The following is a 72,089-nucleotide window of genomic DNA, read 5'->3' as shown; positions in this document are numbered from 1 at the left end:
AACTCCTTAATTGTGCCACTGTTCTCACGGCCCATATCGGAGGCAAGAGGATGACACTGCTGAAGCCCCTTATGGAGCTGTAATAGGGACTGTCGAAATAACGCATGCAAATTCTTGAAATGTGAAGTACGCAGGCTAAGTATGATTAATGGTGCTGTGATGTCATTGCAAACTGTTCAGTCTCACACAACAGCATTCCCATCAGGAGTCAACTCTGCAATGTGTCAAAGTCAGAAATGTGCCTCTGGGCAGGTACAGAGTCACTTTCCCACTTACCCCTCAATAGCCTAAACTGCACAAGGAAGACATCCCACAGCATGACTCAACCAGTGCTCCGCCAGGTGCATTGGCTCCAGGTGGAGTACCAAATTAGGTTCAGTGTTCTTTTTCTTACCTTTAAAGCCTGAAACAATCTGGGGCCATTATATCCCAATACACCACCCCCTCCAAGTGTGCTGCAGTCAGCAAAGAACAACTTACTGGTGATCCCTGGTCTGAAAGATGTCCGGCTGGCCTCAACCAGGGCCACGGTGTTTTCTGTCCTGGCCACAGCCTGGTAGGGTGCTGTATGGGATGAGACCTGGGCTCTGAGGGACCTGATGCAATTCCACAGGCCTGTAAGATGGAGCTGTTCCACCAGGCTTATGGTTGAGGGAGAAATGGTAAAAACTGATGACTTTTCATCACTCTTGGCCTCTTTCTCCTTTCCCCCTACTGCAGTGATGGTTAACCTTTTCATCTCAGTGTGTCAAAAATTTGGAAAATGTCTAACTTGACTCTGCTGGCATCACTCTCTCTCTCTCTCTCTCTCTCTCTCTCTCACACACACACACACACACACACACACACACACACATAACAAAACAGGAACAGTTCCTTACATATTCATTTTTTTAAAAAAAGAATACAGTCCAATCATGTGTAATGCTATGTACCCTATAAAGTCAAATAAATACAAAATGACTTAGAGAGAATAGTTGTTAAGTGCCCTTGAATGCTGGCATGCCATCCAAAACATCATTGCATATCACCTTTGACACCTGTGCCATAGGTACATCATTACTGCTGTACTGTCATATAATTGCACTGAATTTTAATTGCCGTCTGTTTTAGGATTAGGAACTATTGGTATCAGTTGTTTTATATGATGGAAACTGCCCTGATCCCATAAGGGGAAGAATGAATGCCTAACAACTGCAATACCAGGATTGTCACTTGGCCCAAACCCACAATAACACACCCTTTCTGGGTCCTTGTGAAGCCACTGAAACTTTTGCACCATGCTTCGGGTCAGCTGAGCAGAGCCAGAGGTGGGATCCAGCAGGTTCTCACCAGTTCCCGAGAGTAGGTTACTAATTATTTGTGTGTGCCGAGAGGGGGTTACTAATTGGGTCTGCTTTTCCGTTAGAAATTCCATTAGGTCCAAAAATCATGAAGTCCTGTGGTTTCCTATGTGGCTGCTTAGCGAAGGTAGAAAACGGGATAATTCTCCCTGTTGGGCTGTTTTAGAAATATGGTAACGTTCCTTGTTTAAGGAAAGTATCCTTCTTTTGATTTCTAGAAACAAAATTAAGTATTTGAATGTATTAAGTATTTGACAGGCAGTCAATTAGAGGAGAAGTAGTTGTTTCTGTAGACAATAGGACTTGCTATAATGAGTTTAAATTATGGACAGAAAGATACCAGCTGGAAATTAGGAACTTTTTTTTACAGAAAGAGTTTTATACAGTAACAGAGAAATTATTAATTCCCCGCCCCCGGAATGCCCGGCCATGCCCCCGTCATGCCCCGCCCAGCCCCATTGGCGCTACGCCACTGTTTGAATCCCACCACAATGGGAACCTGTTACGAAAATTTTTGGATCCCACCACTGAGCAGACCTCATCTGGGGGTTCAGAGTTGTGTGCTCCTGCTGGCTGGTCCGCCCACACACAGATTGCTTCCTTGTGAAACAAAAAAAAAAGTATCCTATTGTTGTTGCTGTTATCTTTATCTCACTGAGACTCAAGGTGGATCACACAATATGAAAAGCAATTCAGACAGCAAAGACCTCCTGTCAATAATGCAGCAGGACTGGGACTGTGGTGGAAGCGCCACCAAGTCCTTGCCAATTTATGGTAACTCCATAGGGTTTTCAAGACAAGAATTGAACACAGGTGATTTGCCACTGCAGAGGGACCGTGGACACCCTCAGTGGTCTCCCACCCAAATACTTACGTGTGATCCTGCTGAGCTTCTGAGATCTAACAAGATCAGGCCAGCCTGGCCAATCCAGGTCAGATCAAGACTAGGGTTCCAGAACTGGAAAACAACGCAGATGAACAATTGCCTCAGGCATGACTGAACATAATGAAGAAATGAGGTTATGAAAGTAGGGGCCACTGCAGTAAAAAAGGGAGGTGATGCATACAATAAATATTCCAGTGGTCTACAATGCTATCCCTTGTACAATGTGCCAGACAGCATAACTATGTGGGTAGAACCCATTACTTGGAACTGTCCCAGCTAATCTATCAGTAATTTTCCTCTTGGTGGGTTTTGGAACAGATACTAGGACAATCCATCCCAGCTGCACGAGTTCAGTGTTCAGGGTAGTGCCACATGGAAGTCAGAATCTTGTGGCTGGGCAAGGGTGTCACCAAGGCCTTTCTTACAACAAAGAAACTGGGAGAACCAATCTGAATTAGTGGCGCTGCCTAAAATTGAATTATCATCATCCTCGTTAATACTAATCTGAATCATAATGATTAAGGTCCAGGAGCCTCACGTTCAAATCCTGAAACTCATGGGGCTGAGAGAGCTCGGAGAAGCTGTGACTAGCCTAAGGTCACCCAGCTGGCGTGTGTGGGAGTGTACAGGCTAATCTGAATTCCCCAGATTCCCTCTGGGGACAGAGCTGGGAATCAAACCCAGTTCCTCCAGATTAGATACACGAGCTCTTAACCTCCTACGCCACTGCTTCTCACTGATAGAGCTTCCCAATTCGCTTATATTCATTTTCTTGAAATGCCTTCAAGTCGCCTTCGATTTGCTTGGAGCCTGTGGCCTCCACCTGAGCCAACAAGTGACTGCTCCAATCTACAACATGACAGCAAAAATGCCCTGTCGAAACTGCATTGGCCAAAACCCATCAAAAAGAGCCTTGCTTTCCATCACACCTCTCAGCCCTGAACTCTAAAATGGAGGGCAAATCCTCTGAATGAGGAACAATCAGGGACAAAACACCATGAAATGAGGGACACAATGAAAGACATCAAAGTTTCCTTAAACAATGAAAGGAAGCAATGCTTTGGGGAAAGCTGTAAGCTTCTACATGGGGTGGCAGCCTTCGGTTTGCAGGAGTGAAAGCAAGTGCTCTTCCGTGGGTGGACGGCACCAGTATTGTCCATCAAGTGAAAAAGGCCATCCATATTAGAGGCGACAACGTTTCAACTGATACAAGTGATCAGTTTATCAGTTTTTTAACTGGAAAATTGGCAGTGCTGGGGTTGAACGGCCCAATTGATTGCTGGGTCTTGTGTTGCTTTAATAGGTCATTAAACATGACTTCTCTTTTGAATGGTGGGTGAACAGAAGTAACTATTTACAAGGACTTGATCATTATGATTTTTGTAACATCTCGCCAACTGGTGTGCTGAATTTATCACTCACCCTGTTTCTCTGGATGTCTGAAGAGGTATACATGTATTGGGCATATTCTTGGAATCTATGGGAAGCCAGCTGGGTCAGAAACCACACAAACATAGCAATTTATCTGCTGTTTTATCATGGGAGAGGTTGCCCACTGCATTGCTGCTGGCAAGTTTCCTTGGTAGTTGAATAAGACTTTAGTAGCTGATACTTTAATACTTTAATTCTTTAGTAGCTGATTGTGGGCCCTTTTTTCACCTTCAACTAAAAGGTCTCTTTCCATGAGCAAGCCAGTTGGCTCAGAGGGGCCTCCATTTTGTCATCGTTGTGTACAAGGATTAAGTTTCAGGTGGGCAGCTGTGTTCGTCTGCTGTAGAACAGTTAGATTCGAGACCAGTAGCATCTTAAAAATCAATGATAACCAGGATATAAGCTATCAAGATTCAAAGATCCCTTCGACAGATATCTAAAAATGTAGGCTTTGACTCACAGAACCCTGGAAACCCTATCGGTCTTTAAGGTGCTACCAGATTCAAATGTAGTTCTGCTGGTTTAGTCTCCTGCCCTGAAACGGTATGAAACACTGGGACATTTGATGACCTCAGTATGTTCTAATGCTGGGTTTGTGGTTCCACAATGAACACACCCTTAGAAGAACCTGACTCCAACTATAGCGAGTTTGCATTTATATGTCCAACTACTTGTAGTTGTATTCATTTTCTGTAGCAGCCTTCACAGCTGCTGGTAATTCTGTTGCTGTTGAAGTCACCTTTTGCTGGTGGTCTCCATTGGATTTTCTCTTGTGCTGAAGACAAAAGCACATACTTCGGTAGGAGGAAGAGATACTCCATACAGTTCTACCAATCAAAGCTTAAATTTGTTTGCTTGTTTGTTTTGGTTTCCAAGTGTTAACATCTGCAAATCAAAGACAGAATCTGTGCAGAAAACACAAGAGCATTTAAATATACAAAAGTCCCAAACACTGATGTTCACTAAAACAAAACTCACCAGAGAGCAGTGGACTGGGGGTGAAAGCAAAGAACCCCTTCCCATAAAGTTTAACCCTTTCTGACACTTGGCTGGCCTTCCTTCTTCTGGTAACAAACAAGGGACTCCATCTGGCTTTGTTCATTGAACCAAAAATTCTCTCAGGTGGCCAAGAAACTGTCCCCTTCAAGATCTTAAACAGGCATCTGCAGTGCCGTGCCACAATACATTTATTTACGTATGATCAATCAATCAATTAACCACTCCATTAGGTTAAAAAATGGACAGTTAATTCAAGGGAGCGAAAAAAAAATCTTTACTCCATTGGAATTCCTAATGGCAGTTTGCTCAGGGAGTATAAAAGAAACATATTCTTAAAAAAAAAATACCACGGTTTCCTGAAGTTTGCAGGTCCTGAATAGGATAGCCACTTTTTGTAACAGAATGGTGAAACAATCATGCAAGCAATGGAAATCAGATGTGTAAGGGAAAGAAGATTTTTGCCCTGCAAGGTCAGGAGGTCTTCAGAGCTTTAAAACCTGTACAATTCACCTCCAGTCAGTAAAAGATTCAAAGGTGCATCTCTCTCTCTCTCTCGATGCAAATGATAACATTAAAAACGGCTACCTTTAGCCAAATAAGGTGCATAGGACTGGAGGCTCACACGAGGCTCCCCGCTGGTCCCTCTGCATGCGTCAATTTAAACATTAAAAAAATCCCCCTTTCCTCTCCGTCTCTTTTGTTAGGCAACGCTTTGTCTGAAGTTAACAGGATAACTGTGGTGTCAGTCCTCGGGGATTCTTATTGACTGAGCCATATGCAAGGCAGCGCGGCTCAAGGGCATTGCAACATGCAGGGGGGAAGACTGCACATTACATGCCAAGGACAAATCTGTGTGCGTGCAAGCATGCAAATGTGCTCCAGCGCCTGCTGAATGCTGTCTTCCCTCTTCCTGCAATTCTTCCTGCAGTTTGGTGCTGAGATCCTACAGTGGTGCTATGGGTCAGAGGCAGCCTTTTGAAAAGACAAACCACTGGAAGCGCCACTGGGCAAAAACATTAGTCAGCACATCATGACGGCCACCTTCAAATGACCCGGATTATGAAAGATATTGTCTTGGCTAATTAACGCAGCAGCCTCTTAACGTCTTGGAAGGACAGCGTAGGGTTTCTGTTCCTCGTATTAGGATATCCTTCCGTCTCCTTTCATACTCAGAGCCTTTGTACTAGTCATTATTAATGATGACCTTATTTTCCTTCCTGCTGTCCAACAAGGTAATAGGCAGGGCTGGGGACCAGTGGTGGGATCCAAAAATTTTAGTAACAGGTTTCCATGGTGGTGGGATTCAAACTGTGGCATGGTGCCAGTGGGGCTGGGCAGGGCATCACGGGGGTGGGGGCGGGCATTCCGGGGCAGGGCATTCCTGGGAAGGGCTGTGGCAAGGACACAGCCACTGTGCTGGTCCTTGGGCGGGAAACGAATGCACGCAGGCACAGGCTGCCACGCATGCCGGTGCACCTCCTGCTAGACTGCTTCAAGTTCTGCATGCTACTGCTGAGAGGAGGGGCGTAACTAAGGCAAAAATCGCGTGGCAAAAATCACCAATTAGTAACCCCCTCTCGGCACACACAAATAATTAGTAACCTACTCTCGGGAACCTGTGAGAACCTGCTGGATCCCACCTCTGCTGGGGATGGACTCTGAATCTGCAGTATCCTAGTGGCAGAGTATCTGTTTGGAATGTGGAAGGTCCCAGGTTCAGTCCCCAGCATGACCAGTTAAAGGAATCAGGTAGTTGATGTGAAAGACCTCTATCTTAAAACCCTGGAGAGCCACTTCCTGCCTGAGTGGATGGTACTGACTTTGATGGACCAAAGGACTGGTTCAGTATAAAGCAGCTGCATATGTCTTTCCTTACATCCATTTCTAATCCCCTAAATCTCTGAAGAGAGCCAGTGTGGTGTACTGGTTAAGAGTGGCGGGCTTTCATCTGAAGAACTGGGTTTGATTCCTCACTCTTCCACATGAGAAGCGGACTCTTATCTGGTATACTGGGTTCATTTTTCCATTCCTTCACATGCAGTCTGCTGGGTGACCTTGGGCTAGTTACAGTTCCCTCTGAACTCTCTCAGCCTCACCTACCTCACAAGGGCCCTTCCCGCACAGCGGAAAGGGTGTCTCTCCACTGGCAGAAATTATGCCGGTGGAGGGGAGGGGGCTGTGTGAGGCCAGCACAGAAGAGGCAGCTCTGCCCGGAGTCGCCTCTTCTGCGTCCCCCCCCACTCACCTCATCCTCCAGCGTCAGTCTGGAGGGCTGCAGGGACCCACCCATGCTGCCCTCCGACCTCCAGGGGTCAGAGGGCAGCGTGGGTGGGTCTCAGCAACCCTCCAGACTGACACTGGAAGACGAGGTGAGTCGGGGGGGGGGGTCGGGAAAGCGGCGTCTTCGGTCGGTGCTGTTCGCACCGTGCCGATGGGAAGGCGGCGCTTTCCAAAAACATCCCTCGGGAAGGGAGGAGGAAAGCAGCTCCTTCACGCCACTCAGGGCCGCACAGGATGGCCTGTGTGAACAGCTCCCCAGGGACCGGTGTTTTTCCGTCCCTGGGCCGCGGTTTTTGGCCCCGTGCAGAAAGGGCCAAGGTGTCAGCTGTGGGGAGAGGAAGAGAAAAAGAGTTTGTCAGCTGCCTTGAGTCTCTTTACAGTAGAGAAAGGCAGGTTGTAAAGCCAAAATCATCTTCTGAAGGTAGACTTGGATGTAGGAGGGATAGGTCACATTTCTTTCCATGTAGCCCAGGGGTCTGCAACCTGCGGCTCTCCAGATGTTCATGGACTACAAATCGTAGTGTTTCCATAAGTGTTGGTAGCCATTTTAATAAACAATGAGAAATTCAGATCAAGGATCTCCCAGAAAATGGGTTGTGTCCTACCACTCTGCTCAACTAAGCACAAAGTATTCCCTCTGTCACACAAAGCTTTTCTCCAATTCAAAGGGCCTCCTTCCAGAGGATGGATCCTTACACCGGAAGAAGGATCCACTCTCAGCTGAGCAGAGTAGTAAGGTACAGTATCATCTAACAGAGTTCTCAGTGAGAGCAAAAATCATACTGAAAATGGGTGATGTCACCCAAGCTCATATCTGCTTGGTTCAGAATATGAATGTGTCCAGCCAGAAGTTTGGGTGTCTTACAAGTCAAGCGGCATTTCCCTCAGCTGTTCCTCTCAGGAGTATAAATCAAAATCCATGATCAGCATTCAGCAGACCAGGCACCCAAGCCTAGCTGCCTCTTAAATGCACGCCTGAAACTCTTTAACATCAAACCCCCTACAGTGCTGAATCTCTAGTTGATTGTTATGACAACGCTCTGGCAGACATTTTACATGGCTCTCATATTTTCCTCAATCCAGATCGAAAACCTCATTGTGCTTTTATTTATTTATTTGTTTGTTTATTCTTTAGATTTTTATTCCGCCCTATCCCCTGGGGGCTCCGGGCAGTGTACAACGTATAGACATAATACAGTCATAAAATAGCTAAAACCTTTAAAAGCAGTGATAGAAACAATAAAAGACTAAATATAATAAGTATAATAAATATAAGTATAAGTGGTGTCCGATAAATATAAGTATAAGTGGTGTCCCATTTTCAAAATCCTCTCCCAAGGGGGAGGGACGGCAAGTCCCATTAGGTGACAGAAGGCCCAGGTGTAAGGGGCCAAGAAAAAAGAGGGGGGGGGGCACCATCAGCGGCTGGATCCTCCAAAGGCCCGGTGGAACAGTTCTGTCTTACAGGCCCTGTGGAACTCACCGAGATCCCGCAGGGCCCGGACAGCTGGAGGAAGAGTGTTCCACCAGGCCAGGGCCAGAGCTGTAAAGGCCCTGGCTCGCATGGAGGCCAGCCACATCATTGAGGGGCCAGGGACCACCAATAGATTGGCCTCAACTGAGCGAAGAGGTCTTACAGGGACATATGGAGTGATGCGGTCTCGAAGATACGATGGTCCCTGGCCGCGTAAGTCCTTAAAGGTCAACATGTGTGTGTCTGTACATCCTAGGAGGCGGGCACAAAACTCTCCACCATGAACGATGCTAACAATGGATAGCACCAGCAAAGTAGATATTATTATTATTATTATTATTATTATTATTATTATTATTATTATTATTATTATTATTATTATTATTATTATTAATATTTATAGGCCGCCCTCCCCCGAAGGGCTCAGGGTGGCGAACAACAGATAATAGAGCAAAATAAAATCAGTAGTATCAAAATTTAGAAATCATTAAATAATGGCTCTCTCTATATTAAACCCAACCCCGTTTAAAATGCAGCGTTCTAACAACAGGTATATTGATGGCGTCCCACTAGTAAATCCCCTAAAAAGAAGAAGAGGGAAAGGGAGGGCGGTAAGGTCCACAGATGTTGTAGAAAAAGGGGGGGGGAGGAGGAGGAGGAGGAGCCATCAGCGGCCAGCCCCCCCAAAGGCCGGGTGGAACAGCTCCGTCTTGCAGGCCCTGCGAAAATTATTTAGATCCCGCAGGGCCCAAGGGCTGGAGACCCTCGTAGAGCGTTCCACCAGGCAGGGGCCATGAGCTGTGAGAAGCTATGGCCCGGTGGAGAACCAACCGCTGACATTGAGGGGCCAGGGGTCACCAGTAGGTTGGGAGTTGGGACATATGGGGCAAGACGGTCCCGCAGGTACGGAGGTCCCAGGCCGCGCAAGGCCTTAAAGGTCAATACCAACACCTTGAAAATGATTCGGAATTCAACTGGAAGCAAGTGCAGGCGGCGCAACACCGGTAAGATATGATCTCTGGTGGCACCCCTGTGAGCAGAGACAGGCCGTACTTATTCTGACCAGGGTTGGTTTTAGTTTCCGAATCAGACGCAAGGGAAGGCCTGCGTAGAGCGAGTTGCAATAGTCTAGCCTGGAGGTGACCGTTGCATGGATCACAGTAGCTAGATCCGTTTGAGAGAGGAAGGGGGCCAGCCGCTGGGCTTGACGAAGGTGGAAAAACGTAACCTGGGTTACATGGGCCACCTGGGTCTCCATTGAAAGAGACGAATCCAGGTGGACCCCCAGGCTACGAACGGAGGAGGCCGGTGCCAATGTAGCCCCCTCCCACACTGGCGGCTGGAAATCCCCAGCCCCTCCCTCCCGACCCAGCCAAAGGATCTCCTTCTTCGATGGATTCAGCTTTAACCTGCTCTGCTTCAACCAACCAGCAACCGCCTCCAAACATATTCCTCACCCCCCACCCCCCCAAGAATGTTACTGTATTTACGCTCTCTTACATGCAGTACCATTATTTCTGCCGGAATGTTTCTTGGGGACAATTTTTACCTACTGGCTGCTTCTCTGTCCTTTTCTTGAACTAGCCACATGAGTAATCCCACTCAAAACCAGGGGGCACCTCATAAATGCTATGTCATTGGATATTAATATTTTTTGTCAAAAACTCCAGAATCAATAGGTTTAGCTACACAATAAAGTAAATGAGGGCAACTGAGAACCATGGAAAATGAGGGTAAGTGGTGGCATTCAATCTGAAAAGTGATCATCCGCAAGAAGCAGCCCAAAATTGCCATGAATGAGAGGCAACTGTTAAATCATTGAAAATATTGGCAAAAGAAGGGCCATCACTCACAACCGAGGTTCAGTACCACATGGTATCCAGATGAGCTTCAGCAGGAGGTAGAAGATAAGAAAGTTCAACTCCATGAGCTGCTTATGTCTCTTGGAATCCAGCCCCAAGTCCTGTAGCTATCTATATGCTCACATTTCTTTTGATATGACTTCTACCTTGTATAAAGAACAGGGGGGAAAATCTAATATTGCCTTCTTGAAATCTTGGCTCTTTTCCTTCATTAACAATAGCCAGTCACCTCCAGGTTGCTATATTCTTTTATTGGCTAGTCTTCTATTATATACTTAACAAAATAAATAAATAACACTACAGCAGGTACAGAATCCCGAGACAAGGTTTGCTAGCAATATAAAATGTCACGAATATGCCGCATAGCCCCTCTCCTCCGCCACTAAGCCAGCTCCTCATAAAGTTTGGAACCGATATTAATATTTAACTTTTAACTCACAAGATCTTTCATGGTCTCAGCCCGACTTAATTAGCTGACATTTAGTTCCCACTCTTCTGGCTCACACTCTTCGAAGTCCTTGGGTACTAGTTTATTAACATTCCCCACAGTCAGCTGGAGCAGGCAGTTTTCAGAATCTTTATCAATTGTTCCTGAAGGCAACAGAATTCATTGCTGAATGCTATTAGACCAGCCTATCCTGTAAATATGTTTAAAGGCACTCGGAAAGTCCCTGCTTCTCCATTTCATTCAAATGAGCTTTGTGCATTGGTCTCGCGGTCTCTCTTCCCCCGCACTCTTCCCGATGCAGAGCCTCATTATGATATTCTTCCCAAAATGCAACAGTTACCTTTCTGGTAATTCATCAAGGTGGTCCTGGCTTTACTCAAGGTCTGTGCAACCACAGGTGACGTACCTGAGAAAAGCTCTCTAAAGCAGGGAGGCTCAATGCTTCATTTTCTCTGCCTGGCCTTGGGGGACGTGATCTTGTTTTAAAGGGCCCTCAAAGCTTATAGAGTTTTGGAAGGGGCATTGTATGCTTGATATTTGTTTTTAATGGATATTTGAGAGATGCATTCCAGCGGCTGGAATGGTCTTCTCTCTATCCAGCTGCCTAAGAGTTCTAATTTCTATACTTGATTTTCTCCTCCAGCTTCCATTCTCAGCTCGGCTTCCCATTCCCAGTGTGGTAAATCAAACAGCATAATCTTTTTTTCTCTAGACTGAATCAAAAAGGTTGGGTTCCCTATTCTCAGTGTGGCATTTTAGCCCATACTTGAACACATGAGAGTCAGTCTCTAAGATAAGGTACTGTATCTCCCCATGCCAGATGCACACAGCATAGAATTTTTTCAGGTAGACAGCTATGTTGGGCTGTAGTAGCAGAACAAAATTTGGGTCCAATAGCACCTTACAGATAACAATATTTTTCATGGTATAAGCTTCCGTAAGAAAAAACTCATGTCATCAGATACAAAGATCAGGTATCTAATAATCTGGCTTATATCCTGGAAAATTTCGTTGGTTTTTAAGGAGCTATTGGACTTGAATTTTGTTCTGTCATTGAATGTGAACCTTCCTTACTTGCCCCACTACTCTCTTTCTGCAGTTATATATCAAATTGCAAGGAAATCTATCAGGATTTCCACAGAAAATGGTCATTTTCAAAGCGAGACCACAAACGCAAAGAATACCCTCTCCTGACATACTAAGTACATGTGCAATATATGTAATACATCTATCATATCCTTATATAATTGTGCAAGCATAGGAACCCTGCAGGATCTGGAACTTAAAATTCTATATCCTGCAAATATCAGTTTTAAAAAGGAAGTGTCTGGTCCTCATGGCTGTGAAGCAAAACTTTTTAAAATATAGATAATGTCTGGTTATTCCTAAAGCAACACCACCTGCATTGCTGGAGCCTGGAAATCCAGTTCCTTGGATAGCTTACCTCTCACTGTAATTAGCAGTTGCAGAAACATTTTTTACACTTCATTTGCATAAGTCATAAAATCCAGGTTTCCTTGATGAGGAATATGGGCTACTTGCTCACAGAGATGTCATTGATTTGAGAGTGTGTGTTTGTGTGCTCGCACAAAGTGAGGTATCTCTGAGTTTACCCTTAAGCTAGGAGGTTGACAATTCTGGCATAGTTGTTAGAGATCCACATATGATCAAGCCACCAAATAACTTTAGCTCTAATTATCTAGTTAAGCTACCATAACAAAACATGCTGTATATGGTTGTGTTCAGTATAATTACAGAGTATCTCACACAGAAGTGCGATTAATCGTATTTCATTACATTACGATGCGGCACCCCTAATTTGCGATGAACTAAATGCGTGCTGGATGTCTACAGTATGAGTTAATATTCTTCCCATCGTATTTTGACTTATGTCAATAAGATACAAAACACAGCAGGACTAATATACATTTTCTAAGCATTGTGTTAGAATCTCATCTGTGCGTGCATGTGTGTATGACAGTGCATGCTGGGAGTAAATATGAGTGGAAAAATATGACTTGTTATTGAACAATCTTGTTTTTAGGGCTTATCTTAGTAAATAAAGTATTGATCTTTTCCATCGGGGACCTTTGGTGCAATTCCGCCCTCCATCCTTCAGTGCTGTGAATATAGTGGCAGCAGCTTATTCCTAGCTAACGGTATCAATCCACATTAAATATAATATCAGTCACAGCAAACCAGAGCTCTTTGCCCGATCGACCTGATGTGGAAAATGAAATCGATCATTAAAAAGTAAGTGTGTGATTCTTACCCAGTCGCCATCTTTATTTTGAATGACAACAATGGACAGCGATTTGGCTGTTAGAGTGTCTTTGACCTTAGCAAGATAATGCCCTCATAGACCAGGCTCTGGGCTCCTTGAACAAGTTTTGCTGAACTAATCTCGCTTCCTTCAGTGTTTGTACAGCTGGCAGATTTTTGCTACAGATAAAATATGCTTTCTCATCAGGATAATTAATTTTACTATTTTTCCTCTCCTGGGTTTAGTGTGAACATTTTACGTGTTAGTAAAATAAGAACTGTCAGAGCTAGAAGCTAAACGTCGTATTTCCGCTAATCACAGTGGCTTACTCTTAATTGCTAATTAAGCAGAAATATTTCATCAAGCAATGGCATATCATGTTATTCAGTGCCATTAGTCTTTACACACCTGCCTTTGCAGAATTGCAGAATATTTACTTGAAAGTAAGTCCTGTTGACTTCAAGGCAGTTTACTTCCAACTAGGTACCCTTAGGATCATGACCTTGCAAAACTGACCACAAATTTTACTGATTTGAAAATATCCCAGTAGCAACCTTCAGTTGGAAGGTGATATTCCCTAGGAATGCTGATGTTTTACATGATCCTATTTTGCACAATAGTATATGTTGCATTTTAGTGACATACAACAACACTTTGATCAATGAATCGTGTGTGATATTTTAGACAGGGATTTCATGATTTTTTACATGTTCTTCTTTATAATGCCAGCTAAATAAATTCTGTAGGAAGAAGAAAAGTTCAGAGTGATCTTGCTAATGATCTACTCAAAAAAGCCACTAACTTAGGGCTACTTCTGATGTTGTTTCAAGATATGGGCATCCACATTTGAAGATTCAGGAAAATGTAGCATGGAAAAGTATGTTTATTTTTGCGTCCTTGGAGAGTCAGTCCTTGGAAAGAAGGGTGGTAGCCATCTTATGTTGTTGTTTTTTTTAAAAAAAATTGCTATGAACGCTTTTTCTGAGCAAAAAAATGGCATATTCCAAATAAACTTCCCTCCCCCCTGCTGTGATATTCAAAATACATATTTATTTTACCCCATTGATACAGCAGTTGGTGAGACCATTCATTATTTTCCCAGGTTTTACACCTGGAAGTTAGCCTAAGTGGGACTTGCTTTCAGGTAAACATGCATAGGACTGTAGCATGGAGGAAGCAAGTTTGCTTAAAGCATGTATGTGTATACTCGTATCTTAAATTATTAAAAGTAAATTGTCTTAGATTTGCACAAGAGAATTACTATTGATCCAGATATTGTTCTTGCCTTTTTTTGCCATCAGTTTATAGCTGACTTATAGCAAACTCACCTGGTTGTCAACTTTCAGAGCTGGTTTGCCATTGCTTGCCTTGGTGTAGAGATCCTGGCCTCCCATCCAAGTACTAACTGACCCTATTTAACTTCTGAAATCTAATGAGCAGTCCAGTCTGAGCCATCCTTGTCAGGATGATGAATGAGCATTGGTGAAAGCGGATCAGCTGCGCCATTTTGCAAGGTCCATCTTTTATATCTCACAAGATGGCTCTGAAAGTTGAGAGTGATTTTTTTCAAGGGGGATACAAATAAATGTTTCTTAAGACACAACTGTTACTGGAAAAGCATGAGGAGTCCTTGCCTTTTTTACCTTGTTGAAATTTATGTCGACTTCTGTCACTGTGGGCATGGTTTCAATGCAACTAAGTGGTGCTGGAAATCCAGTGATGAACAAAGCAGATCATAACCAGTATTTGCCCAATAAATAAAGCGTAAACCCAGTGTCGAAGTGCTAAAATTAGGTGTTTATGAAAACGCAAACAATCACACCCAGTTGGACACTCTTTTACTGTACCTGTAAATAGCAATATCAAAGATTACGGGAGAGATAGGTGGAAAGCAGCGCTTTGCAACGTTTACACCTTCAAATTGGTTCACTTCATACATCTGGTAAGATGTTCTCCACAGAATTTTATACATACACTGGATTTTCCAGTATGCTGAGTCAACTTCTGGATAGGTTGAAAAAAAAATAACAATGTCTTTTTTTTAAAAAAAAAAGGGAAGAAAAAAGATTTACTGTTCCCCAAACTAATTTGGATACTGAGACCACTCCTGAGCAATTAAAATAAACTGATGAGATTTCATATTGATTATGATCCTTTGTAATATATATATATAATATAGATTTTGGGTAAGTTCTTTCCTTATCTTGGTCCTAAAAATCAATAAGATTCCATGAAGTGTGAAGGAAGCAATTTGACCCTTTCCATTTAATTTTCCACCCACCATGAATAGGGACTGAGCTTCTAGCTTTATTTGTCTAAGTGAAGCCAACTGGAAACCTCCTGGTTTCTTCTGCATATTTGGGGTGTTTGCTAAGCACATGAGCGCCAAAAAGCCCTCAAATTGATTTGGGGTGTTCATTTTTGTTAACCAACAGAACACAAACCTAGCCAAGTAGCCCAAACGTGTGGTTGAAGTGAAAGAAGATAATGTCAGTTCCAGAGGTAGACAATAGAACACTATTACAAAAGTATGAACCTGAGAAACTGTTTGACAAATCTTTAAAAACAGTTCATTTTATTTAGATAGAGCCTCTTGGCAAAATCTTTTACAAATGCTGAATTGCCAGTGAGTGAAAGAATAACATTCAGTAACAATATTAAGGCATTGGTTCTAGGCTCGGTTACATTTATTGTTATACTATTTTTTTTACAGTTTTATGCTACTGACATCTAATGGCTTAAGTTTTATAATGAGGTTTTTAATCACAAGCTGTATCGAGCAGGACTTTGAAGAGGTGGCACAGAAATATTCTAAATAAATATTTTGAAGTAAATTCCACTGATTTTAATTGAGTTTGTTTCCAGGAAAGCGTTCTCAGGGTAGGAAGCCTATGGCTTTCATGTTGCCCAATCCAATTAAACTGAAACAGGTACAACTGAATGTAAGTCAATGAAGTCCCATTCACCAGAATGGAAGTAGCATACCAGCTGTAAGCATATTACTTGGAAATATGTGCACTGATATCAGTGGGCTTTGCTTCTAAGTAATATGTTCAGAGGCAGGTTACCAGTCACTGTAAATTTGCCATCTGTCCTTTGCAAGGCTTGTGGGTAAGACTGCAAACTATGAAACCAGAACTCAGTTAAGATATAAACTGGGTTATTAGCTCCAGTTAAAGCCAATTTAGTACAAGACAGTTCACAATGAATGGATGCACCAAGACCATGTACCTGGCTCATATGTAAAATACTTTTAGCTCTAATATTAAAGCAAATCAAATTTCAGAGGAATTCATTGTCCATCTAAATTCTGCAAATATTAAAATCTGTAAAGACATCAGAAGAAATTTGATTACTAGGAATAAAGCATATTTAAAAGCAAGCATGCAAGGGCGAATTTAGCAAGACACTTTACATGGCGAAGTTATTGATAGTTCAGCGTTGACACGTTTTATCATTATTTTGTGGTATTTCAAGGATGCTCCTTCCTTTTTTAACTCCTAAAATACTATTAAACTGTATAAAGGTTTTCATTGATTGCCTGGTTACCTCAAAACAGAAAAGCTATTTATTCTCCAGAATTATTTTTTCAATAGACTGATTTGCATCCTTCCCAACCCAGCTCCTAAAATGCTAATTAAACCTGTGGGTGACTTTAAGTTTCCTATTTTTCCAATAATCTATTTTTTTAAAATTTGTGAGTGATCAGCATGTGATCTAGTCTATAAGTATAAGTATAAGTCTATCTGCTTAGCAAGAAAACGTTACCAGGACGTGAGCAACAATTTATGTTAGCTATAGGGCAAGGGTTACTGGATGAATTAGCTTTCTTATTATGAAAAATTTCAAATTTTGAATAACAATATAAAAATGCCTTCCCACAAAAGCAATTCTTGAACATACTTTATGAGTGCCAGGAACTTGCATTTTTGCAACAGAGTTGGTGGACAGGTCAAAGAGTAGATCAACATTTACCCTGTGATTTCCAGGTCATCACACAAATATCAGCAATTGCCAAATATGAGCTCAGAAGGTTCCCCCATACATATTTTAAGGTTGAGGCTTCCATATTCATTCATCCTTGGAATCCAGTCCTTGGCTAAAATGACAGAACAATACATAAGCACAATTATTTGACTTCATCACCTCTCAGTACTGATAACCATTAGTCAACATGCTACCAGTCAGAAGTAACCATTCCTCTTACAAAGAGCCATTGGATTTTTTAGAAGTTCATATGAATGACACAACAGTCTTATTATCACGGAAAGCATTTTCTCCACTAACCAGTTTAAAAAGTCCCAGTTTATGGTCCCTATCAAATGGTGAAAATGGCAAATTTAATATATTAGCTTGTCAATACAAAAAAATCAGTTTTTTGGATAGACATTTTCTTCAAAAAGTGAAAATAAAGTATGGAAGGCAGAGATCGTAGAGCTATTTCAGTCATTGTTCTTCATCTGTAATATTAGTTGACTGCTGTTTTGCTAGAGTTCACTATGTGTCTCAGGCTTTGCACAAAGACCTGAACAGGAGAGGAGAAAGTAACACATCAATAAACCATTCAACAATTGGATTCTGTCACAACTGCACAGCTTTTTCATTCAGCAACACAAGTTTTCAATCTAGAAGATCCTGACCATAATAATGCAACAAATCATGGTTAAAACCAAGTAAAACTGTATTTTCTAGAAATTTATTTGGCGCCAATGAACTAGGTTGGAAGTACCTCCAAGCTTGGATGATTTGGAACAGTTCTTTCAAACAGAACAACTTTAAAAGAAGACTGCACGTTTCCACAAGGGGTATTATCATTATCGGCATGTTAAAATGTGAAGGAAATTAAAACGAACAGCTAACTTGCAGTTCTAAGTCTTGTACAGACTGAAAGTTTTGTACAAATGGGACATTTAAAGTTTGATAGCTTCATATCCACTTGAAGTAATTTCCTCCATTACGAGTTATACAATGGCATCTCAAAGTATATATCAAAAAGAGATTCCAAACTTAGTAAAGAAATGTCATTCTTCACATAAGCCTACACAACACTACTTCTAGTTATGTTATCAAATACCTCCAGTAAGGGAGTCTAAAATCATGACTGACCCTCAATCCAGTTATTTTGGAGTCACCAGGCTTGGACTATAAACTGTTCTCTGACAAGAGCTATGGGCTTGATATTCCTTAAAGTATTTCAGCCAACAAGATGTAACAAATTCAGGTTTCTTTATGCACATGCTAGTACACACACATTTGTGTGTATGCATCTTTTCTTAAAAGTCAAAACCAATACCAAATGTTAAAATGTTAAAACCCAACTGTCAAAATGACATTTTTCTTCTTTTTCAAAAAAATAAATACGTATGAAAGAAGAGCATTATGCACCCAAGTCTGAACTGTCTTTTTGTGCCTGCAAAGCTTGTATTTATAGAACACAGTGCAGGAGAAGGATATAATGAAACACTCTAATTATTTACTGGAAATTCCCTAAGTTGTTGGGGAGAAGGGAACCTCTCGGTTGAACGTGGAATTGCGCAAATCTTCATAAAAGAATTACATCCATGGAGGGAAACACTGACTTAGTCCCAAGGGTTTGTATTCCAGTGCTGTGGAAAGTGTTGCTTCCTTCAGGTACATGAAAGAGAGCTGTATTGTTCAGAACTATGTTGCACCGCTTTGGGTTTGGCAAATTATCCTGAAGAACGGCTCTCAGTGAGGGCTAGTCACCTGGAAAACGTTGACTTTCAAAGCCCTGCTATGAGAAGAATAATAGACATATTGGAATGAGGTAAAGAGTGGGGGAGGGAGGGAGGGGTGGAAAGCAAACCGCGTACTTTTAGAGTAGAATAGATGTATTTTTTTTCCCTGTCTTTGCGTGACTTGACAATGCATGAATGGTTTCCGCTCAAGCTTCCCACATAAATAAATTTACCTTTGGGATGAAAATGGAAAATTTCAGCCAAAGAGAATAATTTTGCAGAGTTATGAGCATGTGAAGAGGATTATTAGAATGGAAGTCTCTAAGTTACCTTAATAATAAAGTTGGGCTGGGCTGGGGGTACATGGCAGCTACAACCATGCGTTGTGTTCCATTGGTAAATTGACTGACAGAAGTCCATACATTAACCCAGAATATTCTTGGCCAGTTTCCTAATTCTGATTATTACAAACAATATCATTGCTATGATTCTTTTCAAAGTGTCGGGCAGAAACTGGTGGACCGAGGAAGTTTGAACTTTATACAAAGATTCTCCTTACCGCCCTAATCATTTAGACCTGCCTTTGATACATTAAGGGAGCACAGTTCATCCTAACATAGACCAAGATCTCTGAAAATGCTTTGGAACCATGCAAAGCTCAGCCTCCAGCTTAGAGCTGCAAATGAAAATAAGCAAAACACAGTCCCTGGTGTTTTAAACTGGGGTAGGAAAAGAAGAACAGCAAAGAAGGTAAAGTGTATCTGCAACACGTTTTTGATTCCTTGCCACCTTTTTTTTTTGATTCCTTGATAAGGATAGTATAGAGATTTGCAATAAGATCAAAGACCACTTTTGACAGATAACTGAGCTACAGTTGTCTGTATCAAACAGTTCCATCCCATTAACACATTTCACTGAAGTATTTTTTTTGGCTCTTTAGTCAAGCAAAAGATGCAAATGTCACGTAAACACCTAAAGGAGTGCCAGTAGACCTCATGGGGGAAAGGGATGCCGATTATGCCATATTGGTACCACATATTCTACAGGAATCTATGCAACTTCTCCCATATATGCCTTCAGAGAAGATGCCACAGCCCTTAATCATTTTCTGTTGTACAATGGAAGAAGTGCAGAGCCAATTAATTCCAATTTTAGTCAGCTGCTTCTAGGCCACCCTAAGTACAAGATATTCCCTGAACTTTGCTTTGTGAAATTCTGCAAAATATTCAGAGGCACGCTGTTTGTAGTTTGCTCCCCTGCAAAATTCCTAGGCTCATAATCAGCTTTGCCGTAGGCACAGTATTTCCATGGGCCATTTGGGTTCCTGAAAACGTACATTTTTCATAAAGCTACACGTGAATCTAAAACAGTATCTTGAGTATATTTCAGCACAAACTGTGGGGCTGATGGGACCGCCTGCCAACATTAACACAAGTTTATAACAAAGCTGTAATATAATATAGATGGGGAATGAATTATAGATGCGCAACGTACATACAGATTGCTGTATGTTTTGTCGTGCTGTCCTTCCTCTGCAGTGAATTCCTATTAACAGTTGCTGGAGAATTCCACTTTTATTCTGTTCTTGTTGCCAAATGTAATTCTCCTGCTAATTCAGAATCTGATTCCCTGCAGAGTTCAGGAGAGCTGTTTAGTCTTCCTTTTGTTGAGGACAATTATCTGAATTAATTTAAGAATTGTGCATTATGGCTTTTGCTTTTGTTTTTTTCTAAAAAAGAAAATCTACCTCTACATTTGAATTAGAAGGCTCTTTTCAGTGTTGACACTTTCCCTTATTAAAAAAAAATGGGGGGATGACACACATTGCGGCTATTTACCTTGCCTTTCTCTCCTGTGTGTCTGGGGTTTCTCTTTTGCGTGGCTGCCATGCTTTTAGTCCAGAGAGGGTTTCAAGGTCAAGTACAAGGACTGCTAGGTCCTACCACTGGATATCTTCTGGCCTCCTGTCCAGGACCCAAATGGGAAACTTTTTATTCATCACTCCCTTTGCTTTCAATAGCTACTCAGTTCTCCAAGGCTGAACATGTATTTTGCTGTTTCATGTAAAGGCCTTTCACAATTTACTACAAACCAGTCCATTTTTAACCTGGATAGATGTGAAGATAACTCGATTTTGATATAAGTAAGTATACTGAGATTGGGATTATAGATACAGTTTTTGGGGAGTAAACTCCACCGTAATCAGCAGGGCTTGCTTCTGAGTAAACACGGCTAGACTGAGACTTACAATCAAAATCAACCTGAAAGTTCCCAGTCTTCCACAGATTGGGAAGAAAGTTAGGCAAGTTTTGGGGATGGCTGTTGATTTCTTTCAGATTGTTTTAAGGAAGAAGGATCCTGGAGATACAGGCTGAAACATTTCTGTGCTATTTTAATAAATATTAAAATATGAATCAGGAAACTGTTGCTTTTGAAACCAACCAAGAAAGAATGCAAAAGAATCCTCTGGAACTTGAAAGTCTATCCACCCACTCCTAAGCACATTTATTTGGAAGTGAGTCCTGCTAAGCGTAAGGGACTTGGCTCACATGTAAACTTGCCTAAATTGCCCCCTAATATACTGCAGCATTCACTTCCAGAAGCTCAAGATTACTCCGGAAGATGCTGCGGGAAAGGGAATTTATTACTTTTGTCTTTAGCATAAACACACAACTTTCAGAATGCTTCTGGCTAAGAGGTAAATTATTTCACACAAAAGCTACAGGCACATTTGAATTTAGGTCAACATGTTGGCAAAAAAGACTCATAAAGACTCATAAAATTAACTTGGTTCTCTTGGTTCATTAATTTCCCTTTCTCTTAATTTTTATCAAACTTGGGAGGGGGAGAGTCAGGGGGGAGGAGAACAGATAATGGTAAATGCATGGTGCACATGGTGAAACAATAGTGTTTTGCAAACTATCTTAGCTGATCACTTTTTCAAATACATTAAGAAAAAAGATAAATAAGTCTGACAATGATAATTGAAAATAAATAACTGTAAAAAAAGTAACTGTGTATGTGGCAAGGAGGGCCTTTGATAGACTTTCAGATGTTTATCATAATTGTTATGAAACCCTCCCCTATTGTAGCATCTTTTATCTCCTGTACTGAAAATGTCCTTTGCACTCAAAATCAGTATTATATCTATTGTCTGTCAAACAAGTAGTGATTCTTATATGATGAATCTTTTTCTACACATCCCTACTCTTCAGCAACGTGGTAGTTTAACTTTATTTAAAAGTCAAGCAGAATTCTCATCCTGGGCTTGCACCAATATACAAAACTGAAGTGGCTGAAAAGCCTCAGTTTTCCTAATAGGGAATTATCTATCCAGGGATTCTTTAGGCAGAAACGGAGGGACGATGACATAGAGCAAATTTTATTTTAAAGGACCAAGTAAAAACATCAACTCTTTAAAAGTTACTGAATGTAAACAAAGATGCTGCCACTCCAGCATCAATGACAAACTGGAATCCGCCACAACTATTTTTAGTGATGTGAGGCCTATTTTTCATAATTTTCTTTTATTCAGGGATCTGGAAGGCTCAAAAATATATAACCGCTATAAATGAACCTCGGGAACCCTATGATGAAAGTTGGGATAGAAATGTTTTAATTAATTAATTAACTAACTCATTAGGGATCTTTGCCTCGGCCTTCAATGAGTCTTGGATGGCAGTCTCTGTGCTTTCCACGCTGAGGAACTTTTTTCGGGGCATTGTGATCACAGGGACTTAATGAAAGCATGCAGAACAGGCAGGTGAAATTTTTAAAAATGGCGACGTGTTAGAAGACGAGCAAGAACTGCGGGGGCACATGTTAAATCCATCCCAAAGAACCCGCTTTCGACACACGCATGCAGCCCTCCATGGCAAGGCAATGTCAACACTTATCCAGCTACAAATATTTTTCCAAAGTGCCTTTGCTACACCCAAGCAGTGCAACTTGGTTGAAGGGGGAGGTGGGGGGGGGAGAGAGAGAGATGCTGTTGAGAGGGAGAGCACATGTTACATCAGACACAGTACCTGATTTTTCAATGCACAGCCTGTCAGCCAGAAAGTCTGCCTCCTGGGCGATAAGTGAGAATATTTCATCTTCATACTGTTCTATGATAGTTTCACACTGAAAGGGGGAAAAATAGTTGCTCTCTAGCAAAGAACTAAACAAGACCATTTATACAGAGCAGCAGCAAAGGAATACAAGGTGAAGAGTGCCATGTGGTACGTTTGGCTGGTGCCTCCCAATCTTCTTTTGTTTTGTTTCTTCTTGTAATTAGCAACATATCCAGCATTTCAACTTATGCTAATTCGGGGCTCATTCCTAACAAAAATGCCCCCCTTGCGTTAAGAGCTGTTTATTGTTGTTAAAAAAAATCACACTCAGATTGTGAACATTTTCACTCATCGTGGTGTGTACCCTCACTGTGAACCTGTTAGGTGAAATTTACATGAAAACCTGATTTTTAAAAATAATAATTGCGTGGATTGTTCTCGGAATTCAAAGACATATACATCCTGCCTTGGTTTTGCTTTTTACTGAAATCCTGGCCTATTTTAAAATGCCAAACACGATCACCAATTGGATCTTCAAACACTGGTTGGATTTCTAATTTTCTGAACTGTGGGTGTTGCCTTCGCAGAGCCTCATTGGCCGACTGGTACCGGTAGTAATGCTTGGCTCAGCGTAGCAATTTTACTGTAATTTGGGTGTGTGCATTACAATCCCTAAAACTGCAGCCTCGACCATGGGAAAAGAGTCATGAAATACATACTTTAAAAATAAAAACAATATATTTCAGACAGGAGGCCAAAAATCTAGCACAAAGGCTGCCCAACTTTCACCCAGCCCCAATGATGACAGCTAATATGTGCCATCAGATACAATTTCAGCATATTAAATTAAACACAGAAAAAGGCAAGAATTGCCAATCTCATCTCAAAAGAACCAAGAGCAATTGGACCAACTATCTTGATATATGTACAAAGCATCCCGATACTTCCGCTGCATTGAAATTAGCTGAAATCAGGCCAGTCCTAAACACATTTAATTCTAAAAAAGCTTTGAAAACAATGGAGGATACTCTCTACAGAAACAGCTTCAGACTAGAGTGGGAATCTATCTCTATTCCCCTGTCTTATAGACTGGTTTTTTTTTAAAAAAAAACAAGCATTCTTTGACGTCCCCATGACGCTCAACGTGTGGAGAAAAAAAAGAGAAGCATTTGATGAAGGAACACTCTGGCACTAGGCCAGCAAGAAAAGCCATGCTTTCCTTTGCTTCCACTGGCTCTAGGCCCTCGTTCTTGCTCAGGCCACGACTTCCCTTTCAACCAGATCCAAGGGGGGAAAAAAGGATAATAGCACAGACTCCCCTTTCCCCACCAGTCGAGCGATAAACATTTGAAGCAACTCTCACATTAATTTGAATTGTTAGCCTAGCATCACAACTGCCTACGCCTTGTTGAAGTTAGCAGGAGAGAAGAACAGATATGTTTTTTAAAAAGAATCTAGCAGGAGATAAATCTTAGCACAAAAACAGACAGCGGCTGCATCTACATATGTAACCAGTATACAGAATTATGCAACATTTTGATGCATATGCAATGCTTTTGCTTAAAAACCCATAAGTCATGCCAGATTGTTATTCCTAATTACTTTGTAAGGATGCAGCAATACAATGAGAACCATGAGTTTACACTAAATGAAATGATTTAATATACAGTCTCAAATATTATGCTAATAGCAATTCAGCCTGAAATGTCAGCAGTTTATTATGATGTCTTACCGCATATTTTAAAGGCTTATAAGCATCGGAATAAAAAAAGTATTTTTTGTATTCTGCATAGATTGGCTCATCCTTCCGAGGAGCGTATCTCTTGAATTTCTTTTCCTTCGTGTCTGGATCGTCTTGAAGTTGGTAATCGTTCATCCGATCGCATATCTTTTCCAAAACATCCGTTAAAAAGGTCTCAGATTTTGCAAAAGGGATCTAAAGGGGAAAAAAAGGAAAACTGTTACCAATTTTAAACTTCAACCATTATCAGAGCTAACAGTATAATCTTACAGAAGCAGAAATGCCTAAAATCAATCAAAGGAAGAGGTCAACAGATCTCCATGTCTGCATAACTGCTAATCCACACTACATACATATTTAAAAATGTACCCTGAAGCTAAATGAATCTTAAAAAAAAAATAAACATTCCAAGCTTCCACAAAATATTCCTTTCAGGATCGAAATAATATACCAAGCAATTAAATGTTAAGCACATTTTGAAACTCTGTGTGCCAGGCACAGCAAATACAGAGCAAGACTTGTCTTTCTGTGCCCAGTGTTTTCTTGGCGCGACCCCGAAAAGATTTCTTGCTGGAGATTTCAGCTTCACTTCTTTAAATGGAGCACAGTTGCTACAAAGTCTCTCCCTCCCCTTCCCCTTCAGTTGGTCTTTCTTTCTTGCTGTTCGTCAACTCTGAAGCAGCTGTTTAAAGCCTCCCAGGGGTTTTTGCAAAGAAAATAATGGCTTACAAAATGCAAGTTCTCCCAGGTTCTACTATTTCAAGCTTTATTTCCAAACAGCTGGCCCGTGTCTTTGCCCATTCCTCTTCCTTCAGAGTTAAGCCAGAATCCAGCGGAAACATTTAGACTGCTACCTACATACTTAGTAAGAGTCTTCACAGCTAGTGTGGCAGGGGTCAAAGAGCATCCCTCGTCCTTGGTAACAGGGACAAAAAACTTCTCTCCCGTCTAGACAGGTCAAGGTGCAAGATGAGCCTATCCCTGTTGCTTCTTCCGGAAGGGGGCGTGAATTGAAGCCAAGTGCACAGTAAACAACGGGGCCGCATCCCTGGGCCTTTAGAAGATTTCCCCCCCTCTCCACCCTCTACTGATCAAAGTAGGAAGTTTTCATGACAACCATAGTCAAAGGGACTGAATCACAAATGAACTCGATTTCTGCAATGTTGATATATCCAGTCTCCATTGTCTCTTTTCAGACTCAGTATGAACCCTTCCGGTCTCAATGATTACATTACAGAAGCATTTTCATATGTGTGCTCCATTTACACAAAGGGTTTCCTTGCTTCACCACCATCTGGCTACAAATCAGATAAATAAAGGCAGGAGAATTAAAATTAAAGCTTAGAGTCCCTTCCCCCATCGCCACCCCCAACCCGCACCTCCTGTGCTTCTTAAATTAGGGCCTTTTATGAGACTTTTCTCCTCTTGCTTGACCTCGTTTTGTATTCAGAAACAAACTTTTTATGAAATTTGGGGAAAACAAAAAAGGTAAACTAGAGATAAGTACTCCAATTAAAGAAGAGGGGATCATAGAGAAAGAATTTGTAGTGACAAATGCTTATTTTAAGTACCATACTGAAGGTCAATTCATAAATTAAGCAGTATGGTCAAATATCTCTGTGCAGCTGTCAATCTAATGGCCAAACATAATGATCCCAAGAAGACAACATGAAATATGCAATCCAGGTCCAATTCTCCCCTGCCCCACCCCAAAACACATCATGATTTGGGATTCATAAGCCAAATACCCTGCGGTTATTTAATTTCAGTGGAATTCTATGTTCACCTGTATAGGATCTAGACAGAAATAAAGGAGTTGATTTCCAATACTTTCTTGCCTTTCTGAATGCCACAACATCTTTGTTTTCCAAGACAATAAAAAATAAATCTCATTGCATAGGCCAAGGATGTAATAAAATGGTTACGGGACAAAATGATATGATGACGCTTAAAGCTCAGCAAGTTTGAGCTGAGATGTAACCGAGCCCAGATTTGAGCTATCCGATCTTAAAGCTGTAATAGCCACCGTCTAACACAGAATTAATAGTGCTTAAGCTCATTGATTTCAATGAGCTTAAGCGTGCTTAACTTTGTGTTGGATTGTGGGCATAGTGGATTATACAGAACAGTACATGTAACCCATGAAACCAACGGCTGTATATTATGTTTTCACCTTTGAATGGACATGCAAGGCATTTAAATATGGCCGAGATATCATGTTCGGTATTTCTTAGCCATCTTATTGGGGGAAAAAAGACCTATAATTTGTTCACAGCATCAGAATGGCAATTTCACTATGTTAGGGAGGGGGGGGAAATAAGGTATTTTTCTTGTGTGGTTGCTTATATTCACTATCACACATAAGCAGCAAGTATCACTGCAGACCATAAGTTGACTGAGATTCCAAAAATGCAAGCTGGAACCTCAAAATACAAAAAAAGAAATGCAAATCAGTCCCAGTATAGACATATTTATGGATCCAACATGGGTAAGAATTCAATGTGCTCAAGAATTTGCTGGACTGACTGTGTGTATATAAGCATATTCTGGACTGATTATCTATCTATCTATCTATCTATCTATCTATCTATCTATCTATCTATCTATCTATCTATCTATCTATCTATCTATCTATCTATCTATCTATCTATCTATCTATCTATCTATCTATCTATCTATCTATCTATCGTTTATTTTGGAAATACAGTTTTTAAAACAAAACTATCCAAGTTTCAAATATAGGAGATTGAAATTACTTTTTTTTTGTATACATACTGAGGATTACATATACCAAGAAAATAGGCTTTGGTTAATTAATGCATACATTCCTCTTCAACACACAATTCTATACTGTATAGTATGGGTCTACTTGGATATATATCAGCACTGAGAAAGAACTGGATTAAAACAAGCATATTTCATGTTTTGCTTGCAACAAACAAGGGACTTGAATTATTTTATGTGCTGAATTATAAATATATAATATAGCAAAGTAGAGCTAAACAAGAGTTGACGTGGTGGTTGATCTTAGTTACAAACACTTTCCTTACTTTCTTTCTAAACTCAGCATGGGACTTCAGGTTAGCTTCCTTTTCCCACACAATTATTAAGAGATTAAACTCCGCTTCCCCCTAATCTTGGGTGCCACTTTAACCACAGAATTCTCATTCAGTACAAATGTACAAGCTCTCCAGTACTACATAACAGTCTTGCAGAAATAAAATACGTACTATTGGACATAATCATTAATCAGATCATTTCTGTTGTGTCTCTGTAGCTATTTCTTCTTGACCAGAAAACAACTTGAATTTGTTTTTCAACTAATTCATTTGGCTGGGAATGTATATAAATATATTCTCTGCAATGATATATCTCAACTCATATCACCACCATCAGAACTATATCCCCTCAAAGTTAAGTATACTTTAAAATTGCTTTAGTAATAAAAGAGCAAAAAAGAGAGAGAGGGAGGGAGAAAGTATTTGGGCAAGTGGCAGAAAACGAAAGCCTTTCTTTGGAGACTCTGAAGATTTTGAATAGTACTTGTCAATAAAGCAACTCCTATTGTTGTCACACCGGAGACGTGGGCCTCCACCCCGAAAAAGCTGTCTCAGAGATAGTAACCTCATTAAAATATGAATAACAAGGCAGCCATCATTGTAAAGAGAGAAAGGCATCTTACTTTCCATCAAACTTTAGCTGCTATCATTGGTTAACACACACACACACACACAGATAAATAATGCAGCCTCCTGAAAAACTTGATTCCCCCTTCCCCTTGATTTTTGTTGTGTGCAGATTTTAGCATCGTGTAGATTACTTAAATCACTTTCAAATCAATCCCCACTGCTGATCATTCAAACCAGGTTTGTGATGAAAAAAATAAATAAAGTTGACTGAGCCAGTAACGCAAAATGCTAAAGGGAGGAGGAGGGAAGGTTAATACCGACACATGTGCCCATGCGCACATACAGAGACAAATCAGTTCCAGAATATTTTAGCCAATTTTAAGCCCCATGATGGAGAATTCATTACAGGCTACAGAGATGACACCTTCATAGTCGTCAATTACAAGGAAGCTCACGAGCCAGTTCATTACTATGTCTCTGCTAATCTCATCATAAATTTCTGCCTTGATAGAGACCAGAACCGGCCAAGAATGCAAACGGCTTGTGGACGTGGAGTAGGGGGAAAAAAAAATTAAAATGTAACTGTGATGGATGGACATCTTCCAAAATCTAACGTGCCAATCACAATTGTTTTTTGAGCAGCATGTTCCACATAAGAGAGATGCTCTCCTTCCGGCAGTGTTTCACTATGTATGAATTATGCATCCGTCCATGTGAACAACTACCTGTGTACATAAGTAAATGTCTGATAGCATACAAAGGTTTTTCGAGTTGACAATTGGGGGGGGGGGTGAGGGGAGCATTTCTAAGAATTTAGGAACAAGCATTTTTTGGTAAAGTTTTTCATGTTGTTTAATCACAACCTTTCAAACTGGCAAAAGTCCTCCAATAATTGCTGATATTTCTAAAGAGTCAATATTTAAAAGTGAAAATTTGGCAACCCCGCCCCCCCACCAGCTCTAGGCTAGAACAGGAGAAACATGAATGTCGAGCTCCTCAAAAGGCTGATGGGATATATAATTAGCTATTATGTTAATTGAATCCGCTGTGAGTTTGTTGTATGAGATTTCTTCATATAATATGCAAATGATCTCCAAGGTTTAGTTTTATTAGACAATATAATTAGAAATCCTTTTAAAGGAGAGAATTCTAATGAGGCATTATAAAGGTTGGAAAAATGTGTTTGCTATGTGGGCCTACCACCTGGGCCTGCTTAATTAAAAAAAGACTTTATTCACCAATAGGAAAAAAAATCAGAAGTTTCCAGCATTTTTCAGTATAGCTCAGAAGCAGATTGTGCGTGCGTGCGTGTGTGCGTGTGTGCGTGCGTGCGTGTGTGTTGGGGGGGGGGTGTAGAAGGAAGAAAATAAATTCCTGTGACCTCAAAGTAAGTTATTTTCTCCAGCTGGAAGCCCAAAATTGCTGTCTCAGACAACCCCTCCTCCATAAACCGAATACTCCGATGCAATTTCACAACACAGGATGTACATTAGAGGGAGCGATTCATGGAAAAAAATTGCCCATTATTATCATTACGGATAAGAGCCGTGATCCAAGCAGAGGAAAGTATTTTAGCTTTTGTGGTATAACTAATCAGCGTAACTTAGTTTTGTGTAATGGACGCTGATGTTTAAAAATCTGGAATTAAAAGCCCTCCTTGGAAGTAAAGAAATTCTGCACCCCGTTATTCCAGAGCTAGCTGCAAATGCAACAGTTGTTTGCCACTTAAGCCTAGACCACCACCAGAGCCAAAGCTCAAATTGTTTCTGCTTCATCTATTGTGAACATTCTGGAAAGGATATTTGTCTGACACATAAAATAGGGGCAAGATACCAGCTGCTAACAACAGTGACCATTTATTATGTTATATCCTCAATAATTTACTGATGCTGAAGAGGCCTTCCGTCGTTTCCGCCTGATGACCGCTGCAGTAATCAATGGCCAATCCAGTCTTCCATCTCCTCAATATGAGATGGCATCTGTGGAGGAGAAACCATACAGGATCTCATGCACAACCTATTGCACTGTTGAAGAGTGCAATGAAGAGATTATAATCTATGATTTAGGGTTTTTTCATATCATGGCAAAGGCCACTGGTCCACCAAGTGAGCAACTGAACCACCTGTAGACTCTTGAAACTCAAAAATCATAGAAAGGGTTGGTTGCATGATGGGATTTTCTGCAAGGTTTGTAATACGTTTTTATAAACTAGTGTAGTATAGTAGTTAGGAGCCACATGTTGGGGCGGAGGGGGAAACTGCCCCTGTGGCACTGCCTGCCCCCGCCCCCAGAATGCTGCTGCCCCGCTCCGTCCACGGTCTGGCCACACCTCCTCCACGGCTCTGCCCAGGACGTCGGCCCCCCCACCCCATGGGCGCTACACCAATGGCTACATGCTATAGTTGTTAGGAGTGGTGGACCCTCATCTGGAGAAGCAGGTTGGACTCTCCACATGAAGGGTGAACTGGTGAACAGGTTTTGTTTTCCCTGCTCCTTCACAAGTATCCTGCTGGGTGACCTTTGAGTAGTCACAATTCTTGCAGAACTCTCTCAGCCCCACCTACCTAAGCCACGTTGGGACTCCTTAAAGGCTGAGAAAAATAGGATATAAAAAACTCTTTCTTTGTCATCTTGTGTTTATATGTTGATGGATCTCTTTCTTATAGCCTCATGGTGTGAATTTTTAAAAAATCAAGATATTCTTCCAATTAGCAAAGTTTCCAGATAGTTTGAATACCATTTTCAAAGTAGCAGCATTTTGCCTAGCTTTCAAAACAGCAGCCCACACTTTCACTGTAGAATACCACACCAAGGTCTCATTTCTTTCTAAGTTCTCCAGAAGGTTCTTGTTTGTGTGGCAATGTTATGCATTGAATCCTGACAGATTTATTTATTTATTTATTTATTTATTTATTTATTTATTTATTTATTTATTTATTTATTTATTTATTTATTTAAACATTTATATCCCATCTTTCCTCATGGTGCAAGGTGGCTTACAACGATTCAACAAATCACTGACTGATGGTCCTAATCCCAGTGGGATTAGAAGGGTGTAACTCCTTTGGTAGCATCCCTAGTAGCCCAGACTAACCTGGCTGTTATGCAGGATCAGTATTTGGATGAGAGTCCACCAAGGCAGACTGGGGCTGCTATGCAGAGAAAGGAAATGGCAAACTCTGTTTCTTACTTGTCTTGAAAAACCCACAAGGTAGAACTTCACGGGATCACCATGAGTCAGTTGCAAAATGACAGCATACTTTATTTTAATTAATTCTGTTTAAAACTGTGCTCTCGGTGTAGCAAATTATAGGACTGGGTTACACATATCAGTTTTTAAAGGGTATGATGCATCTGAAGGATTTTTTAAAAAAATAAAATGATTGAGAGCCCCTTCCAAAGGGAGGGGGGGCTGAATCCGCTCTTGGGAGTGTTGTGCTGCCACGCCAGCAAATTCACCTTCCCTAAGTCAGTTACCCCAATGGAGGGGCAATCCCAGTGGTGTGCAGTGTAACATGGCACCAAACGCTGTGCTAGCATCTGAGGGCCCCGGCCACCACTGTTGTAGTGGGGGCAGGCCGGGGGCATGACCGGGGGAGAAGTCAACATTAGGCTCCCTCCCAGTCTTTGCCAGTGTTATGCTGACAGGCCGTGCTTTGGACTTAAGATGTCCTTTTGGGGCACTGAGACCTAAAGAGCATGGGGCTGCCCATCCAATTGGTTGCAAGCGACAAAAGTCATGTGCAACTCTCCCACTGAAACCAGTAGAGCTCCAAAGAGTTTTCTCGTGTCTGGATCATGCCTTGATGTTTTCTTAACCAATCGAAGCCAGTGCTTAGTATGACATCTCACTAAAACTTATTTATTCAGTCACTGGAAAGCTCCAGTACAAAAAAAGGGGGGGGGAAAGAAAAGAAACATTCTTGTCCAACACAAAACCATCTGTGCTACGCTAAAAAAAATTAAATTATACACAGCACTGCCTGCTTCAGCTAAAAATCAGTTTGCCCTCTTCTTGCTCGTGTCCTGTGCCCTGGCTCATTAGCATATTGCTTACAATCTCTAATGGGCACTCCAAAATTGCCCAGTACATGAATAATAAGCAGACAATCCAAGCAAAAGTGAAGCAATCAAAATGCAAAGTATTTTTGCCCACTCTGACTTTCTTCTTCTCCTGGAAAAAAAAACTTCTTGAAGAGGCTCAGGAGGGGGGCCTGGAGCAACCTTCAAAAACCAGGAAAGCGCTTTTCAGCAATATAGACTCTCAGGATCCTTCCAAAGATAAACTTTGGGGAGCCACAGATGCATGAACAACACCTCTTAACCAGAGGTGGGATGCAGCCCATTCGCACCTATTCGGTAGAACCGGTTACTAAAATTTTCTCAGTTCGGAGAACTGGTTATTAATGATTGACTCCACTAGGGACAAGGGGTAATCTCTGTCCCTGGGTACAATAAACCTTGTCAAGTGGGGGATGCAAAATCGCCCCCCAGGGCCCCCTGCCCCCCATGGCACGCCCCACATGTGTATGATCTGTATGAAATAATACAATATATAGTAATTCTATTTTTTTTGTTCATTGGTATAAAGGTTGGGAAAGTATTATAGGTAAAGATTTTTCATTTTCTTTTTTTCCCTTGAAATTTATATTGGAAAGAGAGGAGTTTAAACTACTCTTTTAGATTAAGGATTTTGGATCTCTCCCTCTGTTAGTTTTCTTTCAAGTGGAATAGATAAAGTAGTTATAAGAATCTGAAGTGGAAGTAGAAAGTAGGGAAGGAGGGAAATATGGGAAGGAGGGAGGCAATATAGGATGTTTTAGTTGGGGGGGTTGAGCGAGACAATTAGATATGTTTGTAATATGTTAACAATTGTAAACAGTTTTTGGTTTCTCTCCTTACTTATGTTATTATTTTAAATCAATCAATATAATTATATAAAAAAGAAATAATACACCACCTTTCAGTATATTGCATTTTTAATGCTTTAAACAGTCATTATTTGAATCTAGAGGTGGGCGTCCTTGCTACAGCCCCGCCCAGAAATGCCCCACCCCTGGAATGCCTGGCCACGTCCCCATCAAGCCCCGCCCAGCCCCATTGGCGCTATGCCACTGTTTGAATCCCACCACCATCAGAACCTGTTACTAAAATTTTTGAATCCCACCACTGCTCTTAACCATCCCTTCTAAACCCACTGAACTCAGTGGGCTTAGATGGATGTAAATCTGTTTAGGATAGCACTGGGTTAAAATTTGCTCTCTGCCAGGCCCTGTCAATCCCTGATCAGCACAATGATGACTGTGAGGTCAGCAGGTAAGCAGGAGTTGGGTAGATAGCACAAAACTGGCCACGAGGATATTAAACGCTGAGGCCTAAAGAGGATGGCCTCAAATTGCCCCTTTCCTTCGACACATTTCTTTCACTTGGAATATGGCACGCCCATCACTGGAGGACATAGCTCTCTAGGGGAATGGAAGCACCCCTGGAACTGGTGGATTCACAATTTTAGTACAGAGATTAAATAAAGGTACGTGTTTTGCAGTGTAGTTGCTACAGATTAGCTGTGGCCTAAGTCAGTGCCAGGTTAGCAACTACGTATGGTAAATAGGGGCTGCATACAAGCGTTAAATCAGGGATCCAGAGTGGTGCCCAGGAAGAGTGAAAATAAATTCAAAGGTGGATGCCGGGAATTTCTCTGCAAACATGCTCGACTATCGAAACTACCACTGGGTTGATCAGATACGAGCAGATCACAGAATCTGTTTGGTTCAGCGCCCAACAATGTGAATGCCCGCTGAACAGGCTTCGGCTGGATTTCTGCAAAACTACGCATGTGCGAAAACATTACTGATCAAACAAAATGGCAGCTGTCAGTGTAATTAAGGGCAATTGATGTTTTCTTTTTTATACACAGCCTTTGCTTACTACTGTTTTACATGACATGATTTCACTAGTTAAACAACTGCCAGCTGAATGGAGGAATGATATAGCAAGGGGAGGGAGCAGAACTCCAGTGCACCTGTACAAAACGCTCATAACGTTTTACTGAACTGTCAGGAAGGAATAGCTGAGCCAACCTGCCAAACAGCTACAAACAGGTTGATAAACACAGGAAATGGTTCATAGGAACACAGGAAATTTGCAACCAGTAAACAGGACATGAGCCAAACTGAGCCCTTCGGGGGTGGGCGGTATAAGAAATCCAATAAACAAACAAACAAACAGGTGGGTTTTTCGGGAACTGCAATTTCTGCAACAAGCTTTCTGCTCTACTCTTATATTCTCCCCATGTTCTTATGCCACATAAGTGCTGTGCTTCTGGAAAGTGCATAATCTTCACAAGTTCAACTCTCAATCAATTATTTTATTTGATAAACCAGAAAAGCCGCATTCTGGCAGCTGGTGGTAGAAAAATGAGTAAACAGTCAGTCTGAAAAATGTAGTCTTCATCCCCAGATCTATTAGTCCCCAACGAGTCCCCAAGAGATATGCTCATATTCACAGATTCTGACAGGCTTGATCCCTAACTTACAGCTGACTCGCATGCAACTGAGTGCCCAGGTTGGGTCTGGGGTCCCCACCCATCGCAACATTCAGGGCGTTTTCCCACTTACCTTCTGCTGCGTGCTACTGTAGCCAAGTAGTGCGGGGTCCCCCGGCACTCCCCACTACAGGGGCGGCGACAACGCAGCCGCCCCGACGTTGCCGCTGTCGCGCCCCCTCAGCGCGCGTCATTCCTGGCGCTCTTCAAAACAGTGCCTTTTGATGACCCTGTGCAGAGCGCGGGGTCATGGGGAAGCCCAGGCGCACGCCAGAAATGACGTGTGCTGAGAGTAGCGCGCAGCATAGGGGGCTCATGGTAAGTGGTAAAACGCTCTCAGACGTGAGTTGTGGGTTTCCCCAGCGAGCCAAACAGCATGAGAGGGCAGGCTGAAAACCCTTCTCCACATGAGGCACAGTCCTGATCCAAATGAGAAACCCCATGCATGGGCCCTGGGGAATACCCCTTTGCCCTGGCTCCCTTCCCCTGACCCTTCCAAAGAAATCACCACTTTTGACGTTGAATGTTGCTTGATAGCACTATAATGTTGTTCGCATCCTGGACTGTATACTCAGCATCACTGGCCATTCCTTACAAAACCTGAAACCCGGTTGACCACATCAGGATAGAAACATCCTTGTGTTATATCCCTGCAGATGTGGAGACCAAATACATTCATCCTCTAGCCAAGAAACTCACAGACATTATGCAGAAGGAGCCAGCTGGCCACATATGCGAAAACCAAGCCAGGAAACTTTGTATGGCTTGTGGGTAAGAACACAGACAGCTGAAAGGAAGGAGGATGAAAGGTTTGCTGACATTCCACTCAACCTTAACAATCCTTTATTCACCCAAAATAATGGTTAACTGCAGGGGACTTGGCGCATGACCTCATTCATCTATCCTTCTATGCTAGCCTGAGAGAGGGGGAGAGAGGGTGAGAGAGGTGTACAATAAAGTACACCGCAGCACACGCTGCCATTTAATGTCCCTGTGGATGGCGGGAAATATGCTTCAGGTGACAGAACTAGGCCTGAGAGAAAAGAGAATAGACATCCCTCGTCCCCCTGGCAAAGGATCCTGCGGCGCTGTGCAGGTTACATTCTCGTGAACATCCGAACATGATGAAGTGCACTGGAAATATCTCATGAATGGTGGATAATTCACATAGCTCAGGACCAAGAGTTTGTTTTCACCAAAACTTCATATTGCAAGCAGTCAGCAGACAAGAACTTGTTCTCTAATATTCGGTTCTGAAATCACTACCCTCAAATGTCATAACAATAATGAGGAGACTTCGGAAAATCTTAAAATCAGGATATTTCGTAATGGATTTTTTCAGTAGGAAAAAAACAACACCCTAATGTGCATTCCCACATTCCCCCACGTGCACAAGCATGGCCACTGTGCCATTTAAGAAGAACTAAGAACAACTTTCTATACTGCCCTCAAGGAGCCATTTCCGGGCACAGTAGGGCAGAGACGCCTTTTGCACAATCTACTGTTTGCATGATATAATGTATGGTTTGGCTGTATGTGCCGAGGAGTCACCCAATCCCTCTTACGCAAAAATGGGAGGGTCCTCTGACCTTCAGGAGCAGATGTGAAGGAGAAAGGGATGTGAGGGGCTGGAAGGGAAATGGCCGAAAACCCCAAGGCACAAGCAGAACCCTTTGGATCCTAGCCTTTGTGTGGCACAGACTTCCTACAACCATCCCCCTTTTACACCAGGCCTGTAAATAATTTAAACTAGTCTCCCACTAGGTAAATCTGACTTGCAGCAATGACTAAATTTCCTTTTTAAAATAAACACACTACGAACCCAGCGATTCCCTCCACTCCACGTACATTTTCCTCTTTGGGGTAATTTAACCTTGTGGAGAAATAAATACAGCCTACAGATTCTATGCAGACCTATCAGCTAGCACTTAAGAGAGACAAAGAGGATTATCACCACAGCTGTCGGGAAAGGCAGCATTTTTTCACACCATTCCTAGGTACCAAAGGTCATGTTCCTATCACAGCCTTTGAGGACTGGGCACAATTTCTCCCAAGAATTAAGTCCTTTGCTGAAATAAACATTGTCTAATGATTGATTTAAACACTGAAAACAACTTCATGACGGGAAGGAGAGAGAGAGAAAGAGAGCAGGAGAGAGAGAGAGAGAGAAAGAGAAAGAGAGATCAAAAGAGTGTGTTTGAGAGAGGAGAGAACATCAGGAAATGGATAAAAATGTATCCATAGAGGGTTTTCTGTAAAATGGGCTTTTAAAAAATGGCTCCATATTTTCCGCAATAGTCTTTTGCCCACAAGAATACTAGAGTTCTCAGTCTCTCATTTGTACCCTCCATGTTTGCTGCATAAAATTCTACCGTGTTTCCCTGAATATAAGACAGTGGTAGCTGGCTGCACCTTTGGTAACCAGAGAAAACCCTCAGCTCCCCTTATTTTCCCCTTCCTGTGACAGTGTCTTATATTAATTTTTGCTCCCAAAGATGCGCTATGTCTTATTTTCAGGGGATGTCTTATTTTTCTGTGTTATGTTCGTCAGGCATGCTTCCAAACAAAAACTTTGCTACGTCTTACTTTTGGGGGATGCCTTATATTTCGCACTTCAGCAAAACCTCCACTACGTCTTATTTTCAGGGGATATCTTATATTCGGGGAAACAGGGTAGCTGGCTGCACCTTTGGTAACCAGAGAAAACCCTCAGCTCCCCTTATTTTCCCCTTCCTGTGACATTTGCAACTCTCAGACCACAGGCAGACGAGTTTGAACAATAATAACGCATCAGTGGTGCACCTCTTCATCTTCACTGCTGCAATGAGTGCTACAAAGCTAAGGCCTCACACCTACAGAATTAATACAATTACATTCTATATGCCTCTCTAAGGTCACTTCATTCATCCAGGGCTGTATTTATAGAGCCAGTGTCATGTAGGGGTTAAGAGTGGCGGACCCTAATCTGGAGAACCAGGTGTGTTTTTCCTCTCCTACACATGAAGCCCGCTGACTGACCTTGGGTTAGTTACAGTTCTCCCAGAACTCTCTCAGCCCCTCCTGCTTCACAAGGTGCTGGTTGTGGGGAGAGGAAACGAAGGTGATTACAAACTACTTTGAGATTCCTTATGGTTGAGAAAAGCAGGGTATAAAAAACAATTCTTGTTCTTCAGCCTCAGATGAGGAGGAGGAAGAGAATGTATCCTTCATGGTTCTAAAGTCCACTGGTTGCTGATGGCTAGGGTTGCCAATCTCCAGGTGATGGCTGGAGACCTGCCACTATTCCAACCGATCTCCAGGCAACAGAGATCAGTCCAACCTAGAGAAAATGGCTGCTATGGAAAATGGACTCTATGGCATTGTATCCCACTGAAGTCCTACCTCTCCTCAAACCCCACCCCCAAAATCTCTCAGGCTCCACCCCCAAAATCTCCAGGCATTTCCTACCCTGGAGTTAGCAACCCTACTGATGGCTGAGCCATCAATGGTCTTAAGTAGAGAACTCCATAGCTCCTCCATCAACAAAACCAAATATAATAAAATAGCACATGCAATGCAGTGAAATAAAGCCAATAACCTACACAGGGAGAAATAAAATTTCAAATCTCAAACGTCAACCTAACACCTTTTTGTCACATTATGAGACAAACACGGAATTCCCAACCATGCATTTATCATATAATTAAATCTGCCCAGGAAGTGTTGACACAGCAAAAGAGGGCAAATGATCAGTGCCACGTGACAGGAGCCTCCCAATGCCCAGACGCTGAAATAAGCTGTCCTCAAACCTTGAGCTCAAAAAATATCTTTGGAGCCGTCAGATTTAGTCACTGTTGCCCAATGTCAAACTCGCCTCTTCTGTGTAAACTACCAGAGTCAGAGTTTGCAGCTCATCCCAGGGGGGGTCTGACTAATTCAGATTATCCCGACACTTTTCACTTTGGCTTTCGGCTGGCTGTGGATGACGAACTTAATCCAGGCAAGACGGATGTTTTGTGGGTACAGATGAACTGGGATTATGACCACAGTCGGTTCTGTATGGGGTTGCCCTCAGCCTAAAGGGTTGCGTTCATTGTCTGGGATCCTCCTGGTCGCTTCTTGGACCAGCATTAGACGATTCAACAACTGTGACTGCTCCAGGAAAGGTACGACCTGCTCCAAGTAATTTATGTCCTGGTAACGTATCGATTAGATTAGATTCTACAAGGGGCTGTTTTCGATGACTGCATTAAAACTCCTGTTAGTGCAGAATGTATCTGTAAGAGTTTCAGACAGTGGTGGGATCCAAACATTTTAGTAACAGGTTCCCATGGTGGTGGGATTCAAACTGTAAGAGCGTGAGCGCCAATGGGGGCGGGCCCGAGCGACGGCGGGGTGTGGCCGAGGCATTCCTCCAGGGTCCAGGGAGCATTCCTGGAAGGCGGGGAGGCTGTGGCAAGGACACAGCCGCTGTGCCGGTCCTTGGGCGGGAAACGAATGCACGCAGGCACAGGCTGCCACACACACCGGTGCACCTCCTGCTAGACTGCTTCAAGTTCTGCGCGCTACTGCTGAGAGGAGGGGCGTAACTAAGGCAAAAATCACGTGGCAAAATCACCAATTAGTAACCCCCTTTCGGCATACACAAATAATTAGTAACCTACTCTCGGGAACCTGTGAGAACCTGCTGGATCCCACCTCTGGTTTCAGGTGCTTTGGTGATCATATTTTGTCAGTTTTATTTCAGTTGCTCTATTTACCAATTTGTTTCCAGACCCAGTTCAAATTATTATGGCCCTTAATAGTTTAGGTCAGGACCAGAGTACTTCAGGACCAAAACCTGCTGGTATGGCAGGGGCTGATGGGAATTGTAGTCCATGAACATCTGAAGTGCCAGAAGTGGACACTCCTGGCCTAGAGTTTAATGCAGCAACAAAACTTAACTTCCAAATGGAAACCACAGGATCCATGGACTTAAATAAGACTGTTTCTCCAGGCCCAAAACTGGACAGGTTTCACTTTGAGCAGCTTATGCAGACCCGCCACACAGACAGATGAACAGTCACAAAGCTGAAACTGTTTTTCATTCTCACACAAGATGCAACTGGCTGGAGGCTTTCTGGGTTAGCCTACTGAAAAGGCAGCACGCAACAGAAACAAGGGGAGATATGAACTGGGCAAATGAGAATGAATTTGGTCAGGAAACGGTTAACTGGGCTGGCAGCTCTTCCCAAGCAGCAAAAATGGCTGGCATATTTCCTCTGCAATGAAGAAGGTTAAAGACTTGCTTTTAAAAATGTTAGCTAGGAATCCAGTGGGCAGGAACGATATCTTTCAGGGAGGGAATCGCCACAAATAGTCCCATTTCTACAGTTTCCGTAGTGTGGCGAAGTTGTGAACCCATATCCGTTTCATACCTATCACCCAGCTTTTACACTAGTTCCATTTATTAGTCTTTGGAGTCCCTCAAGAGTCAAGACTACTTTTGATGCAGTAAGCCAGTGATGGCGAACCTTTTCGAGACCGAGTGCCCAAATTGCAACCCAAATACCCACTTATTTATCGCGAAGTGCCAACACGGTGATTTAACCTGAATACTGAGGTTTTAGTTTAGAAAAAATGGTTGGCTCTGAGGCGTGCGTTACTCGGGAGTAAGCTGGGTGGTAGTCAGTGGCTTTGCTTTGAAGCAACCGTGCAACTATTCCAACGGGTGAATCACAACCCTAGGAGGATTTACTCAGAAGCAAGCCCCATTGCCAGCAACCGAGCTTACTCCCAGGTAAAGGATCGTGCTTTAGTTCTTTGCATGAAAATCAGTGGGGTTTAACAGCACTTAATAGGGTTACCTACCCTGCTCCCCCAAAACTAGGTCTTAGGTTTAATGCTAATAATCGAGCCCAGTGGCCCAGGCCAGCCTAGATTGGGGGGGGGGGGCGACTCTGCACATGCCCACAGAGAGGCCTCTGAGTGCCACCTCTGGCACCCGTGCCATAGGTTCGCCACCACTGCAGTAAGCTACCCCATCTTATTTCTACTGCCATTAGCATTGCCAGCTACCAAATAATAATGCTCTGTCTCTTTAATCAAGGTCTAATGTTAGGAAGTCAGAAGTTGTAGCTTTTGATGGCAAGGAGGTAAATAGCATCACCTGGTAAATAACATTTGTTAAAGGGACAGGAGATATTTCACCATGCCTGTTGGCAACACTAACTGCAACATACAAGCACATAAAACAACTATTTCCTCTGTATTGTTTATTTAGTTTAAAAAATTGACATCCTATTCCTCCCCCTGGGGTCCTTTGTCTCCGCCTCTACAGCAACAGAGAGGATCAAATGAGGATTGTACAACAGACTCCCAGACCCTACTTATGATACAAACTTCTACTGGCTTCATATCCCCCTGACTTACCCACCCAGCGTGATGTACTGGGTAAGAGCAGTAAACTCTAATCTGAAGAACCAAGTTAGTTTTCCCTGCTTTTCCACAAGAGGCCTGTTGGGTAACCTTGGGCTAGTCACAGTTCTCTCAGAACTCTCTCAGCCCCATCTACCTCACAAGGTGTCTGTTGTGGGGAAAGGAAGGGAAAGGAGTTTGTAAGCCCATCTGAGTCTCCTCAAAAGGAGAGAAAGGGGAGTATTAATCCAAACTCTACCTTAATGTACACTTGAGGGCTATAGTTTAGTAATTAGGGGCACTAGTGATATTAAACATAGTACTTGCAGGCAGTATTGGAGTGCTTCGCATCTATTTGAGTTTCTGTTCAGGTATATACGGAGCACTCTGGTTCTTTGGTTGAAGAGATGGTTTTCCTAATTTTTTGTTTTATTTTCAAAGAGCTATCTTCGTAGCTATGAAGACATACTTAAGAGCATTTTAGCTGCTCGGAAGACGGGTCTGCCGTCCACTGAAAAGCATTGATTGACTTGCCTTCTGAACATAAGAACATAAGAACATAAGAACTAGCCAGCTGGATCAGACCAGAGTCCATCTAGTCCAGCTCTCTGCTACTCGCAGTGGCCCACCAGGTGCCTTTGGGAGCTCACATGCAGGATGTGAACGCAATGGCCTTCTGCGGCTGTTCTACAGATCGACTTAGATGCTGCTTGTTCCTGGGGAGGGAGGGTGGGGGGGATCAGCCAAGTGTGCCACCCACGTGACATTTTAAAGTGGCGCCTGGGTCATACGCTCCCCCTCCCCCCCCTAGATTCACTACCATTTGTGAAATTTTCTACATCAGTTTTGCTTATTCATAATTAATTTTGATTTTGATTATATGTATTGAATTCTCTTTATTGTTTGGCTGTTTTTTAACTTGTGTATTCAGTTCAAGTCTCCGCGAGAAAGGCAAAATGAATTCAATAAAACAAATCTCAAGGGGGAAAAATCAATAAAACCTCTAGGTGCAGAAATGAAAAATTTCCCTTAGCACGGCAGCCCTTTTTGCTACCATTTGGAATGTACCGATCCTACTCAACAGTAGCATTCAGGGAAAAGGTTGCGGTGGGAGCTGGGAAGATCTGGTTAGGCTGTCCCTGGGCCTTTGGCTCTGTAGATACCCTATCTGGTAGCTGCCAATCTGGGAAAGGGGAGAATGTGGGTGGGTATGCTTTGGTTTTATCATCATCATACATACATATGTGTGTGTGCGTGCGCATGGTTTTTACTGATGTTTTATTGTTGTTTCTGGTTTTGTAAACTGCCCTGGGGCCCTCTATATAAGGCAGGGTATAATCTCAATCAATATATCCAAGATGAAAAGAAATATATGATGCTAGCTCTCCTGTTCTCACGTCAATTAGCCCAAGCCCCTCCCTATCAATTACACGTGGCTAAAGGTGCTACTAAGTCCTCAGTCATATTCCTCTGTAACCTTTCTTCCACTGATTTGAAAGCCAGCTTGTGCTAGAGACGCCTATTTTTTTTTTAAAAAAACCTTGTAATATGTCACCAGTCATTTGAAATCAACCTCATAAGTCATTCCATGTGATGTGGGCCACGCCTTACAGCTCATGTGCAGGGGGCGGAGTGAGGGGAAACTGCGCCTGGGGCACGTGTGCGCCCTGTGCCCCTGCCCTCTCTGCACCCGGCCCGCTCCCTCCACACCCTCACCACGCCCCCACAGGGGCACACATCCAGTGCGTTGTGCACCCCCCTGTCCTTTGGCACTACACCACTGCTCATGTGTGCATTTACATGCATCTATGCTGACCTCAATAGATCAGGTTAACCCAGTCTCAGAAGCTAAGCCAGGTCAGTCCTGGTTAGTACTTGGTGGGAGACCACAGTCACCTTGCAGAGGAAGGCAATGGCAAAACCCCCTCTCTTAGGCTGATTCCGCATGGGCCAAAAACAGCAGTGTGAAAACGGTGTGAAAATGGTGTAAAAGAGTTTAAAACAGTGTAAAAGGGTTTTCACACTGCTGTTTTTGGCCCATGCGGAATCAGCCTTAGTCTCTTACCTTGAAAACCCTACTGGGTTGCCATAAGTTGGCTGTGACTTGATGGCAAAAAGGAAAAAAAAAGCATTACCAGAGTCAAGATTCTTTTGCAGCTGACTTAAATTTAACTTCTAGACACCAGAGGAGGAGGAGGGAGAGTCTGATGAATGACAGAACGCTACAGACATTTTAATAAGACAATTGCAAAAGAGTGAGAGGTAAGAAGGAAAGACAAGATGGGGGGGGGGGTGACCTCCCCAGGACAGACTCAGGGACTGTCTGTGTAAATGGGGACAACTAAGGAGCCTGTTGTGTGGCTTTCCTGCTCAAATGCAAAGGAGCTGAAAGGTCTCTCAACTGAGAGCCTGTTCCACCTTGGGGCCAGAAGTCAATCTGGCTTCCGGAGATAAAGTTGGAAGGAATCGAAAAGCTAACTTGATAAGCCAGGACCACCTATCCAGCCGGCCTCAAGCCTACTCTCCAGATCCGTCTGCAGTGTGCCCCCAAGAGGCACAGGGAAGGAAGTGGCTTGCGAAGTGGACAGGTTCAGATAGCTCATTAAAGCAAATCGATCCATGTGCGGAAAGGGGGAGGGAACCCAAGATGACAAGGTAATCCTCTGGGTGCAAAATATGCCTCTGTGACACCCAGGGATTCAGCTCTGGCTGGTTGCAAGCAGCAGCATTCCTTGCAGCATCCCACAGAAAATCATACAGGTTAGATCATACAGGGCTGAAGGTTGAACCCCGTGGTAAATTTACACATCTGCAAAGAGTCCTTGTGCATGCAAAAAATGCTAAATCTTCTCCTCTCTATTTCCTTACACTAAATGAAAGTGATTCCCGTTATCTCTTCTGCATGTGCAAGACAGAGCAAGAATTTGTTTCTTCTGGTACAGTTTCAAAACCAAATGAAATGGCATGAGCCATCCGTTATAGATTCCCTTCCTCCATACGAACATAGCGGTTTCGTTAAAAATGATACAAAAGTGTGGTGAGTTATTGCAGCTTTCACTAATTTGGTTTTGGTTTTTTGTTTTGCAAGCGTAGTTATGCTAGATACATTTTCTTTTCCACTCACGGATTGCTGAATAAGATCCACAGTGGTTAGAGTACTGGAATGGAAAAGGAGTCCAAATCCCCCAAGCCATGAAGCTGGGATGGTCACCTTAGCCTTCCTCGCAGAGTTATTGTGAGGGCACCATGGGAGAACTATAGCACATAAGTGGGATGAAACTGTGATAAAGAGACATTCCACATTGCTGTGACCCAAGAAAGCTGCCTGGAACAGAAAGACCAAGATTCTCTTTTAGAGAGAGAGAGAGAGAGAGATCTTGGGATCCTCAGGGGGCTAGGGTCAGGCCTGTAATGAGCTGTTACAGTAATGAGCAATTAGAAAATATTAAGAGGTATCTGCTATTAGGAAAAAATTGGTTTGCTGACTGGAAGAAATGCTGAAATTCAAAGCAAGCCCTTTGGGACGGAGATACAGCGTGGATGGTGGAACTCAAAATGCCCGGCGGTTTTGCTGTTTCCCCATCAGACTCAGACGTTCACTGTTTTTCAGTAAATACCTGGACTCAGATGTTTGCTATCTGTAGTTGTTTTCCTAGAAATATTTCCTTCGAGATTCAAGTTTTGTACACTTGGAGTGTTCAGCGCCTTTTAATACTCGGTGAAACACAAAATATGCTGTTTGACAAAATGCAACTTGAATTAATCGGAGCTGATTTTGTTTGATATCTCATTACACTTTGATGCTGTCATGTGTGTCTGAGAGGTTTTTTTTTAATTAATCTGCTTTTGATTGTGATGAATCGGCAGCTGGATCCCCCCCCCCTTGTTCTTTCCCAGTTCATGCAATAATAACCTGCAAACTGAACAACAACAACAATATGGATAAGGAATAGTCAAATGTATAGATAAATATACAAAGGACGAGCAAACAACGTACATTGTCTGGAAATTCTGGACTTCTGTTTTAAAATGAGCATGCTGAATTTCTTTTACATGTCTAAATACTGAAAACGGAATGTGAACATCAAAGGGAATAGCCATTTTCACCACTAGTGGGCAGTACTGGCCAATCCATTGGCAACTTGACCTTGAATGTACCCTTTGCTAAGTTCAGGGCCTTCAGCCAGGAGCCTGCGATGGGTCTAGAATCTAAGGGACGCTGAGCAGCACCTGGCTCATCAGTTTTCAGCTCACAATCGGCTCTTGGTGGTCCTCAAGAGGTGTGTATTATTTCTACTCCGCTAGTTCGTTTATAGTCTGCCTTTCTCACTGTGGCTCAGGGTGGATTACAATACAATGACGGCAGTTTAAAATTATTTTTAAAATGAAATCCGGACAGTACAGGATAAACAATGCAGTGAAACCTAATTGCAAGGTTAAGAACAACGTTATATAAACTTATACACAACGGACAATGTTGTCTTTCCTATTGTTTATACTTTTAAGAGGAGAAAGAAGGAGACGACGACGAGTTTGGATTTATACCCGGCTCCTGTAAGGAGTCTCAAAGCAGCTTACAAACTCTTTCCCTTCTTCTCCCCACAACAGACACCTAGGTGGGGCTGAGAGAGTTTGTTGAAAACTGTGACAGGCCCAAGGTCGCCCAGCAGGCTTCATGTGCCAGAGCAGGCAAACAAATCCAGTTCACCAGATAAGAGTCCACAGCTCATGCTGAGAAATGAAGAATCAAACCCAGTTCTCCAGATTAGAGTCTACCACACCACGCTGGCCCTCGACGTTTACTTTATTTATACCCTACCTTTCTCCCATTGGGCACTTAAAGCAGCTTACTTCATTCTTTGCTCCTCCATTTTATCCTCACAACAGTCCTCTGAGGTTGGTCAGGCTGAGTGTGTGTTACTGAGCCAAGATCAACCAGCCAGCTTCCATGGCCTTGTGGAAAACAGGCCCTGAGTCTCCGAGTTCCAACACTTTAACCACAACCTCACTCTGGAGCCAGACATAGGGAAGGAAGGGGTCATGGTAATTATGATGATGGATGATGATGATAATAATAGTTATAAAACACCTAAAGGACTTCACACTTCATAATCATTAAGTTATGAACAAACCCTGCTGCTCAATCATACAGCAAGAAGATTCATGTACAACTCACCTTTCTTCCCAATGGGGACCAGAGCAGCTGACATCTTTCTCTTCTCCTTTACTTTATCCTCACAACAACCCTATGAGGTGGGTACGGCTGAAAGAGTGTGACAGGCCTAAAGTCAACCAATGAGCTTCCACGGCACAAGTGGGGATTTGAACCTGGGTCTTCCAGATACTCATCTGACACTCTTAACCACAACACCACACTGGTCATTGTCAAGGATCATCTCTTTCTAGCTTGAGGACCATCCCTTCCTCAAAAGAAGCCTCTGGAGTACCAATATGACTCAGTGGGCCCGGCCACCATCAGAACTTAGTAGGTTCTGCTTGCTTTTTGGTCTGAGCTACAAGAAGACTCTACTTGCCACAAGACTCTCTTCATTGTTGGAAATGCTGCATCTTACTCTTCCATCCAACACATAGGAGGGCCCAGGGTGGCACACCAACAAAACAAAGCCACAAAAGCAACAGAAAATGAGGCATAAGGTACCAGACTCAGAGTCACCAGCAGAGAAATGCCTAAATCGAAGAACCACTGGCCAAGGTCAAGCCAGCACAGTTTGAAGCTGTAGTAAAAAGTTTTCAGCAGCCATCAACAAGGAAGGGGCCAAGCGGGCCTCTTTTGATCAAATATCCCAAAGTCTGTTTTAACAAAACACACTGCCTGGCTTCCACCCACCAAACTCTGTGCCATGCTGTTTCCAACCAAATCCTCCATGGACATGGCATGAACTGGGTCCAAGGAGAATCCCCACCGCAGGGCTGAATCTCAAACTGATCCTTATGAGCTGACAGTCTTGATGAATAACACTTCAGACAAACTGCTTAGATTAGTGTGTGTAGGGGTGTGTGTAGATGAGATTGTACAACTGAAGTGTAGCACTTCCCATTTTGGAGAATTGCTGTCTGCCCCATTCTGGAGAGACACCTTTCAGCTTCACCATCCCCACAACAAACTGATCTGTCTCCATGATGAGATTCCCCCTGACAGTACCTTGCCCACAGGAGTCACAACATACCTATTACAGCATGTTTTAAGAAGAAACTGTACAGATACCTGTCAGGAATGTGTCAGATCTACACTTCAGGCATGTATAAAAATGTATGAACACCTACATTTTGAGCATGGCCTCCCTTTTAATTCTTTCCATTCCACCAGCTTTCCCCCCCCCCACCCCCACTCAATACAAACAGTGATTTAAGCAAGGCAGCGTTAGAGAGATGGTGAGATAATGCTGAGTTTCAAGCTATATGCTTTATGGAAGCTTTAGAATAGTTTTCCACCACTGTAATTTAGTAAGGCAGACACACTGCTTTATAGTCAGTAGCCAATCGCTGTTTCATCTTTAGGAATCAACAGCACACTGGGGCCTAGGCCAGTGGTGGCGAACCTTTGGCACTCCAGATGTTATGGACTACAATTCCCATCAGCCCCTGCCAGCATGGCCAATTGGCAGGGGCTGATGGGAATTGTAGTCCAAAACATCTGGAGTGCCAAAGGTTCACCACCACGGGCCTAGGCCCAATGACAAAATATTCTGTCACTGCTTCACAAAATCGAAGTATTTTTCTGGCAGTTTGTAGCTAAATACAGACATATTTAGGGTGCTGTGGGTTTTCTGGGTTGTATGGCCATGTTCCAGTGACATTTTCTCCTGACATTTCACCTACATCTGTGGCTGGCATCTTCAGAGGACCACTGGAACATGGCCATACAACCCAGAAAACCCACACAATCCTAGTGATTCCGGCTGTGAAAACCTTAATACACAGACATATTTGATAAATATGTACTGCTCTAACACCACAATAGAGGCCTTCTGGCCTGAAAAGAAATATAGGATCCCATTTTTGGGTTGCCAGGCAACCAGCAGGAGGATTGGGGGCAGGGACCTGGGTGCCTGTGTGACATTGCTGATGCCACTATATCACTTCCAGATAAAGCCTGGAAGTGACAATGGGTAGCTCTAGGAATCTGTGGAAACTCTATACATTCCATAGAGTTTCTAGAGATTCCTAGAGTTACCCATCGTTGTGATCTACCAGCACATAGGTATTGGAAGCATTTTTATTTTTCTTCTCCGTCCACTCAGAGCAGTGACAGGCGACAGCAGCAATCAGCAGGAGGTCTCCTGTTAGCAACTCTATACCAGGTGGTGTATTTGCTTATAAAAAAATCTGGATCGCAGCCTGAAGTTCTGATGATTTGTATTGGAATTTGCTGTCTGCTAATCGCACAAAAGTCTATGCTTTGCCCCACAGCCTGTTGCTAAACTCTTTGCTTTTGCTGTGCATTTCCACATCCCCCCCATGTGCACAAGCATGGCCATTGTGCTGAACGCGGTGCAGCAGCTTGCATGCCTCCTTACATGTCCTTGGATACACTCCCTATTGAAATCACAAGCCTCCAACAACAAAGGGACGTCCTGCTCACAGTTCAGAAGATCCTGTAGATGAAAGGAATCTGGACACACATTCTGAGAGACAAGCACAATCCTCTAAATCTTTCTGTATGGGAAAACTGTTTGGACCTATCTTCTGCCGCTCTTTTTGGGAGGATCCCGCTGGGTTTAGCAAATGCCACCCTTCCAAACCAAATTTCCCCACTCTTTTTACGCCCTAGAACAGGTGGATTAAGGCTTTCCGGCCTGAGTCTCTGAGCCTCTACCTGCTTCTGAGAGTTGAGTTGGAGGCCGCCAGCCTGAAGCCCTTGCCACCTCCAGAGGTTGTCCACTCTCCCATTCCACTGCTCACAAGGGCCCTTAATGGCCTTCAACCCGAAATCTGGTGTGTTTGTGTGTGTGTGTTGGCACACGAGGCCACCAGTCAATGCTGCAGTCCAGCGGCCCAACACCCCTGACATGTTTTACAGCACGCTGAGAGCCCAATTAAAAGCTCCTGCAGACCAGAACTGGATGAGGTCCCCAGGCTATCAATATGGTCCACTGAGCCTGCAGGAGAGAAAGGGGGGATATAAATCCAAACTCTTCACCTCCTCCTCCTCCTCTTCCTCTTCTTCTTCTTGTCAAGTGCCTGCTTCAGGACAGCCAATCCCCTGTCGAACGGCTCTCTGACACAGCCTAGCCTCTTGGGCCAGCAGGAGAAACAGTTGGGGGCAGAACTGATATGAGCAATGTGATGACATCACTAGGAATGCCAGCCTCCAGGTGGGACCTGGAGATCTCCTGGAAGTATAGCTCATCTCTAGAAAATTGATGGTTTGGAAGGCACTGTACCCCACTGAGGTCTCTGCCCTCCCTAGGCTCCATTCCTAAATATCCAGGTGTTTCACACCTGGATTTGGCAACACTATACCCCTCCCATATTCCAGTCCCTGCCATTGACCAGCAAGGACCTAGACCTCACATCGAGGTAAAAATACAGATATAATGCCAGATATCAGCTGATGCTCTAGAAACTCTAACACCATAGAGTTTCTAGAGCATTGGGTGATGTACTGCCATCCCAGTTGAGGTTTTGCCTGGATGTGATGTTGCCCCGCCTCCAAAGAACATAAGAACATAAGAACATAAGAACAAGCCAGCTGGATCAGACCAGAGTCCATCTAGTCCAGCTCTCTGCTACTCGCAGTGGCCCACCAGGTGCCTTTGGGAGTTCACATGTAGGATGTGAAAGCAATGGCCTTCTGCGGCTGTTGCTCCCGAGCACCTGGACTGTTAAGGCATTTGCAATGTCAGATCAAAGAGGATCAAGATTGGTAGCCATAAAATTGACTTCTCCTCCATAAATCTGTCCAAGCCCCTTTTAAAGCTATCCAGGTTATTGGCCATCACCACCTCCTGTGGCAGCATATTCCAAACACCAATCACACGTTGCGTGAAGAAGTGTTTCCTTTTATTAGTTCTAATTCTTCCCCCCAGCATTTTCAATGAATGCCCCCTGGTTCTAGTATTGTGAGAAGAAAAATTTCTCTCTGTCAACATTTTCTACCCCATGCATAATTTTATAGACTTCAATCATATCCCCCTCAGACGTCTCCTCTCCAAACTAAGAGTCCCAAAGCTGCAGCCTTTCCTCATAAGGAAGATTGCTCCAGTCCTCAATCATCGTTGCCCTTCTCTGCACTTTTCTATCTCTTCAATATCCTTTTTTTGAGATGTGGTGACCAGAACTGAACACAGTACTCCAAGTGTGGTGCACCACGATATTTATATAGAGACATGACAATCTTTTGCAGTTTTATTCTCAATTCCTTTCTGATTATCCCCAGCATAGAGTTTGCCTTTCACAGCTGCCATACATTGAGTTGACATTCCCATGGAACTATCAATTAAGGCAGCCCAAATCCCTTTCCTGGTCTGTGACTGATAGCACTGACCTGAGTGTATGTGAAGTTTGGATTTTTTTGCCACTATGTGCATCACTTTGCATTTTGCTACATTGAACTGCATTTGCCATTTCTTAGCACACTCACCCTAATTTATCAAGGTCGCTTGGAGCTCCTGCATAATCCTTTGTGGTTCTCCACCACCCTACATAATTTGGTATCATCTGCAAACTTGGCCACCCGCGCTACCCACCCTACTTCCAGGTCATTTTATGAATAGGTTAAAGAGCACTTCGGATCCCAATCACCGCAGGATCCTTGGGGACTTCCCTCCCCACATCTCTCCATTGTGAGAATTTCCCATTTGCCCTCTTTGGCCTTCCTCGGTTTCTCCAACCAGTTTTTTTAATCCATAGGAGGACTTCCCCTCTTATTCCTTCATTGCTGAGTTTTCTCAATAGTCTGGTGAGGAACTTTGTCAAAAGCCTTTTGGAAATCCAAGTAGACAATGTCCACTGGTTCCCCCTTATCCACATGCCTATTTACATCCTCAAAGAACTCTCTAGTAAGTTTGTAAGACAGGATTTGCCTCTGCAAAAGCCATGCTGACTCTTTCTCAGCAGGTTTTGCTTTTGTACATGTTTTATAATTTTATCTTTAATGACAGATTCTACTAATTTACCAGGAACAGATGTCAAACTGACTGGCCTGTAATTTCAGGTCCCCTAGATCCTTTCTTAAAGATTGGTGTGACATTGGCCATCTTCCAGTCTTCAGGGATGGAGCCTGATTTCAAGGATAAGTTGCATATTAAAGTGAGAACATCAGCAATTTCATGCTTGAGCTCTTTAAGAACTCTTGGGTGAATGCAATCTGGGCCAGGGGATTTGGTAGCATTTAGTTTATCAATGGCTGCCAGAACTTCTTCCTTGTCTACCACTATCTTCGTTAGTTCCTCGGATTCGCCTCCTAAGAAGCTTGGTTCAGGTGCAGGAATTTTCCTCACCTCCTCTTGGGTGAAGACAGATGCAAAGAATTCATTCAGCTTTTCTGCAATCTCCCAAAAGCTCCCAAGAATGCCCGGAGGTTGCCTGGCATCCGTAATAGCCCATCTAGGCCCATTTTGTTCGCTCTGCCAAGTGGCTCTCTGGAAGAACTCACTCCCAGCACTGTTACCCAACATTTTGCTGCAACTGGAGATGCCAAGGTTTGAACCTGGAACTTTAGGCTTACAAGACTTCTGCTCTGTCACTGAAGGGGAGCTCCCACACGATCTGGTGACAAGTTCCCTGCAGCTCCCAAACCAACATTCCGCAGGAGTAGAATAAACAGAATATTCTCACAATGACCAGAATAAATTTTGCAGATTGCATGGTGGCATGATTGGCATGTATAAGTCAACGACTCCCACAAGTGAGAAGATCAGCCCAAAATAACCTGGGGACTGGCTCCCCAAAGTGTGAGTGTAACCCCCATGCTTAGAATGGGTTGACCCAGTAAGGGGTGGAGACTCAAAGCAGCAAGAGGCTGCAGCAAGAGGCTGCAGCAGACCTCATGTAGTTTGGAGGAGACAAGGCTACCAGACTCGGACCTTGATTTCTATAAGCCCTTAACACCTTGTTAAGGTAACTGCAATGTTGTTGGGAACTAGTGGGAAGGTAGTTGTTTGTTTTTGCTATGTTGTAAATGTTGGAGTTTATGGTTTCAGAGTTTTTATGTTTGTAATGGGTGAGAGTTCTCCTGGAAACCTTCATCATGTTGAATCCTGTTCACCAAGCCCTTGGAGTCTTCAGGAGCCAATCCACTTGCAAAGAAGAATTGGACTTGGCAATTACAGAAGACTGTAACTAGAAGGACTTGAAATGAAACCTGAACAGGACCTTGAAATGTGATGTTAAATGTTGGTGTTTGATGTTATATGTTAAGAAAGTAAACCATTTTGTTTTTAAAAATTGTTGTTGCAAACTCATTCCAAGTTCTGCCCCACAGAACCCACAGATAGAGGTTACATGAGCTCTCCTGTTTTCCTACCTGTGCCTGAATGTCTTGCTTAGCTTCAGCACACTATTGTACTAGAAGACTACTCCACTGTCAACATTTAAAGCCTCCCCCTTCCTCCCTTCCCTCCCTCCCAAAAAGTACTGGAAAAGGAGAAAAAATACCTCCATTTCAAGATCACAGATTACTTTAGGTCCCAGAGGAAAAAGAAGCAATTTAGTGGTGGCTGGCCTTCCCCAGGAAAAGGTTAGGAGATTAAGAGACCAACCGCTGTTTGGATAAGTGGTTGGTAATTGCACATGCTGGCAATTACGTCTTGCCGTGTTTCTCCCACTTACCTTTTTCTTCCCCCGCGTGCCATCAGGGTTTATTCGAAACGTTCCTGAATTCACAGTCCTCTTCGGACCTATTTTCTTAATATCGTACGTCAGCTCGTCCGCCAGGGCCTTGCAGGCTACAGAGGACGAGACAGAACCATCAAAAAAAGGCACATCACCACCAGTGCAGCTGAGCCGGGAAACACAAGAGGTGCAATTTGCAGAAGGGGCAGCGAGGACCTTGCTGAATGGCATCTTCTTGTGTTCTTGGCTTTGCGAGTGGGAAGAGTCCCAGGCACTCACACATTCCACGGAAGAAGGAACTGCCACCTGGACTACAGACTAGGGATCGAAGAGCCCTTCTAGGGGCAAATCTAGCCCAACCCTCAGTGTAAGAAATCCAAAGCAAGCGAGAGTATCCTTAACAGATGGAAACCCGGCCTCTAATTGAACATCTCCAGAAAAGGAGAACCTCCTTCCCGGGTCACTGGTTCCATTGGTGGGTCACTGTAGGGTTGCCTGCTCTGGGGTGGGAAATTCCTTGAGATTTGGGGGCGGCACCTGGGGATGGGAGTGTTTGGAAAGGGGAGGGAGCTCTGTGAGGATGTGATGCCGTAGAGTTCCAGAGCTCTGATTTCCTCCCAGGGAGCTGATCCCTGCAATCCGGAGATGTTTTAATTCCAGGAGGACCTGGAGATTGGTCAACTTACTCATGCCATTAGGGAGTTTCTCTTAAGGATCCATCAACATTTACTTATCTGAAACGGAAGCCCACTGGCTCTGGCCTGGCCCTCTAGGGCAGCAGAGAACATGGCGTGGCCCCAGTGGTGGGATCCAAAAATTTTAGTAACAGGTTCCCATGGTGGTGGGATTCAAACAGTGGCGTAGCGCCAATGGGGCTGGGCAGGGCACGACGGGGGCGTGGCCGGGCATTCCGGGGGGCATGGCATTAATAATTTCTTTGTTACTGTAAAAAACTCTCACTGTAAAAAAAAAAGTTCCTAATTTCCAGCTGGTATCTTTCTGCCCATAATTTAAACTCATTATAGCAAGTCCTATCGTCTTCTGCCAACAGAAACAACTACTTCTCCTCTAATTGACTGCCTGTCAAATACTTAATACTTTCAAATACTTAATTTTGTTTCTAGAAATCAAAAGAAGGATGCTTTCCTTAAACCAGGAACTTTACCATATTTCTAAAACATGTTTTTAAAACAGCCCAACAGGGACAATTATCCCGTTTTCTACCTTCGCTAACCAGCCACATAGGAAATAACAGGACTTTATGATTTTTGGACCTAATGGAATTTCTAATGGAAAAGCAGACCCAATTAGTAACCCCCTCTCGGCACACACAAATAATTAGTAACCCACTTTCGGGAACTGGTGAGAACCTGCTGGATCCCACCTCTGCGTGGCCCTCTTCCAGGAGGAACCCAAGCATTTGAAGAGAATGATCACGTCCGCCTTTAGCCTAGTCATTTCCAGGCTAAACCTACCCAGTGCCTTCAACATTTTGTTGTAGAACTTGTCTAACCATCTCCCAACCATCTTCAGTGGTCTCCTGTGAACCCATTCCCATTCATCTTCCTTGCATTCCTTTAATTACGGCACCCTGAAGCAGGCACAGGAGTCCAGAAGAGGTCTGACTGGCATGGAAGAGAATGAAATGACTAATTCTCAAGACTTGGAGCACAATGAGACATCACAGCATCCCTGGGATGGGCACCATCACTATTGTAGTGCCTAACAAGGATAATGCAGAAATGCCACAAGGGCCTAAATCAGTGGTTCTCAACCTTTCTAATTCCGCGACCCTTTAATTCAGTTCCTCGTGTTGTGGTGATCCCCAACCCTAACATTTACCCATTTTACAGATGGAGAACACTGATGCAGAGAGTCTTAGGTGACCCCTGGGAAAGGGTCGTTCGACCCCCAAAGGGGTCGCGACCCACAGGTTGAGAACCGCTGGCCTAAATCCTGAGCTGTTTGTTTATATTTTTTATTTTAAAATAATTTATACATATATAATTTATCCCCGCCTATATCCAAGATCTCTAGGCAGCTACAACATTAAAACATCCCCATACATAAAATAATCTCTTTAAAACACTACTACATTCGAAAGTTAAAATCCCCACCCTAACCCTAACCCTAACCCAAACCCCCACCCTACCCCCAACCAGCAGCATCATAGAAGAAGTCGGTTGTCCTTCCCTGAGGGAAAGGAAAGGGTTTTGGTTGCTGACCAGTTAGAGATCTGGCGACTTTCAAAGAGGAACTCCATCTGTTCCAATGCAAACACCTTCCCCTCTCGGAAGAAACTTTCAATCCACTTTCACAATAGTTTGCAAGTGGATTTTGCTATTTTGCACAGAAAAATCCAGCTACAAAGTGGATTGAAAGTGGATTGAAAGTGCATTATTCTGCACATGCGAAAGGGCCCAAAGTCAGCTCATCTGTTCATTGCCTGGGGGATCCTCTGGCTGATTAAGCATTGGCTGTCTCAGAGTTTAGTTGAATAATCAGATTTTGCTGTGAGTAAGAACTGTGATTGGCTGCCTGTTTCTCGTTAAACGACAGAACTATGGACAGGCCAGTGCTGCTTGAGTTAAGAGTTTGATGGGTGGCGCTCTCAACTCCCTTTGCAAATCAGAGTTTATTTTTATTTATTTATTTATACTTTGGGCTTCTAGACCGCCCCATCCCCGAGGGGCTCTGGGGGTCAGTTGACTGATCTCTGACTTTATCTACAATCTACCTCAGTTAATTTCATGTCTAATTCTTGTCAGTTGACTGATCTCTGACTTTATCTACAATCTACCTCAGTTAATTTCATGTCTAATTCTTGTCATGCATTTTTAAAGAGTAGTTTGGAAGACTCCCCTCCCTGGGCACAGACACACCAAAACCCGACTCATTAAGTGCTTATTGGCAAGTGAACTAGGTTGTCAAAACCTGCCTTTCGTTTCCCAGAAAGGATCATGGGAGTTGTGGTTTGAGGGCACATTGAAAATGGGTTGCAATTAATCAGGTCAAAAGAATCATTTGTTGTTTCGCCTTCCTGATGCCCCTCTGCAAACCATAGACAGGAGTTGATAAATGTGGCTCACTTAAAAAAAATGCCATAAGATATAAAGCTGAGAAAACATGGACTCTGACCCAGAAGGTCTAGGCTAGCCTGATTTCACCAGACCTTGAAAGCTAAGCAGGGTTCATCTGGGATTGCAGCCGCAAAGACAAATGTAGAGATAACTGGGTCGCAATAAATTGGCTGTGTTTTGACAGCATTTTACTACACAAACATCTGACAAGGTCCCCATTTAATTAGGGCTACTTAGCACCCACTGAAACAGATTCAGCAGGCTTTATTTATGGCTGACTTTGAAATCCCGCTGAATTAATCTGAGTTTTAAATCTCAGCAAGAGAACGAACAACCGTCCTTTGCTGAACTGGGGTTACTGATATAATTTTGCATGGCATTTAGCAACTTAATGCAATTTCCTGAATGCTGATTGAATTCAATCAGTTATTGCTTCAGTACTACATGGATATTAGCAAGGCACCATTGTCTTTGGATGCCGATTCCAACTCCACCTTGAAAAAGGCCTTTCTGTAGCATAGCTGAACCTGTTTGGGAGGAATACAAGAGGAGGGGGGCATCAGTGGCCACTGCTGCTCAGCATTCAGTTAAGTCCATTTACTGGGTCAAAGGGAGCAAAGCACCAGCAGCAAAGGTGGCTACTTATGCGTAACAGACCATAGGATCGGTCCATTTAACACAGGATTGTCCTTTTTTCAGTCTGGGCTAAATGGCGGTTTTTGTCCTGCTTTAACATTAATTAAGGTGGAAGCTGTCTGTCTAGAAGGGCTTATGAAGCTGTGAAATTCGTTGTCGAAATCCTATCTCAACCCTCGCCAAGGAGTTGTGCGGGCACGGGAAATGATTTAGAAAGGTTGAGAGCAGGCCAAACAGCCAGTAATTGAATAATCCAGCCCAAAGAGGAGACAGAAGCGGAGGCAGGAATAGCCTTTGCATCCTGACATGCTAGCACTGGCCGAGGCCTAGGAGGAAATGCTCAAATATCAGGATTATTCCTCAGAACAGAACGAGCACGTCCCTCAGTTGTCATCTGGAATGAAAGATAATTACCAGACGTCTGGCTCACTGCTGGGACCAAATGTGCAGCCCTGTAGGCAGCTGCCACACATTTCTCCATGAGTTTGCTATCCCATTGACAAACAAAGCTCTTGTCTGGAAGTTGCCAAAGCAAATATTCGCAGTAAAGACTCAGACTAAAGTTAAGACACTTGCAGTTGCTCATACTAGATGGACATACCTGTGTACCCATCCATTTTCCATTGTGGGACCAAAAATCTCTTGGGAAGCTGCCATTTTTATTGGGGAAATGGGGTCTGAGGGAAAGTTAAACAGCCTCTTTCTTCCTGCCCCACATCAATTAAATTGTATTTTTAAAAGTTGTATGTATGTATGTATGTATGTATGTATGTATGTATGTATGTATGTATGTATGTATGTATGTATGTATGTATGTATTTATTTATTTATTATACTTGCATACCGCCCTCCCCCGGAGGGCTCAGGGCGGTGAACAACAGAACATATAAATAGAGCACAAATTAAAATCAATAAATATCAGAATTAGTTAAGAAATCATTAGGAAAATGGCTCTATACATATTAAAACCAGACCCCATTAAAATGCAGCGTACCAATACCAAAGCACAACAGATGGCGTCCTACTAACAAATCCCCTAAAAGAGGGGGGGGAGTGGCAGGATCCACAGATGTTATAAAAGGGGTGGGCCATCAGCGGCCAGCCTCCCCAAAGGCCTGGTGGAACAGCTCAGTCTTGCAGGCCCTGTGGAACTCATTAAAATCCCGCAGGGCCTGCATAGCTGGAGCGTTCCACCAGGCGGGGGCCAGAGCTGTAAAGGCTCTGGCCTGGGTGGAGGCCAGCCGCATCATTGAGGGCCCAGGAATCACCAGCAGATTGGCCTCTGCTGAATGCAGGGACCGATTCGGGACATATGAGGCAAGACGGTCCCGCAGGTTTAGTTAAAAAAAATTAATAAGTGTGAAGGAGTTGCAAGTGGTCAAGCAGTTTTGCCCTGAAACATATTTAAAATGGTCAGGGATAACGTTGGATGAATATAGGTATCGTTGGCTGTTTGGGGTCCATGAAGAAAGCATTAGACCAGCAGAGTAGTGTAGTGGTTAGAGCATTTGACTACAGCCAAGCATACCTGAGTTCAAATTCCAGCTTGGAGCTGAAGTTCATGGGGTGAATTTGGGCTACTCATATACTTTCTCCACTAACCTACCTCACAAAGATTATTATCAGGATACAATGGAGGAAGGAAGAGTCACCTACCCTATTCTTTCTTTAAAGCCATGTGCCTTACTTGAAAAAGACAAGTTTTATTATTTTACCTCTAACCCACTGCATTTCAAAAATTCTCTGCCACCTGGGGCATTATTGCTATAAGGAAAATTACCCATCTGATCAGGTTTTTTCAAAACTGTGCAGAACCTGCAGATTTCTTTGAGATTTGGTATCTTTTCTTCCAATTCACTTCAAACCTACTCATTTTTCTATAGCCTTCATCTAAATACAAATTATTACAAAAGCATCAGAAAGCTGGGTCTTCTCTGTCATATCCTTTTCATCAGTTCTTCCAGCGCTGAGAATATATCATTGAACTACATGTTGAACCAGTGGGCAATTTGGGAGTGAAAGTCAATTCCACAGAGACTTGCCCCACTATATATTAATATTTTCAACCTGTAGCAGCCCCTAAATGAGAGAGTATCGAAACGGCCTAAACCATCCCCTAAGTTTCAAATTACAATTTCAGTAAGTTCACCCTCTAAATTTCAGCTACAAGAATTGAAATATTAAAGTGAAATAAAATATGATTTTAGTCAGGTATAACAATATATTGTGGTGTGTTATTATGGGGGGAAAGCGTGGGATTTCTCGGGTTCTCGTGCTTCCCTGTCTCCATCCTTCAGAGACTGAAACATTTTTTTGCTTTCAAGAAAATCAGTTTTATTATTTATTATTAAATTCATTTGTCCCCATTTTCCTCCCCAATAGGAACCCAAAGCAGCTTACATTGTTCCCCTCTCCTTTGTTTTATCCTCACAACAACCCTGTTAAGCAGGTTAAGCTGAGAGCATGTAACTGACCCAAGGTCACTCAGCAAGCTTCCATGGCACAAGTGGGGATTCGAACCCAGGTCTCCCAGATATTAGTCTGACACAGTGGTGGGAGTCAGCAGGTTCGCACCACTTCGGCAGACCCGGTTGTTAAAATGGTGCTTGTAAACAACCAGTTGTTAAATTATTTGAATCCCACCCCCAGAACCGGTTGTTAAATTATTTGAATCCCACCGCTGGTCTGACACTCTTAACCAGTGATGGGATCCCAAAATTTTAATAACAGGTTCCGATGGTGGTGGGATTCAAACAGTGGCGCCGCCGCACACACGTACCTCCAGTCCCTTTTGGGCAGGGAGGTTGCTTCAGTAACCCCTTCTCGGCACTCAGAAAAAATTAGCAACCACTTCTAGAGAAGTGGTGAGAACTGGTTGGATCCCACCTCTGCTCTTAACTGCTGTATTACGCTGGCTTTTCATGACATCCAGACTGAAACAACAAACTGCAGTTTGTTCTCTTGCCTCCAAATCAACATTCCAAACCATGGTTTAATCCTGCTGGAGAATCCTGACTTGTAGACAAGTACATAGTTTGCCGTGTGTCTGATCAAACTGTAGTTTGCTAAGTATCAAAGGTCTTCAATTTTCAAGCTGTGCAGTTTTCAAGCTGTATGCTTTGATTCATTCGCTGCCTTGTCGGCCTTTATGAGGGCAGAAATGTGGGGTATAAATTTTACAAACTATATAAACAGAGTGCAGTCTATGACTTTCCCTCCCAAAAGTACACATTTCTTGGTAATAGGTTCAGAAAATTCCTAGTGTTGGTGTGGGTTTATCTGGTGTCACCTTCCTGAATCATTGTTTTAAAGTATGTTTAATTGATATTACAACACAGAGAAACTCATTAATAGAAAGCATATGTAAAGAACGGCAATGACATTAAACTTGTTCTTCCAATATCCCCTGGAGTCCATTTTCCTACAAATTTGTCTGACTTAATACCTTTGCTGTCCTATAATGTTCCAGCTGTCTCTTGAATGCCAAAAGACCACGTTTTCATACCATTCTTATAACACAAAGTAATGTTTATATGCTTACTAGTTTTGGATTAGGTAGTTTATTGTAAGCAGGCACTTCTCTGATGACCCCCCAAAATCTCTTTCTGTAGTGGAGTGAAAAATTGAAGGGCCGAGGGGGGCCAAAGTACCTGAAAGCCTAGGGGCCCAGCCCAGTGGTGGGATCCAAAAATTTTAGTAACAGGTTCCCATGGTGGTGAGATTCAAACTGTGGCGTAGCGCCAATGGGGCTGGGTGGGGACGATGGGGGCGTGGCTGGGCATTCCGGGGGCGGAGCATTCCTGGGCGGGAAACGAATGCACGCAGGCGCAGGCTGCCACGCACGCTAGTGCACCTCCTGCTAGACTGCTTCAAGTTCTGCGCGCTACTGCTGAGAGGAGGGGCGTAACTAAGGCAAAAATCACGTGGCAAAATCACCAATTAGTAACCCCCTCTCGGCACGCACAAATAATTAGTAACCTACTCTCGGGAACCTGTGAGAACCTGCTGGATCCCACCTCTGGCCCAGCTGTGGTTTAATATCGCCCTGACAGAGGGTACTTTCCCAATGCATCCTCCTCCATATTTATTGCAACGTGTTAAATCCCTGTAGTAGGACTGGGTGCATGAACATGACAAAAGTGAAATACATAATACTGAAGTCACTCCAGAATCAGGAATTTCCTTTAAAAAAGAAAAAAAATGCCAAATATCCCGCCCTGCCCCCTTTCAAAACTGTAAAGGCCCACTTTTCTTAAACGGAACTTATTTTGCCCATGAGAAGTCTAAAGCAACAGACTCTCCACCTCTTTAGATCAATGTGCATCTGTAAAGTCACGTCATTTGCTACCCTCTACCTCCTCTTCTGCAAGTTTTTCTGTAGCAAATGCAAAAAAGCGGTCTGTCTCTCAGAAACCGCCGCGTTAAATGCATCACTCCTAAGCTGTGGGCACTCTTTTATGTCAAGGGATCCTGGGACTTCAGAAGGGCTGAATCTGTCGGCCAGGCATTCATAAGGGAGGACTTATTTCAATATGTTGTTGAAACTATCTTGTGTCAGGTTATCTGTCTCGGGGGAGATGTACATTTCTTATCACACACTGTGCCATCTGTTAAAAGACGCAGCCACTTGTCTCTCAGGCAAGGAGACCACAGATGGAGAGTTTTCCCCTCGTGCACACAACTGTCAATAGATGACAAAGCCTCGTTGTTTGCAGCCAGGTGGAATCACCAAAGAGGAAGAGAGGGCTACTTGGGTGCTCTTCCGCAGGCTGACCCCGGGTGTGCAGGTAAACTGTTCAAACAATGGCAGTTAACAAGGAAGGCCTAGCGAAATAGTCCCAACCCCAAGCAGACACAGTATTAGGGACTGTTAATAACTGAAGCATCATATTATTAAATGTCATTACATAACCAACCCACATTTCTGAACAAGGACATTCAAAAACCTTTGCTTCATTGTGTAAGCCGAGCCCCTTGTTTTGATTTGCCAACTTTGCATAAAGCTGCCATTCAATTTGCATGTTTTATTATCCCAGCCACTGCTGAGGCTGTTTTGTCATTGCCAACTTCAGAAGAAGAGAAGCAGAGTTTGGATTTATACCCTGCTTGTCTCAAAATGGTTCACAATCACCTTCCCTCCTCCCTCTCCCACAACAGGCACCTTGTATGGTACGTGGGAGTGAGAGAGTTCTAAGAGAACTGTGATCAGCCCAAGGTCACCCAGCAGGCTGCACGTGGAAGAGTGGGGGGGGGGGACAAACTCGGTTCACCAGATAAGAGTCTGCCACTCATGCAAAGGAGTGGGGAATCAAACCTGGTTCTCCAGATTGGAGTCCACCGCTCTTAACCACCACACCACACTGGCTACTCCCATAACAACTGGTCATGTGAAATATGAAAAGAACAGGTCTACATATTCCTATAAGAACTGATCCACCAATCATACAGTGCAGAACAGTTACAGAGGCTTTATGATATCATGAGGCCATAGTGTATATGAATGTCAGAATATAAGAAAAGACCTGTTGGATCACACCAGTGGCCCATTCAGTCCAACATCCTGTTTCACACAGTTGCCCTGGAGGTCCAGCAAGCAGGGCACAGAGGCCAAGGTTGCCTTCAATGTTTCTGCCTTCTGGTGGTATTCAGAGGTACCCTTTAGTCAGCATGATGGACCTCTCTTTTGTGAATCAGATCCCCTGTTACAGCCATCTCTGCTCACAGATCTGGTAGTGAACAACACAATTTTGCTACTTGTTGAGTAAAGAAGTACTTGTGTTTATTCCTCCTGAATGTATTGCTCATCAGTTCCATCATATGTTTGGGCACTCATATAATTGGAAAGGAAGGTTGGAAATCTTCAAATGGGGCCTGGAGATCTCCCAGAATGACAACTGATCTCCGGACTACAGAGTTCCCTCGGAGAAAACGGAGGCTTTGGAGAGTGGGCTGTATGGCATTATAGCATGGAGGTCCCTCTCCTTTACTCTCAACTCTGCCCCCAAATCCATAGGAATTTCCCAACACAGAGTTGGCAGTCTTATGGGAGAGGGGGGGAATTCTCTATAGACCACCCAATAGTCTCTCTAGGGCTTCCTTAATGCTGCTCTGGAATCTGGCTCTCACCCAACGGAACTGAGCCGCCAACAAGACGACCCCCTGCTGGGCAGCTGGCCACCCTGCACAGCACTAATATGGTGCCTGTACAGCTGTGCGGCCGCACAGCTTACAGGGAACGCTGACACCACCCCATGCATAGCTTGTTGTGCCTATCCTAAGTTGTCCTGTTTTTCCAAACTTTTTTTTGGTTAGGTTACCTCAACTAGCTCTGTTAGGGCCCACAAATATCTCCTCTTTTATTGGCATGTCTGTCTGTGGAGGTCTGTGATTATAGGCACAGTTATTTTCCTGCGTTATAGCTCATTTCACACAGATAGTTAAGATGTACATTTTAAGCAGGGGCATGCAAACATGGCATTTTTTCATTTCTTTTTGTTCTCATACATCATTGTTGTGAACATTTTGTTTCACTTGTTTCCTTGTTCATGTTCCCTTGTTGTCTGTTTCTTTTAGGGTAACTTGACAGTGTTCTTACGCTTTGCCATTGTTTACAGCGTTTTATGCCAATTAAATCACTATGCAATGTTTCCTGCCATTTATGCACAAAAAAGGCATCAATTTTAACAGCAATTTGACTGTTGGAGTTTGTTATTACAGTGAATGCAAAGATGGCTGCCATTTCATCCTAGCCATAAAGACACCATAACAGAAAATCCAGCTTTCAAACTAATCGGCAATAACCATGAAATTGGGCAATGTCTCTTGTGCTACATAACGTTGCCTGTTGAGGTCATCTCTTCCCACAGGTGGCACAGGATTTTCAAACCTTATACCTCTTTATTTAATTATTTTTGTTGATTTAAAAAAATCTCTATTTATTTAAACATTTATATTCCCACCTTCCCTTGTGGTTTTTATTTATGTTTAAATGTTTATATTGCCATGTATTGTCAAAGGCTTTCCCGGCCAGAATCATTGGGGTGTGGTGTGGTGTCCGGGCTGTATGATCCTCTGAAAATGCCAGCCCCAACTGCAGGCAAAACGTCAGGAGAAGATGCTACTGGAACACGGCCATACAGCCCGGAAACCACACAGCACCCCATTTATATTTCCATCTTTCCACCTTGAGCCTCATGGTTCAAAGTGGCATTTTATTTTTGCTCTGCTCCCTCACTGGCAACTTTTGCAGTCCCTTCTCTTTTTGGCAAAATAGCTCTTTCAGACCCTCTTGATGGATATTAGCTTCGTGGTACATAAATAAATAAATACAACCATTCCATTAAACATCATCCTTTGGTTAGTAGGCAGAGTTGTCAGATTTGGGAATGTGGAGATACAGGACTGACTTGTTTGTCTGACACCATTAAACGAAGCAAATGAGAGAGAGAGAGAGAGAGAGAGAGAGAGAGAGAGAGAGAGAGAGAGAGAGAGAGCATTAAGTGCTGTTGTTTCTGAGTTATAGTAACTTATAAACTAATGACCTCAAAATGCCCCATTGTCAACCGCCTGGCTCAGGTCTTGCAAATTGAGATCTGTGACTTCCTTGAGGGACTCATCTCATATTGGGTCTTCCTCCTTTCCTGCTGTCTTCACATGATTGTCTTTCCCACACTCCATGACTGGAAGTTTTGGACTCACCTTCCACCTCCAATAAGTAAACACCACCTCCTGGGCCACAATGTCCCGCTGTCCTTTCACAGTGTTGCCAAACAGAACCAGAAGCAGCAGAGGCAGGAGCAGTTCCGACTGAAGCAAAGCCATCCCCATGCATCAGTCTGAAGAAACACATAAGGCACAGGTGAACAAACGCGCTTGTATTGCCAGTCCCCTATAAATCCAATCATGGTAGCCACATAGAATTAAGCAATTGCCCTGGGGTAAAAATCCCCAAGATTTGCAAACTTTCTGTCTTGATTATTGAAATGAGTCTTAAGTCTTTAAATGGGGACCTTTCCTATACCATTCTGGTCCCGGTGTGTGTGTGTGTGTGTGTGTGTGTGTGTGTGTGTGTGTGTGTGTGTGTGTGTGTGTGTGTGTGTGTGTGTGTGTGATTTCCAATCAAATATTATTACTGATACCAACATAATTACTCAAACATTAAAAATCCAAAAGAGCACAATGTGACAGCCCTATCATGTAGAACAGACCTTGTTAAATATACACCATATAATATTTTTTTTAAAGTTTGAATTCAAGGGCACCTTTAAGACCAATAAAGTTTTATTCATGGTATAAGTTTTTGGGTATAAGCATCCGGAAGCTTATACCAAAAGTGAAACTTTATTAGTCTTCAAAGCGCAACTGGACTCAAACTTTTTTTCCTGCAGCTTCAGACCAACACAATGACCCACCTGAATCTATATAATATGTTGCAAAGAATGATATATGAAAGACAGAATTCTTGCAGCACGCTTATTCCATCTGGAATATTACACTTACAGGATAACATCCTGGGAATTCACCTAACTGCAAGAAAATGACTCAACTCTTCCTTGAATTCTCACAATACTAGACCAGGGGGCATTTATTGAAAATGCTGGGGACTAATAAAAGGAAACACTTCTTCACGCTAATCGTAGGCAGTTGGGTCGATTTGGAATTATGCTGCCACAGGAGGGTGGTGATGGGGTCACAAACCCTGGATAGCTTTTAAAAAGGGCTTGGACAGATTTATGGAGGAGAAGTCGATCTATGGCTACCAATCTTGATCCTCCTTGATCTCAGATTGCAAATGCCTTAGCAGACCAGGTGCTCAAGAGCAGCAGCAACAGCAGAAGGCCATTGCTTTCACCTCCTGCATGTGAGCTCCGAAAGGCATCTGGTGGGCCACTGCGAGTAGCAGAGTGCTGGACTAGATGGACTCTGGTCTGATCCAGCAGGCTAGTTCTTATGTTCTTATGAATGCAGTGTACACTGGTGTTCCCTGTTCAATTTTGGTTTCACAATATCCCTGTGAGTGTCTGGCCCAAGGTCATTCTGTGATCTTCACAAATGAGAAGAATTTTAATTTGGATCTTCCAATCACTATACCACACATTCCCTCTCTGTAATTTACATTTCAGTAGTCTAGTCTTGATGTTACTGTTACCTGGATCCAGGTGACCAGATTGGCCAAGTCCAGGGCCCCTCTTTTAGACTAAACTAAGCTGGAAAGGGGTATTTTTGTGGCTGTATTAACTTGGTTCTCCAGCAGTGATGGTGAATTCAGTATAATCGCTGAGCTGCTGATTCAGCAAAAGTCAGCTGAACCCCATCGAAAAATATCACTGAAGATTTGATGCTTGCCAAACAGCATCAGTCCCCTCTTGTCTGGGTTCAGTTTCAGTTTGTTAACTTTCAGCCATTTAACTACAGCAGTCAGGATGCAGCTCAAGGTGTTTACTGCATTGCCAGGGGATTTCAATGGACAGCTATTGAGCTGGGTATCACCCACATACTGATGAGATCCAGAAACCAGGTCTCTTGCAGCTCTGCTAGCAAGAGCATCAGGTTGCAACCACAGCCTAGTCTCCCACTCCTCTGGCTGGGTGAAAAGACTTTGCAATGAATCAGAAAGGTGAGGCTCAGGAGTTATTAAAAATACTGCAGATCCCTTTGTCAACACCCTTCCCCCACCCTACTTCCCTAACTAAGGAAGTGAGTTCTGCGAAAGGAGTGCATTTGCATCTGCGTTTTTCTCCCTCCCATAAACTTCACTGCTGGAAACAGTTCCTCTTACCCCTCTCACATACAGAGGAATAATACAACCCTCTGAAGTCAGTGAGGCATGAACCCACTTATGGAAAAGAATTGCTTTGCATGCTGGTCTCACAGCTAAAGTTCCCAAACAAGCCAGATTGCTTTCTCAGCAGCTAATGGACAGATTTTTTTCCAACATGTAAGCAATGTCATGCTAACAACCCGCTGGGACCTTAATTCAAGCAGGTTTGCAAGGAAATATTCAGAACCGTCTTTTTATTAAAATACTCAGAACGCTCCCACCTATTGACCTGGCTATCTTCATTGTTGCTCCCATGCTATAGACTTCATTGTTACTCATACTTCTATTCAGATGCCCTCATCTATTGACCTGGCTGTCTTCTTTGTTACTCACAGACAATGTTCCTTCACCCACCCTGGACACTCCAACAGGTATATATACTCCACTTGCTTTCCCAACATCAGATCCTCTGAAGATGCCAGCCACAGATGCAGGCAAAACGTCAGGAGAGAATGCTGCTAAAACACGGCCGTACAGCCCGGAAACCACACAGCACCCAAGCGATTCCAGCCGTGAAAGCCTTCGACAATACATTCAGAACCGTCTTTTGGCTTTTCAAAAACCTCATGAGAAGAACATATCAGACAAGGCAAATTCTGAACCTACTGACTAGGATATAGTCAGTAATATGCCTGAAGTTGGAACTAGAGGTTGGTACAGACACGTGGCTGCCACTGAAAACAGCAGCCATGTGCTCTCCTCTGTAACCAATGATACAAAATGATTGTGCCAGCAGTACGGGGCAGCAATTTCCCACGCTGTGCTTCTCCAGCTATAGTTTGTGGGGATGGCAACTTGGCAGGGCAATGACCTCCCATGAGATATTTGTATCACTCCTGGGAAGGGGGGAAGAGCAAGATAAGGAATGGCTGTTTTGGCCAGCATTGAATATATTTGTTCACATTCAGATACATATATAATATTCAGATAAATACATGCCAAGGGTCACTGGAAAAGACTATAATGCTCGGGCAGCAGGAGAAGAGGAAGACCCAACATGGGTTCGCTTGACTCAGTCAAGGAAGCTGCAACCCTCAGTTTGCAAGACCTGTTAATGATAGGACATTTTGGAGGTCATTAATTCACAGGGCTAACATAAGTCAGAAGCAACTTGACATCACTTAGCCCAGAGGCTCATTCCGCACATGCAGAATAATGCACTTTCAAACTGCTTTCAGTGCTCTTTGAAGCTGTGCGGAATGGCAAAATCCAGTTGCAAACAGTTGTGAAAGTGGTTTGAAAATGCACTATTTTGCATGTGCGGAAGGGGCCAGAGAGTGTTTTATTTGGATTTACGTTTGTTTAGTTCAAAAATTGCTTGGCATTTTTAATATCAGGCTCTGAGTTGGATCCCATTAAAAATCTCCATGGATGGGTCCTAAAGTGAATTTTTTAGCGTCTGCCAGAACGGCAGTGTGACATTTGCTGGTTTCCGGTTTGTGGGTTTCTATCTTATGGCCATTGGGGAGGGCTCTCTACTAACCTCATTTCCTCAGCTTGGTCTAAGCTGTCCCCATGCACAGACATTTTGATATGAGGTCAAACAAGAAATATTCTAGGCGCATTTGGAACTGGCAGTCAGAGAACTAAATCACATGCCTCATGAAAACTTGTTCGTGTGTAAAGGGCTGACAAACAGTAGCCGACTTACGGCAACCCCAGCAAGGGGCTTTTCAAGGCAAATGAGAAGCTGAGGTGGTTTGCCATTGGCTGCCTCTGCAGAGCCTTCCTTGGTGGTCTCCCTTCCAAATACTGATCCCACTTTGCTTCCGAAATCTGATGACATTAGGCTACACCATGCCGCCTTCCCTTCCCATGAAAACTTGGATGAGACTTAGCTTGGAACCCCAGATAAGAAAGATTTTTTTTTTCAGTCATGAACCAAATCCCAGTGTTCTCAAGTATTTCTCATCTGGGGTTTCAAGTCAGTTGGCAGTCTTGAATGTGGCAGCTCCAAGCTTTGGCCCCTTCCGCACACGCAAAATAATGCATTTTCAAACCACTTTCACAACTGTTTGCAAGTGGATTTTGCCATTCCGCACAGCTTCAAAGAGCATTGAAAGCAGTTTGAAAGTGCATTATTCTGCATGTGCGGAATGAGCCTTTGTAAAATGTTTTGGTTTTCTTTAGAGCCTGCCTTCATTTTGCAAACCTGCAAGCTCCTCGGGATGAACCTTGAATTCAGCACCGTATATTTGCCAGGTCCCAAAGGACAGCTCCCTTGGCATTTCCTGTTTATGAGGAGGCCACAGCTGGCCTGGCGTGCTCTCTGCAACTACCAGCAATATCTCTGTCAGTAGATTCTGTTTGTACATCTGCAAATATCAAGTCCCACCCTTTCCTTCTCCAGAGAAGGGGAAAGCGTCTTTGTATTCTTCTGTGTCCTAATATCGCTAGTTGTTGATTGTTTTCTTTTCAAGAGAAACTCTTCTTTCCTACATTCCCATCATATTCTCTTACTCTATTACAAACTCTATTGCTTCTTTCCTCTGCATCCCATGTTGAACTGAGTAGCCATTTTTGTAAAATTCCATCAAGCCACAGCCAACTTAAGGAGACCCCACAGGGTTTTCAAGGCAAGAGATTAACAGAGCTGGTTTGCCATTGCCTGCCTCTTTGTAGCAACCTTGGTTCCCCTTGATGGTCTCCATCTAAGTACTAACCAGGGCAGACCCCGCTTAGCTTCCCAGATCAGCCAAGACTGGGCAATCCTGGAGCATCCAGGTCCACAACAGTTTAAAGTACCAGTTTCCGCCACCAACTGATAAGTTCTCTCTGGAGTAGGAGTGGCGTAGGAGATTAAGAGCTCGTGTATCTAATCTGGAGGAACCAGGTTTGATTCCCAGCTCTGCCGCCTGAGCTGTGGAGGCTTATCTGGGGAATTCAGATTAGCCTGTACACTCCCACACATGCCAGCTGGGTGACCTTGTGCTAGTCACAGCTTCTCGGAGCTCTCTCAGCTCCCATACCTCACAGGGTGTTTGTTGTGAGGGGGGAAGGGCAAGGAGATTGTCAGCCCCTTTGAGTCTCCTGCAGGAGAGAAAGGGGGGATATAAATCCAAACTCCTCCTCCTCCTCCTCCTCCTCCTCCTCCTTTGTCAGGTAACTAGTAGTCTGGATCAACTTGATTATTAACAGACTTTTCTTCATTTTCCCCTCCCTTGGTAGAATGGACAAATTTTAGCTTTTCTTCTTCTTGCTAACTAATAACTTGTCGGTACACCCTAGCCCTAGCTTACAAGGATATCCCTCTATCTGATAGGATGGAGAGACACCTAACCAAGCAGAATCTTGGGGCCGTGGCCTTGTTACAAAGGTGGCTGGAAAATATTTGCAAATATAGGATTTGGCCCTGAATGTTTACATTAGAATTTCAAAGACTGATGGGCTCACAGTACCATCCTAAACAGTCACATTTCTTTGAAGCCCATTAACTTTGGTGTACTTTGAAGGGTATAACCTTGCTTAGGAGTGCACTGTTCATTTCCTATTCAAATACAGACAACAGAGAAGAGTATCTTGGGAAGGTGGCAAATTTTGTATAGAACTGTACATTTTAGCTCAGAGAACAATGCTCTGTGCATTGAGCTTCCTATTTTAATTATAATTCCAACTTCTATCATAAAAATCTCACCATGCACCTGCGGAAGAAACTGAAAAACTATAGTGCATTCCATTCCAACTGCCTTCCCCTCCTTCTCACAACATTAAATATTAGCATTTTTAAAACTTAGACTTGTGCACTGAAGAAATCACAACAGTCCTAAAAAGCTTTTGTTCTGCATCTCATTTTATGGCCGGAAGAAGTTTTGTGAAACTGTAGATCTGACGTTTGGCTGCAGGATACAGAAGAAATATGGACAGATGGCTGTGCTCTAAAAGCAAACCATTGAACTCAGGCAACGAATCCGTGTTGCCTGACCGAGATATTTTAAATATTAATATCAGGGTGTGGAGGGCGAGTGAGTTTTATGCCTGAATAACTATGAAACTTGCACAGAAATAAAACTCTCAGGAGAAAAGAGATTCTGCTCAAACCAACAATTCATACCAGACTGGACTTTACTGTTTTCTAAAATGTACTGAAGAGGAGCCACAAGCAAAAGTTTCTGAGGCTGATTCCGCATGGGCCAAAAACAGTGGTGTGAAAATGGTGTGAAAACGGTGTGAAATCAGTATAAACCCTTTTACACCATTTTAAACCCTTTTACACCATTTTCACACCGTTTTCAAACTGCTGTTTTTGGCCCATGCGGAATCAGCCTGAGCCATAAATTGCATAATTCAGTTGGATTTTAAAGCTTACCTAAGTTGCAAGATTTCAGCCTCTGCTCAGCCCAAGCTGAGCACTATATTGTGGTTGTACAGTTCCAGACTAGGCAACTTTTTAAAGCCCGTTGTCAATCCACAGAAGGCATTTCTCTTTGACACAGAGGAGGCGTCTTTTGGATACTGCTTCTCGGCAAGGCAGCCAAGTCTGCCACTGATGCAGCTCTGGCTGGCCTGTTTGTGCGTGAGCTCCCCCAGCATTTCTGCTATCAGTAAGCGAGGCAGCTTGTCAGGGCAGTGGACCAATAAAAGAGCACCATGTGGGAAAAACAAGGAGGTGGACAGCCAATTGCAAACAGCCCGAGCTGGAGCTAATTTGCCAGCTGCAAGCAGGTAGCATCAGGCAGAGAACGGAATTCCGGTTACCATGGTGAATGAAATCACCTGCATGACGCGTGGCTCTGTTTGAGACTTCTGGAGTGTGCTTGGGGGGGAATTGTTTTCATGCAGATTTTCCAGGGTCCAGGCAGTGACAAGACCTAATTCAAGGACCTGCAGTTACCCAAGTGTGGTGCGGTTAAGAGCAGTGGACTGCAATCTGAGGGTCAACACGCTTGCCTGGTCCCACCATGGATCAGGCTCTTGCGGCACTTTTCACACCGACAAATTCTTCTCTAAAATAGTGTTGGCTGCCACGGCTTGGACCCACGGCTGCCGCCTGCAACATCTAGTTTGGCCCCCGGCGACCCTTTGCAACCAAACTCTTAGGCTCATTCCGCACATGCAGAATAATGCACTTTCAAACGGCTTTCAGTGCTCTGTGAAGCTGTGCGGAATGGCAAAATCCACTTTCAAACAGTTGTGAAAGTGGTTTGAAAACGCATTATTTTGTGTGTGCAGAAGGGGCCTTAGTCTGTTCTTAGGGAAGGGCCGGAAGGCCTGCTACTTACTGAGCCTAAAGAGGACTCTGGCATTTGGTTGCAGAGTAGTTTTCCATGGCTCTGCAGGTCAGCCCATTCTAACCCTAAATCACCATTAAACGCTCCCTGTCTTCAGGCACTGCTTGTACATGGTAGTTCTGGACAGCCTCTCTAATATACTGCAGATTGTTTATAGCTACCTGTAACCATTTGCTGAAGACAATTCCCATGTTGAGGCTCAGATGTCTGAAATATGCTATTATGACATTATCATGTACAGTTAGGAGAAAGAGAGCAATTATATGTTCTATGCTCAGGGGTTTTTCACATGTGGCCCTGTTGCTGTTGTTCTCTGCACTCTTTCCTTGTGCCTGTCCCCACGCAAATCTGCTTCCTCAGACTGTGCTGGAAAGCTGTACATTGTTTTGCTATCCTGAGAATAGTTACAGTGTCTAATGACTGGGGAAGTGTCTGTTTTATTGCAAGAGAAAATCAGTTTAATGAAGGGGGCATGGATGCTGATCAACATGATATTAGAA

The 72,089-nt window shown here is 43.3% G+C and overlaps 1 protein-coding gene across 2 annotated transcripts; it reads right to left on the bottom strand.

Annotated features, from left to right (window-relative positions):
* Window positions 1–15,533: 15,533 nt before the first annotated feature.
* Window positions 15,534–70,854, bottom strand: CNPY1 (canopy FGF signaling regulator 1). 2 transcript variants are annotated; one of them, XM_048511792.1, is made up of 7 exons: window positions 70,668–70,849; window positions 64,282–64,376; window positions 60,556–60,563; window positions 52,823–52,949; window positions 24,473–24,676; window positions 22,714–22,810; window positions 15,534–17,511 (listed from the first exon to the last, which is right to left on the bottom strand). In XM_048511792.1, the coding sequence occupies exons 2-7, from the start codon at window positions 64,366–64,368 to the stop codon at window positions 17,474–17,476; spliced, it is 561 nt and encodes a 186-aa protein (XP_048367749.1). In that variant the 5' UTR covers window positions 64,369–64,376; window positions 70,668–70,849; the 3' UTR covers window positions 15,534–17,473. The 2 variants fall into 2 exon arrangements, with proteins under 2 accessions (XP_048367749.1, XP_048367750.1); XM_048511793.1 differs by lacking the exon at window positions 22,714–22,810 and having other exon boundaries at window positions 70,668–70,854.
* Window positions 70,855–72,089: the final 1,235 nt, after the last annotated feature.

This window comes from Sphaerodactylus townsendi, linkage group LG11 (assembly GCF_021028975.2).
Source record: "Sphaerodactylus townsendi isolate TG3544 linkage group LG11, MPM_Stown_v2.3, whole genome shotgun sequence".
NCBI lineage: Eukaryota > Metazoa > Chordata > Lepidosauria > Squamata > Sphaerodactylidae > Sphaerodactylus > Sphaerodactylus townsendi.
This window is presented reverse-complemented; position numbering and strand designations above follow the sequence as displayed.

Coding starts and splice junctions, on each gene's coding strand:
- CNPY1 (XM_048511792.1), bottom strand. CDS start 64,368: ATGGGGATGGCTTTGCTTCAGTCGGAACTGCTCCTGCCTCTGCTGCTT. Junction 24,677..52,822: donor GCACGCGGGGGAAGAAAAAG/GTAAGTGGGAGA, acceptor TTTCCCCTTTAG/ATCCCTTTTGCAAAATCTGA. Junction 17,512..22,713: donor GCTGTGCATTGAAAAATCAG/GTACTGTGTCTG, acceptor TCTCCTGTTCAG/GTCTTTGTGCAAAGCCTGAG.